Here is a 72089-nt window from a genome sequence, read left to right on the forward strand (position 1 = left end):
ACACTCAGCATGTCTAATGGATAAAAAATAATATTGTTGAAGCAGTAGGTAGATGAATAAATAAGTAAATAGATTTTAAATAATTGAGTATTAGACAGGCTGTGGGAGGCAACTCTGCCACTGTGAAAATAGCAATTGGTGTGGTCAGAATACTTAGAAACGAATTCTGAGTCTGCTACTTATAGCTTTAACTTACTAAGCCAGAAATTTTACAAATGGACACCCATATTTCCCAATCTATTTGTATAATGGGACTTTTGTGAACATCTAATGACATATTGCTTGTAAAAGCAACTTAAAATTGTACAGTGCTCATCTAGTATATGGATTCATTAACATGAATACTACCATCATATTCAGAAACTGGTAACAATCACTTGCATTCTTTTTTGACTGCTTTTTGACTAAAGCTTGCAAATATGGTCAATAACTTTCTTGTTTTTATATTCGTCAGTTGGGGCCCTCTCAATAGAGACATTCTTTAGTATGAATCTTGTTTCCATGGGTATCACTGTGAAAAAACAAGATGGTGGTGCATGTTTCTACTCTATATACTTGAAATTACACTTTTGGTGAGAGTTGGGGATGGATACAAAAAATTTCCAAGGCCATGGGAAGAAATTTACTTGAGGGCTTCCAATTGCAGAATATAAAATAAATCTAAGCAAATTTTCACCATTTATATTGGGAAAGGTAGAGGATAGATGTTGGGGCAAGAATGATTTGCTAAAATAACCCCTGTCTACCCACATAAAGCAAGTGACTTTGGAGCCTCAATATTCTCATGTGTAAATTGGGAATGATGATAAATAGGTTTCAGGTATTGGGGATTAAATGAAACAACCTATCAAGAGCATCTGTTACGGCATCTGGCGCATTCCTTTTGGAGGGAAATGTTCAGTCTTCCTGTGTATGCTGAAAACAGAGTGCTAGTTTGGGAGTCCCTGTTTAGCCTAAGGGAGGATTTAATGTTGCTTTTCACATGGAACCCAGTCCCAGCAGTCTTCAAGGGAAGTTATTGCATCTGGCCCCAGAAGCAGAGCTGACATTTTCGACATGGCCTTAAGTTCAGCTTTCCCTGGGGTGTTGTAACTGAGACAAGATGGAGCAGGTGGCAGTAATTGGCATCTCCTCCACTCAGGGATTGGATATAACACGGATTACCATGGAATTCCTGTTTTTTTTAAGACAGACTTTTATGAATCTTAGCCAGTGCAAAACCCTTTGATAATCATTTCTATCATCAATTACACAGCTGAAGGTTGAAAGGAAAGGCTGTGTTTTCTTAGGAATGAGCAGATTTTGCCCCATTGTTCCCAAAGACAGTAGGGTTGTATTTGTGGCCACTGGTTAGCCATCATTATTTTACTGGTCAGACTTACAAATTAGGGCTTGGATTCCCATTCTACCACTCTACTGCATTTCCTGACACACTTCTCAGAGTAACCTCTGTAACTTCGGGTTCCCTAAACACACCATGCCCTTTCACATTTCACGTCTTGTGTCTTGCAGTTACTTTAGGAAAAAGAAAAGTAAATAAATAAGAACTCTATTCCCTTTTCTGCTTCTATAACATCACAAATCTTTAGGAGACAACCAAGCTTGAAGGGATGACTGTGCCGTTTAATACAGGATGTGGCTAGAATTCCAGGACCATTTACTAAGCATTGAACCTAGGACACATTATTTGTCCTTTTGATTCTCAGTTTGGTTATGCACAACATGGAAGTGATGTCTATCATGTAGCATTAAAATGAGTAAAATGAGGGCTTAAGATGTTACATGTAAATGGCATTTCATTTGCCTTGCCTTGCCTTGCCTTCCCTTCCCCTTCCTTCCTTCCTTCCTTCCTTCCTTCCATCTCTTTTCTTTTTAGTTAAAAGGGAAAACTCCTCCTTTGAAAGGAATCCTAGACAACAAACTTTCACATACTACTGTCCATCAGAAGAGTCCAGAAATGATAAAATAATAGCTCTAGCAAAATTGGGTTTGTCTCAGTCATCCTCACAGAGTAGAGAATAAATATTCAGATCTGGAGGTTACAGTCGATTTGGTTATTGCCAAGAAGATAGAAAATACATATTTAATATCAGTTCCTCAAAGATCAGTAAAAGTCCTTTTTCTAAATTATTAATTGTAATAATCATATTAACAATGATAATGACAGGCTAGTAACCATATGCCAGGTCCTGCTTGAGGCATATCCTATGCATACCGTCATTTAATGCTGATAACAGTCTGCTTTATTCATCTCAGTACCCAAAGCGCTTTGTCTAAAGAGGCATAAAAAACCGAATCGCTTCTGGTAGGTCCAACGCTGGGAGAAGCTACATGAGAAGCAGACATGGAGGACAGCACTGTGATGTCAGCTGAGGGTAGGAAGGAGGGTTTAAGCTGCTCCCAGTGCAGTCAGGCAAGATGTCAAAAAGTGATTTTAGTTTCAGAACAAATATCAATTTATTTGTTTTATCTTTCCTTCAACAAAACATGTTTCAACATCAAACATATGTTAGCGATGATATATCAGTAAGAATAATTACAATTCTCGCCGGGCGCGGTGGCTCACACCTGTAATCCCAGCACTTTGGGAGGCTGAGGTGGGTGGATCACGAGGTCAAGAGATCGAGACCATCCTGGTCAACATGGTGAAACCCTGTCAATACAAAAAATTAGCTGGGCATGGTGGCACGTGCCTGTAATCCCAGCTACTCAGGAGGCTGAGGCAGAATTGCCTGAACCCAGGAGGCGGAGGTTGCGGTGAGCCGAGATCGCGCCATTGCACTCCAGCCTGGGTAACAAGAGCGAAACTCCGTCTCAAAAAAAAAAAAAAAGAATAATTACAATTCTCATTTATAGCACTGTGTTATGGCTATGGACGTGGGCTCTGGAACTCAGAGAGAAAGATCTGGTCTATGGTCATCTAGTGATGCGCTCATGGACCTGAGATTGGGAAAGAGTAGCCCGTAGACCAGGTACTCAGCAATCTTTTGCTTTCTATATCAGAAATGTAAGGCTTCTTTACAAGGGAGAATAATTTGCTCGGGGTCCCGTGATAAGTTATTGACAAAGTCACAATCCACGTCAAGTTGCTGAACACCTGGGCTATTGCATTTTCAGTGTGCTAAACGACCCTACGTCAGAGATCAGATTGACATTTTGGCCAGTTGCTCCTTCAAAGGTTGAAACTGTGTTCAGTCTCACTGATAATAACTCGAGAAAGACACCTGGAAAACTCACTCACAATGTGACAAATACAACCAGGCGAGAAAGTGTGGATGACTCAATGTCCACTGGTTAAGGACTCTCTTTTTTGTACTCGGCTGGCTGACACTTCAACTATTTGCTTGTATTTTTTGAGAAACTATCCCAGAGTTTTCTATCCTTTTGCCTTCATAAAATAATCTTAAACATGATAGGAAGTACACAATTCATTAACCCTGTGCTTCCTATGAATAAATCAAAATAGCAGTCCTTTTTTTTTTGTGGGCATTTGTAGGCAAAAGTTTCCACTCTGAAACCGCATCAGGGCCTAGGCTCACCCCATGAAAAAGACAACAGTATTTTTGCTGTGTGCAAGAAACTGAGGTCGGGCTACTTTTCAAGGATCCTTTTCTCCCTCACCTATGAACTTTCATATTAAGCCACTTTTGCCTGCAAATGCCCGCAAAGAAAAAGGACAGCTTTTTTGATTTATTTCTACAAAGCACAGGGTTAATGAATTGTGTACTTCCTATCATTTTTAAGGCTATTTTATGAAGGCAAAAGGATAGAAGACTCTGGGATAGTTTCTCAAAAAATACAAGCAAATAGTTGAAGTGTCAGCTAGCAGAGTACAAAACAGAGAGCACTTAACCAGGCATCTACATAGTGGGGATTTATTCCTGGTCTGAGTGTGACCTTGGGCAAGAAACTTGGACCCTAGAGGCTTCGGTTTCCCCATCCTTAAAAAGATAAGCTCTAATGCCTCTTGCTCTTCTGCCCTTCCACAACTTTAAAATTAAGAATACATACAAAATAAAGTTATGATAAAACCCAGCAGCAAGTATCATCTCTGGACCGGAGATTCAGGGCTCATAACATGAGACTATAGAGTCGATGAATCCACAAGGGTCTTTATATTCCAGGCCACTGCCAAAGGAACATTGAGGGGAAATTCCAGTCTCATTCCCAGGCTTTTTTTCTATGAATCCTCATCCAATTTAAGCACATAATATTGCATATTCCATATCTAACTTTTCCCACCAAAATAAAACACACTTGTACTTCCATAAACTTTTCAGAAGAAACTGTTTAAAACCCATAAATTTATAAATTAAAAGTACAAAATGTGATTTGTATCATTTTTACAGAGAAAAAAACATGTGAGTAGTCTAAATAAAACATCATGTCAGAAGCAGAATATATAATTTGGCAACACAAATGTTCCTAGTACTTGGTGAAGCTAATGTTGAAGATGCAATGAGCTCAAGGAATGAAAATGACTGTATCTATGGAATATAGAATTTTAAAAAGAGCCCTTTTACAGGCTTCATCTCATTCTCCAGCATCTTTATTTTAGTTTTTAAATTATCATAAAGTAAAATTAACTTTTATGCAAATATAGTTTTATGCAGTTTAAAACATTGTATAGATTCTTCTAATCACCACTGCAATTTACACACGGAACCATGTAATCCACCTCAAAAACTCATTCAAGCTATCTCTTTTAACTGCTCCCTTGCCCCACACCCCAACCTTTAGCAACCAACAGATGCGTACCCTGTGAATATTTGTTTTTTCTTTTTGAGATATGGTCTCTAATATATACATCATCTCATACATTGTGAAACTAAAAATGGCCTCTTTTACTCATTTGTGGGATTCATTCGGGATATTCATCTACTGATGTTGCAGTTTTTATTATTGGTGAGTAGTATTCCAATATGCCACAGTTTGTTTATCTAATCATCTATTGAAGAGCATTTGGGTTGTTTACAGTTTTGTCTGATCATGAATACAGATGTAATAAGCATTCATGAATAGAGTTTCGTGTGAACATAGGTTTCATGGTTCTAAGGTAAATTATTAGGAGTGGGTCAGACTGTAAGTGTATATTTAACTTTATAATAAACTGTCAAACGGTTTTCCTGAGTCACTGTACTATTCACAGACATCTTTGCATAAATGCATACATGAAGTTGGTACACAATTTTCTAAACTAGCTTCACTCTCTTCCACACCTAGTGTACCCTATTATCCAGCCACACCAAGGGCATTTCATACCCCAGAGTCCACCAAGGTTTCTCTCACTTTTAGTCTAATTTTTCTTCCTGAACTGTTCAATCTTTCTGGAAAACTTAGTATTTTTAAAACACAGTTTAAAGAAAAAATCGTTAGCTCTTCCTTGACCTTCCATTCAAGCAGAACAGTTCTTGCATTGTTTCCTAATCATGCTTCTTCCACCAAATCCTGACTATTGACAAGGCAGGAACAAAGAACTTCTTGATATTCTGCCTTCATCCATTTATTTATTTATTCATTTATTCACACATTTAACAAATATTTATTGAGTATCTATTATGTTCCAGGAATTGCATCAGTTCCCAGGTTAAAGCCTAGCCTACTATGTGGCACAAGAGAAGCAGTCAGGTCATATAGAGCATAACTGACATGGCCAAGGTTAAACACACTTGGAAAAAAAAAAAATAGATCTATCAATTTCTCCTTCAGCTGTCTCTTAATTAAACTGTACCTCACCTCAGTGGCAATTACATTATTCTAAAACTGTCTTTGGAGGGAAAGGGCTTTTTCATTAATTTTTGTATCACATGAGCTGACACGTGGGTGCCCAGTAAATATTTGTTGAAATGTGTGGACTTGGTTAGTGGAGACTGTATTTTACAGTGGTAGATTTTCCATCTGATACAAAACTAAGCTGTTTTCAAAAATATGTCACTGGGCAATAAACTTTTTGTGTTTATATTGAAAGATCTAGTCCAACAAAAATTATGCCTTCTCATTGTTGTCAAGATTTTCTTTTTTACTGTAAAATAAATCCTCTCATTTTATATTTTGTGTAGTAAGCAATATTTTCTCTAAGGCTGCTCATTTTCATCGGCATCTGAGATTTGCTTAAACAATTATCCTGCAACAGCAGTTTGTAATGCCTTTGGTAGTGCCTAGATAATAAGGCATTGTGGTAATTCAGTCGCTTTGTTGAAATAGCTGGTCAGTTTAATAAATACCTATTAAACCTGTTGTTTAGCTAATGCACCATTTATTCACCAAACACTTGTTGACAGCCAGTATCACACTAGGTGCTGGGACTGCACAGATGAATAACACATTGTCCTGAACATTCCAAATAAGAAAAGGACACTGTGCAATGTAGTCCAGGAAGGATGGGGACAAATGGTTACTAAAGAATGCATTCCGTGGAGATTTGAAGATTACCACCTACTTCTATATCCTTGGCTGCTTATTCTTTTGTTTCAAGTTCAACAATGCAAATCCCTCAGGGTTTCTTATAGACTTATAATGAAGGATGTTGGATTTAGCCAACATTCCCACATTTCTCAGATACTCTCTGCATCCAAGTGTGATTAATATTCTTCTGAAGCTCTCCTAAAATGAAGTTAACATAAGCAAGAATGTATTAAAGCAGTATATTTTTTAAATCCTTTATATTATAAATTGGCATTATCAGAAACATGGAATATTAGACATTCCTTTTGTTCCTTATGTTAGTTAAACCTAAGCATATATGGTAGGCCGGTATGCATAACAACAACACAGTTACTATCTCTTTCCACATGAAGCTCATGGCCTAAAGTGGAAGACAGGAAAACACGTGGTTATATTATAAGAATATGAAAAAAGGAGGCGTTAGCTTTGGTTAGACAAAGGGAGTCAGGTAACTTCTTAGAGAAAAAGATGCTTAAATGAATCTTGAAGGATTAAGTGCTCATCAGATAGACAAGAGACCAAAGGTATTTTAGAGGAGAGTCAAGGAGTTAAAAAGAGCATGACACTTTGAGGAAGCTAAGTATTTAATAATGCTTTGATGAGCTGGTAGAATCTGTTACTAGTAGAATATATAGAATCTTTATTTTTTACATTGGTGCATTCAAGCACCTTCATGAGTTCCTGACCCATAGTAGGTGCTCAATAAATATTTGGTAAATGAGAAGCAAGAAATGTTGTTGGCAAGGAGGCAAATAAGGAAGCAGCAAGGCTGGAACCAGAGACCTGCAAGCGAAAGGAGTTCAGGATAGGGTCTGCTGGTCATCGCTGTGGGGCTCATCAGATCTACGAAACTAGGATTCAGGAAGACACTGAGTGCATTCATTTCCCCATCTCCTCGCACACACACTTCATATCTAGCCTCACATCTGACACCTAGTAAGAACTCAATCATTGTTTGCTGAACACAAACATAAAGCTTCTCCTCCCGAAATGTTATGGGTACTTCCGGTTCACTTAACCTGAGGATAGGGACAAAGGTGAGGGAAGGAAGCTCCAAACTGGCTACTTTGTTTATTCCATAGTTTTAATTTTTCTTTCCCCGTCTGGAGAAAGTTCGAGAAGAAGTAGAAGCAAATCTTGGTGGCCTAGGGTAAGCTAATTCTGGGGCCGCATCCCTTGATGGTTTCAATATCTTAGAGGATATTGACATCCTTAGAATATTGTGCATTAAACTTTGGAAATATTAGCTCCAGAATTTCTACATAGGCACTTTTACCATCCTATTTTTATTAGCAAGGTAAGGGATGTGCTTGAGCCAGCATGTACTGAAATTTTTCCAACTACGAATTTTGCTGACCATTTGTTAAATATAGTCATCCTTGAAATCAGCCATAATGCGAATATTTACACAACAAAGATCAACAAATGCAACAAAGCAGGGTTGCTTTTGTTTTTGTTTTCTGAGAGCCAGTTTAAAACATTGAATGCAAAATTGATTGGAGACTGCGTTGTCATAAAACACACACTGTTTTATGTTTGAGTGTATGCTTTCCAGCATAAGACATGAAAAGAAGCATTGACAAACATAAAAATTTCCCAAAATCATTCCTTGGTTTCACTATTTCACTTGGTTGACCAGTGGAATCACTGGAACTCAATTGGCAGTTGAGTACCGTTCTTCCCACAGAAGGAGATGTCAAGGTCCTGTGGTAGGTTCCTCAGATCTTAAGTGTGTATGATTGAGTTGTAACATACAAGGCATGATATTACGGAGAAAAATCTTCCAGGATTATTTGATCCATGCCTATAAACTTATAAAAATATTGCTATATCAACCAAAATTTGTATTGCTTTATGAATGAGTTATGTTTTACATTATGAATTGTGGGCCTGTACAACATTCAGTTCTAGAGAATCTGAAGGATGGTTGTTGCATGTCTTCCCAAATTTCACAACTCCTGTCCTTATCAGATAAGGCTTTCCAGCAATTTTAAAAAGCCGTTCCCTTGTAGCAGGAGTTTCAGAAACTGTTCTATGCTCCCAAGTCTGCCTTATATCTTGAGCAACACACAGCCCTCCTGGATCTTCTCATGTTGCTATAACCCCCTTTCATGTTCAGCCTCACTTCCTCAGAACTTTACAATCATTTCATGCTGCATTTTTTGGTTCGTCCCCAGATAAAGGAGAGAAAAGAGCAGCCAGCTACACAGCATGGCTTACTTGGAGGAATCTTGCAGGGGAATTTGCCTTTGACTCTGAAAAAGCAAAGGACCTATATGAAGGTTTGTTACGTGACCTTATATTTGGCTGTGCATTGAGATTCAAGCCATAGACTTGCCTATATGAAGTCGATTCATCAGGTTTAGACCTGAATGGACTCTGCCATGTCTCACTTCTGTGATCTTAGCCAAGCTATTCAATGTTTCTCACTCTCAGTGCCCTTGTCTGGAAAATGGAGGTAAGAACAAATGCAGCATAGGCTTGCTACTGCTTCCTCAACTAAATGGTATATGTGGCAAAATGGAGGAGCTTCATAAATGTTTTTTGTTTTACTTTATTATTTTTAATACCATAAAACCTTAGCTCAAGGCTACTTTATGCCACATACGGTTTGTTCTCTAGATTATACTGCAGAATATCATAATCATTTATACAGCCATTATTGCAATGTCTGCATGACAGTGAAGGCCAACAACATAGTTACATAAACACTAATAAAAACAAACACTTACAGAAACCCAACAGTACTTGCCAAGCCCCAGGAGATGTTCTCAGTGCTTCACATGTATGAACTCATTTAATGAACAGAGTAACCCTATGAAGTAGGAACTATATCATTTTCATTTTACAGATCAAAGGAACTGAGGCAAAGAGAGTTTAACTCACCCAAGGTCACGCAGCTATGAAGTACAGAGCCAAGATTTAAACCCAGGGAGTTTATTCTTTGAAACACTAAACTACCTCATCCTTTACACTGAAGAAGGCATTTCTCTATGTATTGTCTCAGTGACTTCATGATAACCCAGAGAAATAAGCTGTTCTAGAAATTCTCTGGCATTCTTCCCTTGGGCTCCAGCCTGATTTGCTTTCTCTGAATCTTAGGCTCAGCTACGCCCATGGCCCACAGCATTCGACGTTGCTGCCTTGAAGCTGAAGACTATTTCCTGGCTGATTCACTCTCTAGAACTATGTAACTCACTTCCATTCCAGAGAAAATAGCCTCTGCTGGCCTCCATGTGGCTGATAGCCTGGGATTTTAATCATGGCTCTTTTGGTTGCAAGTAAGAGGAAAAAAAAGAAAAAAACTACACAAATGAGTTTAAGGAGGAAGAGTTGGAAAGGTGGAGTTTATTAAAAGAAGACATGGAAATTCTCTGGAACCCAAAGAAAATACAGTCAGAAAAGGTTAAAACCTGGAAACAGAAACTCATAGAAAAACAGTGAGCCCCAAACTTTCTCAGTCCCTCTCTCTAGCATATCATGCTCCACTCCAAACTTTGTTTAAATGCCTCCTTTATTCTTTTCTTTCTACACATTTGTTTTCTCTCTTTCTCTGGTACAAAAAATGGCCATCATATCCTTTCAAAATTCACATTCCTCTCATTTGTAACCAGCAGAATCTAACATCTTTGGATTCCAATTCAAATCCTGAATTGGGAGAATATGGGTGACCCTTTTAGGGGGTCATGTGTTCATTCTTGTTTCTATAAGCCATATGGAAGGGCATTCTCAAGGGAACAGGGTCACATAGTGAAATTATAGTGGTCAAGGACCACATCATAGGAAGATAGCAGCTATCTAACAAGAGGGCATGGCTTATTGGATGGGCAGAAACCCCAAGAAAAATCTATTCTATGTAAGGTATCCTCTTGCAGTAAGAACTTTGCCATTCCTCAGCACCATCCTTCTCCTTGCCATTAAATTTCCAATTACTGTGTTATTTATCAGATTCCTGCAAATAGCTTTTTATTGTAGTAATGAAATATCTTCAGTTTAAAATTCTGTCAGAACATAGCTTCAAGTGATTACAGCTCAATGTGGGTGCTATAACCTAATGTACACTGTAATAGATGGAGAATATTCTCAAAACTGTGAAATCTGTTTTTCAAGATGTCAAAATGAAGGAGTTTAAAATGCTCTCCTGTTTTAAAATTTAGGTTTTTTTTTTCAAGTGTACATTTACTTATCACATGGAATCTTTGTCACTCCGAAAAAAAACCTCTGAAAATTATACCTTTAAATCAGAACACTTATTGTTCAGCAAACATTCTCTGGCTATGGAAATACTGCTGAGAACAAGAGATGATTGTTTTTCCTGCTCAAAACTGAAGACTCTTTGCCAGGTATTTTTTTTTAATATTAGCTATACTCAAAAACTGCATATTTAAACACAGTATTTTTTTCTTAAAACAACATCAAGATTATTTCATGAACCTTGAAGAAGAGTCTAAGGCCAAATAAATGTAAAACTTGAGCTTCTATTCTGCTCATCTCTGATGGCTTAACAAATCCAGGTATCAATAAGTCCAGCTCTTCTCTTCCTTACTTACACCAAAAGCAAGTGATTTAATCTCTCTGAGCCTCACTTTCTCACTATCTTATTTAAAATAAGGATAACTCTCCCTACCTTTTAGGATTATTGTGTAAGTCTCTTAACAGAGTCCCTGTAGTAAAGCAGATGCTCAATAAATGTTTATCTGTTTCTCTATTTATCCAACCATTTCTCTTTCTGGCATAGAGCCCATTCTATTTTACACTGGTCCATCTCATGAGAGGAGTCAGTAACACCTCACTAACCTGGTATTTACATGACAATTTTACAAATTGGCTTTGTATCCAGGTATCTGCCATGTGCCACGTAACCTTGTAGAAAAGAAGGCACAATTAAATTCTTCATGTCTTTTCTGGCCTAGGAGTATTTCCAGTAGGAAACTGCTCCTATATATGTATATGACCAAACACAAGATAGCACATTACAGCAACAAAATGATTTTAGGTTACATGAGAAATCATGTGGTCAAATTCTCCATACTTCCCCGCTCAGCTTCTACCCATCCAGAGGCCACTGAGTCACCATCTCATAAGCTATGTCTATGTGGAACCCAGAATAAAAATAATTGATGTTTTATGTTACTTTAAATTTCCTTGACTATTATTAAGCATTCTCAATTTTTATAGACTTATTTGCTCATTCTATTTTATTTTTCTAACTACTATGTCATGTCTTTTATAATATGTTTATTATACTATTGGCTGATTATTTCCCTTAGTTAATTAGTAAGAGATCATTATATATTTATAATGTTAGTTATTGGTCTGCCAAATATGTTGCAAATAGCTTTCCCAGTTTATTGTTTTATTCCTTTATTTTTCCATTTTTAACCAAATAATAATAACATTTTAGACATTTAAAGCTATCCATAGTTAACTTTTTTAAATTACATATATATATTTTTAGAAAATTGTGATACCTAACAACTATCCCAGATTTCTGTAGAGTAACTTAAGACAGAAGAATTTATTGAATGAAATAGAAGTAAACAAATTTGGGTCAATAAGCAAGATTCAACCCAAATGAGGTCCAGAAGCAGAGAATCCATCCCAAACTGTAAGTTTGGATTTAATAAGGAACAGGACTCTGAGGTTATTTAACACTCAGGTCTTTCCAATATGCTATCCGTGGCCTTTCAAATGAACAGGACTCAGATGTGGAAAGGCAGGAACCCTTTACAAGGACTGGAACAAATTGTGAAGGCTTAATTGGAGCAGGACTATATGCCAGAAGAAATAGATTCATAGCCCTGAGCTGCCAACCAAGGACACTTTTAATATCCCTTGTCCAGATAATGGACAAGCTTTGATTTCCTAATCCTTCTTGTGCCCATAGTAATATTGCAGTAATGCAGCCAGTGAAAATCCATGTAGCCATTCCAGAATGCACCAACCATACGGAAGAAAGTACCTCACGTGTTTTGAAGACCTGTTACATGACAGGTATCATACATGTCTTATTTTCAATGTTCACAGTAACACTTTGTGATAGGAATTATTATTCTTATTTCACAGATGAAGAAACTGAGGCTAAGAGAGATTAACTGTTTTACTCACTGTTAAGCAGCTAACAACTTATAGGGAGAGAATTGGAACCCAGGTCTCTACTGAATATAAGCTTTTATTTATGGTAACATAGAACTTCTTGTGGCCAAGCTTCCATAAAATGTTGAATCTTTTTTAGTTAAAACATACCTCCCTCTGTCTGGTGATGGGTTTTATCTCTTTACTGTAAAATTCATGGCTTTCTTTCACTTGAAAAATCTGAGCATATTTGCAGCCAAGACATCTATTTGTCAGATTGCTGTGGGAAGTCCCAGGGCTGGCTAAAATGGGCTACAGCCTTTTGAGCTGAGCTAAAAATAAGAGTCAAGCTCCTTGAGGGACTTGATCTCTCACTGTTATTTCATTAATGGAAAACACTGTATTGCCCTTTCCCTGACCTCTTTTGCAAAAGAAGAAAATACTTCTCTATACCAAGACTCCCAAGTGTAAAAGAGAACTAATGAAATCATATGGTCCAAACTCCTGCATCAAGGCAATATGGTGAGTCCTTTTCAGGAAAGGTGATTCCATCATTTGCTATGGAATTCAATTCATTTTCAGACACTTAGACATAATCTAAGAGACAAGAAGGAAACAGCAAGAGGTCTTAAGCAGTAGATGGCATGATTTTGTTTTAGATAAACTAATGTGAGATAATATAGATGATGAAATTGAGCGTCCAAGTTTGCAAAAGTAAGAAGACATTTGTAGAAGCTCAAAAATTATAAGAATCTAAACTGGAGCCTCCCGGTGGTAGTAGAAATAAAGAACAAGGACAGACTCAGAGGATCACAAGTGATTGAATTTATAGGAATAAAGGTAAACAAACCAATAGCATCATAACAAAATAACAAAAGCCAACATTCACGTATGCCTACCATGTTCCAGATCATAACTCACTACTTTGTTAGCATGGTAATATTTTATGCTCTCAACCAAACCCAGGTAGGTTATATTATCTTGTTTATATTACATAATAAAAAAACAAAGTGTATAGGAGTTAATTTCATTTCCCAAGACAGCTAAGAAAACCCTAAGAAAAACTAGGATTTGACCCCAGATCTATTTGGTTGGAGTGTAGGAAACTGGCCATGGATGAGGAGCGTAACTGAGAACAGAAGAGGAAAAACTGCTTTTCAGGGAAAGTACTGAGTTCAGCTGACTAATTATGGGATTGTCGGAGGAGGTGTCATTAGGTATTCAGGGATGTCTGAGAAGAATTGAGAAGCCAATAGTAAATGGTGATGGGGAAGCCTGAGAGAGGATGATATGAATACATGAGAGATGCAGAGTGAGATGAGTAGAGGGTTGAAATGGAATCCTGGAGAAAAACTGGGTTCAAAGGGTGGAACACGGATACAATATTTAAAAAAAAAAAAAAAGAGTGAAGAAACATCTAGAGCATAATAACAATAGCCAATATTTATTGAGCATACACTAAGTATAAGCACTATTCTAAATATATTACTTGAGTAATATAATTTTCACAATTCAAGTGATAGGTGGTATCATCATCAACCTTTTCCAAAGGAGGGAATTAGAATATATAGTTGTTACATAACTTAGCCAAGGTCCTACAGTTAGGGAGTAAGAAGCCAGATTTGTACACAGAAAGTTTAGCACCAGAGCACATGTTTTGTTTTGTTTTTTTCTAAAAACTCAATAATTGAAGTATAACCTGTATAGAAAAAGCTCACAAAGTGTAAATACACAGCACAAGAATTTTTCATAGAATGACGCATTTATGTAACCATCACCAATTGGGTCAAGAAACAGAATGCTGGCAGCAGTCCTGAAGCTTCTTCCTCACCCACTCTGAATTGCTATTCCTTTCTCCTCTTCAAGTAGAACAATGCTGTGACATCTAACTCCATAGATTAGTTTTGACTGTCTTTGAACTTTATATAAATTGAATTTTACAGTCTATATCTTCCTCATCTAGCTTTATATCCCATGTTCTCTTCTATGTTGTTGTTTCAGCTGTAATGCATACATTCCATTACTGTGCAGCTCAATTTTGTGAACATACCAAAATGTATTCATCTATCCTACTAATGACAGACATTTGCATTTTTCCCATTTTTGATCTAACGCAAATAGTTCAGCTATAAACATACTTGTATCTTTTGTTTCATTGGTGCACACATTTCTGTTGGGTGTATAAATGGGGTAAAATGGTGAAATCATATGATAGGTTGGACTTTATCAGATAATGTTAAACAGGTTGTTTTTAATCTCACAAAGTTACACATGTATACTTATAAATAATAAATCTGATAAAGTATTTATACCTATAATCTATAGAAACTCTCACAACTCAAAAATAAACATTGCAATTTTAAAACAGTAAAATATGCAAATAGACATTTCACCAAAGATTATATACAAATGGACAATAAGCACATGAAAAGATGTTAAAGATCATTAGTCAATAGAAAATGAAAATCAAAACTACAATAAAATAAACCTACAAATCCACTAGAATGGCTATAATCAAAAGGCTGACAATATAAAGTGTTGGCAAGAAAGTGGGGAAATTGAAGCCCTCACACATTATTGATGGAAATGCAAAATGGTACAGTCTCTTTATAAGACAATTCACAGCTTCTTAAAAAGCTAAATTTAAAATGCATTAATTGTATACTTTAAAAGGGTGACATTATATTATAAGAATCATAGCTCAATAATCTTATTCAAAAATTACCAGGTAACCCAGAAATTCCATTCATAGATATCCACCCAATGGAAGTAAAAGCCTATATCCTCTCAAAGACTTGTACACAAATGTTTATGGCAGCATTATCCATAATAGGCCCAAACTAAAAACAATCCAAATGTCCATCAACTGGTGACCAAATAAACACAATGTGGCATAACATACAATGAAAACTTACTCAACAATAAAAAGGAACCACTGATGTAACATGGATGCACCTCAAAAAACACCATGCTAAGTAAAAGAAACCAGATATACAAAACTATATATGTATGATTCCATTTAAATGAAATGCCCATGAAAGACAAATCCATAAAGATGGAAAGTGGACAAGTACGTGGTTTAGGGTCTTACAGGGATTACCTCTAAGGTTCCAGGGAACTTTTTGGGTAATGGAATTACTCTAAAACCTGATGTGGTCATGGTTGTATTATTCTATAGTTTTACAAAATATAATTGAATTAGACACTCACAATGGGTAAATTTTATTAGTTATAAGTTATGCCTCAATAAAACAAAATAAAATAAAAAGTTATCTTTTTTCACAAAGACATCTAGATCCTCAGATTATTGCTCCCCACAAACATGTCAAAAGCAGTAGTTATCCATCAGCATTTCTATGGTTTGTTAGCCCATTCTCTCAATTAGGATGTGAGTATAGTAAAGTCATGAATTTTTCTTAACTATGTGTTTCATTTTAATGTCTTTTTATGCATGTGCATCCTCCTATAGTCTGTAAGTGCTTTGACGATAGTACAGGCATCCCAAGCAGCTAGCACAATGCCTGAAAGCATATACCTGCTGACTGAATGTTTATTGAAGAATGAGTGAACTTAATTAATAAATATATTAGTATATAAGAAAAGCAGAAATTTGGTATTAAATATTCGTATGATCTGTCATAAATTAATAACATGTTTTCATTAACTTTTATGATTTGATTTTAGAGCAGTTCCCTGAAGTATGAGACAAGATAGATAGATAGATAGATAGATAGATAGATAGATAGATACATACATACATACATACATACATACATACATACATACATACATAGATAGATGATAGATAGATATGCTTTTTACAGGTCTGACTAAGAAAAAAATTCACAAAGCTAGGCATAAAGCTCAGAACTGCAGCTCCCACTAAATGTTCTGCCATACTGGAGAAAATTAAATCATATCATTCAGATGGAAAAGAAGTGCATTGCTTGAAAATGAATATATTTGGAGGAGCTTTGGACAGCCATTAAGTACACTTGTTGGACATTTTGTCAATGCAGTGTACCAAATATCAGGCCTAATGTTCCTTCTTCAATTTGGCGAGAGAAATATGCAATTCCTCTTGCTGGTCTCTCATGTGCCTTATAAAAATTAAGATATTTAGTCTTTCCTGCCCCATATCTCCTACTGCGCCATCAAAACCTGTACTCAGACACAACCACATTAACCCACAAATTCACACGTGCACAATCATGAATTCACATTTTTCACATATTTATACACACTCTTATGCTACCCACAATAACACACTCATCAACATTCATATAAGTACAAGAACACTCATTGCACAACCCCAGGGCATGTCATTCACATCACATGAAATGCAAAGGGTGTCTTCTATGTCACTGCAGTATACAACGTGTACCATCTAACTTGGCAAGCTTGCTTACTCACCCACTCAGAAATTCACAAACCTAGGAGTCTTCTTTCTCTCTAAAGCTGCTTTTCCTCAAGTATAACAAAACAAATTTTTTTTTTCAAAAAGAGTAAAGCAAGAGGAATTTTTAAGAAGTGTGATAGTGACCTGAACATGTGAAATTAGAAAGAGATATCAACAAGATAAATTGCTCTCAATATGGTCTTGCTGACTAAGACCATATTCAGATGGAGATAAATAGATATTGTCGGTCTTTCCAGGCAAGCAGCAACTATGACTATTTTTTCCTCAGAAAATATAAAAATTAGATGAAGACAAAGCTAAGAACATGGGTATGCAAATCAAAGCCAAAATTTCAGTTTTCTAGTTGTCCCTATAGTCCTGACAATGCAGATATTTTTATTTTCATTTATGATTAAATATGAAAAGCTATAGCAAACATTTCAAGTTATAGACTCTTCATGTTAAAATTCATTGATAGGTCATAAAGGTCATTAATCTTAACCTTGATCTGTAGTTTGACTTCTAAAAATAGTTCCTTTAGGGTAAAGTTAAGGATCCCAGAATCAGAATGTGGATTTAGTAGCCATGTGATGTTAGACAAGTTCCTTAGTATCTTTCACCTTAGTTTTTAAAATCTATACCTGAGAATATGCTATTATCTATTTATTATCTACAACTCAAGAAAATATATTACATATTACTTACAAATGTATCTATTGGTTGAGGATTATAGTAGTAATAATGAAGGTTATAACACAAAGTAAATGTTTAAATGTTAGCTCCAGCCTGGGCAACACAGACAGCTCCTGTCTCTCTATATAAAAAAAGTTAAAAATAAAAATTACCCGGTGGTACATCCCTGTAGTCCCAGTTAACTTGTGGGGCTGAGGTGGGAGGATTGCTTGAACATAGGTGTTGAGGCTACAGTGAGCTGTGATTGCTCCACTGCAGTCCAGCCTGGGTGGCAGAGAGACATCTTGTCTCCAAAAAATAAATAAATAAAGGTTAGTTCTCTCCCTAGCCAGGCCATATTTAAAGCATTACCAAATCTCATTTCACAAAGGCCCTCTGTACCTGTTACCCCATGCACACCTCACTGCTAGCCATAAACCTCATCATTGCATCAGGACTGTATCCCATGACACCAATGTTCTGTTGGCCACCTTGCCCCAAAATTTCTACCCTCTGAATCATTCATGCAATTCCCATTCATGCAAAACCTAAACCTGAACATAATCCAACCTCTCACACGGAGATACAAACATTACAAGAGGGAACATTTGTGAAATTTGTTTTACACTCCCTACCTACTTTAAACATAGTTACTTTAAAAAATAATTTCAAGTTGATCTCAGTAACTCTGTTAGTGATTTACACAAGTGATTTCATGGCATACCCATTACAGCCCTGTGACCCAGGTAGTGATATCCCCATTTTACAGAACATGGAATTGAGCCTTCAAGAGATTAACCTGCCCAAGTTTAAGCACCTGGTAAGGGCTAGCACTTGACTTTGAGTCATAAATGTTTTAAATCTCAAGCTTATACTCTTCTATGCAGTCAGTTGCTGGCTGACAGGTGTCGAAAGGCAACAACTGGCACAATACCTCCAAAATAGTTCATGAATTGATGAATATGAACAAATGACTAAGTGAAAGTGCACTGAACATCATCTCAGGAAGCAGATAATATTGTGGTGCTGTAAAGGTTTGCCAACCATACAACATACAATATTTAGGGGAGGTCAGAAGTTAAATAATTTGTTGAGATTTATTAATCTAAGAATGGTTCTGTTCAAGAAGCATATATGAAGGACTTAGCATGTACCAGATACCACATAGGTAACAGGGCTATAATAAGGCCCTTGAAGAGCTCAATGTCTAGTTTTTCAAAGCATTTGTTTTAATTTTCATAGAGAAAAGTTTGAATAAGACCTATAAAGTAAAGGCAAAACCTGTTTCCCAAAAGAGGTATTACAGAATGATGCATAATGCAGAATTAGACAAAGTTCCATTCTGGAGCTATTTTTGCATATATTCCTTTTGTATAATCTTTTGGAGAGGGAAGGGGGCCGTGTTTTGAAGCTCATAAGGGCATCTGCAGGCCATGTTCATCAACATCCTTAGCTTCCACATGACTACCAAAAGGTAACTGATCGAAAGGAGATACCATGAAAGGTTTTCTAGTTCCTAACATCACAACTCCAAAACGAGACTGTTCATTTTCTGCAATGATATCATTATTTAACACTGTTTCTAAAATGGACCTAAGATTCTCTTTCCTGCTACTAAACAAGGAGAGGAATAGTGTTCCAAAAATATGTCAACCAAGAACATCTTTCTGAGCTAAAGGTTTGAATTTGGAGGCACTATGAGGATTTGGGAGTAGGGAGGCTTTAGACATTTTGGGGTCAATTATATATCTGGATGCCATTTGTAAAATGAACACACAGAATCAGAAAACCCAGAAGTGAAAGGATATGTTGTGAGGATGTGTTTGTTTTGTTTTTTCTTGTCAGAGGGCTTATGATAGAGAGTTAGAAGAGGTGAAGAGGAACCCTTTCCAATGATCTTCATTGCCATTTGCAATGAGAAACTGAGACCCAGGGGGTGATGAGATTTTCTCAGCCAGCATTAGAAATCCAAGACAAGAAGCCTGGTCTCCCATCTTCTGCTCCAGCAAGCTGTGTCCTCAACTCAGTGCTTTGGGAACTTGCTCCTCTCTCACACCATTCCTCAGACCATTCTTTCTCAAAGCTTCGGTGGCTTTGGGATGTGTGTGGTGGGAAGAGGGGGTGAGGGGAAGGGCTCCTTGCTAAAGCTATGATGGTCATGGGAAAGTAAACAAAGTATAGTATTTTTCTTGATTCTGTTTGCTTGCATGTAGATCTGGAATGCACTTCTTGTGAAAAAAAAAACTATAAAATTCATGAAAATATAAAGAAAAATGAGTCACTCGCATTTCCACTATTCTGAAATACTGTTGCCACTTTAATATATTTCATTCCAGCCTTTCTGTGCACTTTTTATATGGTTTATTCCATATTGAATACACAATTGTTTCTTGTGCCTCTTACTTAACATTATGTCATAGACAATTCCCCTTACCACCAAAAATCTTTCTATGCATAAATTTAAGTGGTAACACAATATTTAATCATAAATACATATTGTAATGTATTTTAAAACTCCAATAATGTTTGACTTTGAGTGTTTTCTAATGACGAATTTGTGTTATAAAATGGCAATGAAAATCTTGATGCCTGTGTTTCAGTCTGCATTCCTAAATGCCTCCTTAGATTGATTACTGAAAGTGAGATTCTCGAGTCAAATAGTAGGTATGAACAGTCTTAAGGATTCTGGTAACTTTTTAGGAAAAGCTTGCAAATTTATACTCCTTTTTAAATTCTCTGGGAATAGGAATTCTAATCATGTTTCTCCATTCTCTTCCATCTTTTCCTAACCCCAACTTCTGCTATCCAAAGGAATTGGATAGCCTATGTAAACCAGTGCTGCAATTGTGTAAAACAATAATTAAACACTTCACTTAAGTAAACATTCTCTTTTTTCCTGACTAAGCAATGGGAAAGAATAGTCACGTGCTCTAATTCTGAGCTGTACAGTGTAATAGCCACTAGCCGTTCCAAACTGAGATATGCTATAGGTATAAAATACACACACCAATTGCATGTTCTCAGTTATTTATGAGATCTTAAACTCAAAACAATTGAACTCATGGACATAGAGAGTAGAAGGTTGATTTCCAGAGGCTAATAAGTGTTATGGGGGACTGGAAGTGAGATAAGGATGGTTAATGGGTTTTAAAAATTGAATTAATAAGACCTACTATTTGATAGCACAGCAGGGTGGTATAGTCAATAATAGCTTAATTGTATATTTTATAAAGTAACTTAAAGAGTCTAATTGGATTGTTTGTAACTGAAAGGATAAATGCTGGAGGGGATGGATACCCCATTCTTCATTATGTAATTAGGTCCAATTGCATGCCTGTAACAAGACATCTCATGCACCCCGTAAATATATACATCCACTGTGTACCCAAAAAACTCAAAAATAAATTTTAAAAAATTAAGTAAAATACATACTAAAGTTTGAAGACTCATTACCAAAAATGAGAATTGAAATATTTCACTAACATTCGTATATTGATTACATATTGAAATATTTTGAATATATTGAATTCAGTAAACTATATTAATTTTATCTGTTTTTTACTTTTTAAATGTGGTTTCTAGAAAATTCATATACATACATACATATATATATATATGGCTCTCATATAACTATTCGATAGGGCTGTTCTAGGTAATCCTCATATTTTATCCACGGATGTATGTAGCTAATAACCTAATTCTGTTTTCCCTTAATGGTTTGTATGAATTCAGGAAACTGGCAATATGGAGCTAGTGTTTCCTACTTTTTTTTATTGTCCTTGTAGAGTTAAATTTTGTCTCTGTGGTCTTTCTTAGTTCCCTTCTGTCCCTCATACCAGCCTACATCCTTTAAGCTAAACTGTTACCATGAAAATTCACCCAGTAAGTCATTTTCCTTCCCTCCATTCTTTCAATCAATTAAAAAACATTGATTGTTCACTTATAATATAATCACAGTGCTTCCTCAGCCTGGGAATACAAAGGTTACTAACACATAGTCCTTACCACTGTGAAGCAAATAATCTCACAAGGGAGATCCACCTCAGAATAATTAGGGAGTAGTGAAATCATTTCCCAAGTAGACGTAGATTCAAATGCTGTGGAAGGACAAGAGAAAGGAGAGGCCAACTCTCCCCAGGTGTTGGAGAGGGGTGAGGGGAGGAATGAGAAGAGGTGTCACCTGGGTGACCTGGACCTTGAGTAGAATCTTAGAAGTTGGAGCTTGCCCAAGAAGAAGGCATGCCTTGAGATAACCAGCAATGTGTGAAGGAGACCAGTTGAGAATCCACTGCTAAAGAATAATGAGGTTGAGGGCAAGGAGAGAACTGTTGTTAACATTGAGATCATGTTCCGAAATATGCCATGCTCTATTATTTTGTCTGTGTTACTTGTAGAGTATATGAGAAACTGTTTATTAAAGGATTCTCATATTCAGATATGAGGTTTAGAAAGATTCCTCTTGCAGCATGAACTAGAGGGTAGAAATGCAGGTCATGCGGAGAGAAGTTTAAGCAGGATATTAAGCTTTTTGCCTGGAAGGTTTCAAAAATACCTTATCAGCCGGGTGCAGTGGCTCATGCCTGTAATCCCAGCACTTTGGGAGGGCGAGGAGGGCGAATGACAAGGTCAAGAGATCGAGAGCATCCTGACCAACATGGTGAAACCCTGTCTCTGCTAAAAAAAAAAAAAAAACAAAAATTAGCTGAGTGTAGTTGCGCAAGCCTGTAGTCCCAGCTGCTTGGGAGGCTGAGGCAGGAGAATTGCTTGAACCCAGCAGGCAGAGGTTGCAGTGAGCTGAGATCACACCACTGTACTCCAGCCTGGCACCTGGTGACAGAGCAAGACTATCTCAAAAAAAAAAAAAAAGGCCTTCTCATTCTTCATGACTCAGTTCAAATATCACTTCCAGGAAACCTTTCCTGGTGGGTCTTATTAGCGTTGGTAATTTCTTCTTTGTTCTTAACCCATTTCTGTTCTCTGTAACTGTTTTTAACAGGAAGCATCACACTGTACACCTCTACGCATATTACCCATCAGCCTCGCGGTTCTTCAGGAAATTACCATCTGGAAGAATGCTTGTTTAATTGTCTTTTCTGAGAGGCCTTCTCTAACCACCCTTTCATTTTTTTAAGACTGTTTTTTTTTTTTTTGAGCAGTTTTAGATTCACAGCAACATTGAGAGGAAGGTCCTCAGATACCCCATCTGCCCTCTATCTTTTCATTTTTATTCTTTACTATTATGCATTTTTTGGTTTCCTCCAAAATACTTATCACAATTCATAATTTTACATTTTACATAATTTACATTCGTATGTTTACATTTGTATTGTCTGTTATCTCTACTATCCTGTAAGATTCCCATAGGAGAAATATGCCTGTTACATTCATCAATAAACACACAATGTTAACACTTTGTAGCTCTTCAATAAATAATGTGTCAAAGGAACAAATGAATGAGTACATGAGTGCTTAATAAATGTTTATTTAATGAATAAATTGGCTAATGAACAAATGAATGAATGATCTATTCCAACAAATATATGCTGCTAGACTGCTACTGATATTTTATTCCACTTAGGGTCTGCCACATTGGTGCTCCAACAGCCAATACTATAATCCATGCTAAGTAATAATTACAAGGGAGAGGTAATATAGTGGTAGTGTTGGCAGAAATCCCTAAGTGATTTATTCTTCCAGATATGTTAGAGAGTTTAGTCATTGAACACTGAAGGTGATAAGTAAAGTCATTTCTCCAGGTTGTTCAGGATCCATGGGAGAAGATAGGCATGTACACAAATGGCACTAAACGAGACAGTGAGGTAGCAAAGGGTCATGGGGACACTGTGGACGGATTCCTAAGCTCAGTGTCTGTGATTAGGGAAGACTGATTCCTGAGCAGAGCCTTAAGGGGTGAGTTATTCTGTGAGGTGACTGGTGGTGATTGTATCAGGCAAGCAGAGGTAAAAGTATAGACATTTGGAGGAACGGAAAACCAGAATCAACAGCTTCGTGGATGAATATCCATTCAAAAGGAAACTCCAGCCTCTTGGCTTCTTCACCTTTTCTGTTTCTCCCTTCTTTAGTTTAAGAATACTTTCAAGCAAAACGGTGAAAAACATAAGAAATACTACTTTCAAATGAAAGGGCTCCTTAGTTTCATGTTAGGTGAGTTTTAGACAATTCAATAAAAGATTAGGCAAATGGCATGCTGGCCTCTTTCCCATGGCTGTATTCCACAGAATGAAAGCAAGCCCAGTATTTCTGAGTAATTAGGTCAGCCTCACTCCCAGAGGATTAATTCAACTCCCAACAGATTATGGCAGCCACCTTTCATTTCCACAGACAAACTCCATCAGCACAGTGATTTCAATTAGAAAATTGAAGCTCGATTGCCTTATCCTAGACACAAGGAGACACAGCAGACAGATAACAAGCTGGATTACATAAGCATTAATCTTATGGTCATGGCGTCAGAAAGATTTTTAAACGCATTACCTCTCTCCCATAGGAATAACAGAGAAGATTTTTTTTTCTCTCCTATTACAATAAGTCTAATCTTCTCACAAGGGGATGGGTTGATACATAAATCGAGAGTGAAGTCAAGATCTACTCACTTTCTGAGAGATCTTAAGTTCCTGGCTGGACTTTGGAGCTGTACCTGCTAAAGACCTGTTGGTCCTCACCAAATTGCTAGATAAAAAGAAAACCTCAGAAAAATTGTCTGGATGTCCATCTAGAAACCACCAATAAGACAGATAGGTTGACAACTTGGTTATATAAACAAGGTGGAGACAGCCTCATACTAATGCGTTAATAGCCCATGACCTTAATGAATGTAGTGAAAACAGGAATATTCAGAAAAGACTGTCTGCTTTCAGCCTAGGTGCTTCTGTGTCTCACCTTCTCATGCCCCTTTTCCTTCCTTGTCTCTGTTTAGTGGTGTGATTTACCTTTCCTATCATGTTGTGCTTGGGTTGAATGACCTGCATTATCTACCTTTCCATGAATGATGCAGAAAACCATAGGATCCTTCATCAAGCACATTCTTAAGACACCACAGCCCAAATCCCAGGTACATGTTAGATCTCAATGTCTGTTCAGGCCTACAATACCACCATTCAAGTTTCAACCTCCTAGTTCCCAGGGAAGAAGAAATAGGGAAAGATTGTCAAAGACCATGGAAAAATTGAACATCCAGTGAATTTTTAAAAGCTGTAATTCCATCAAAGTGATATGGGAGTAGGGGCAGGGAAGTGCTGAGTAGAGAAAGGTGGTGTCCCTAGCAAGGGTTTCACCCTTAGGCCTGTGCCAAAGAAACTAGCTGAGGACAGGCACTTCTGTTTTTATAACCAAATGTTGCACGTTCCAAGAACACCCTGGCCTGCCACACCCCCCATTCTATGCCTATGAAAACCTCAAGACCCTCGAGGGCACAGACACACAAATAGCTGGATGTTGAGAGGAACACACCAGCAGGCAGGCTATTGACAGTGAAACGATGCAGAAGCCAAGGGAAATTTGGCCTAGCGTGGTCAGAGGAGAGCCCAGCCACTGAGTGGCCCGACTCGAGAAGACCATCTTCCCACTGCATTCCCCTTTTGGCTCCCCATCCATCTGCTGAGAGTTACTTCCACCACTCAATAAAACCTTGCACTCATTCTCCAAGCCCACATGTGATCTGATTTTTCTGGTACACTAAGGCAAGAACCCCTGGATACAGAAACCCCTCTGTTTTTGCAATAAGGCAGAGGGTCTAATTGAGCTGATTAACACAAGCAGCCTATGGAAGGCTAAACTGAAAGAGCACACTGTAACACATGCCCACTGGGGCTTTGGGAGTTGTAAACACTCAACCCTAAATGGAGCAACGACCTGCCTGTCTGCATGCTCCCCTATGATTAGGAGCAGTGAGGCACTGAAGAAGCTAGCCACACCCTCCTCACTCCCCTGCGAGGGGGATAAGGAAACTTTTCCCATTTCAAGAGGAATTAGACAACAGAATGAAAAGGTAATCTACAGAATAAGAAAAAACATTTGCATATCCTGTATCTGATAAGAAGTTATTATCTAGAATATATAAAGAACTTCTAAAACTCAACAACAAAAACAAATTCTTCAATTAAAAAATGAGCAAAGGATTTAAATAAATCTTTCTCCAAAGAAAATATATTAATAGTCAACAAGCACATGAAAAGATGTTCAACATCACTAATTACTGGGGAAATGCAAATCCAAACAACAATTAGATACAATTTTACATGCATTAGAATAATACTATTGAAAGAGAAAGAAAGAAAGGAAAGGAAGAAAGAAGGAAAGAGAATGAAGGAGAAGAAGGAGGAGGAGGAGGAAGAGGGGGAAGGGAAGGAAGAAGGGGAGAAGAAGAAGGAGGAGAAGGAGGGGGAGGAGACAAATGTCAGCAGGGATGGAGAGAAATTGCAACCCTTGCACACTATTTGTGGAAATGTAAAATAGTGCAATCACTTTACTATGGAGAACAGTATGGAAGTTCCTCTAGATGTTGAAAAAAGAATTACTATATAGTCCAGCAATTCCACTTCTGTGTATAACTCTAAATAATTGAAAGCAGGGTCTTAAAGAGATATTTATATACTTATGTTCACAGCAGCATTATTTAGAATATCCAAAAGGTGGAAGTGAATCAAGTGTTCATTAACCTATGAATGAATAAACAAATGTGGTTTTATACATACAATGGAATATTATTTAACCTTAAAAAAGGGGCCGGGTGCGGTGGCTCACGCCTGTAATCCCAGCACTTTGGGGGGCCGAGGCGGGTGTATCACGAGGTCAAGAGATCGAGACCATCCTGGTCAACATGGTGAAACCCCGTCTCTACTGAAAATACAAAAACTTAGCTGGGCATGGTGGCGTGTGCCTGTAATCCCAGCTACTCAGGAGGCTGAGGCAGGAGAATTGCCTGAACCCTGGAGGCGGAGGTTGCAGTGAGCCGAGATCGTGCCATTGCACTTCAGCCTGGGTAATAAGAGAGAAACTCCGTCTCAAAAAAAAAAAAAAAAAAAAGAAGGAAATTCTGACATATGTTACAATATTATACTAAGTAAAACAAACTAGACTAGCCACGAAACATATATATATATAATATGATTTCACTTATTTGAGGTATAAAGAATAGTTAAATTCACAGAGGTAGAAAGTAGAAAGGTGGTTGCCAGGGACTGGGGCAGGAGGGAAGTTGTTGTATAATGCGTATAGAGTTTCAGTTTGCAAGAAGAAAAGACTTCTGGAGATTGGCTGTACAATAATGTGAATATGCTTATCACTACTGAGATGTACCCTTAAAATGTGTTAACATGGAAAATTTTACATTATATATATTTTATCATAAGTACTTTTTTAAAAGGTTTCAACCTATGTACTTTCAGTGGGGATCCTATCACCACTAAGTGGACAAAAATTTATCTTGAGGGAAAGAGGTAAAAAATAAAATGATATCTTCTTTCATATGAAGCACAGATAAACATAAAGTTAGATGAATAACAAGTATATCTCCAGTGTTCAAATTCTGCAGGGGTACAGGGATTATGAGGTAAAAAGTGTCTAAAAAGGCTCTTTATGAGATCAATCATGAAAAGTTGCTGAGAACCCTTTCTCTAAATTATATCTGGGTTTTAGTTTTCAATTTCCAAACACCCACAAGAGATCTTTTCTGCCCATCTAGACACAACTTGCCTTTGACCAAAGTCAGAATTCTCTTCTACCACCACTATTTATTGAACGCCAAGCCTGTTTAAAATTGCATGACAGGGCCAGGCGCCATGACTCACGCCTGTAATCCCAGCACTTTGGGAGGCTGAGGTGGGTGGATCATTTGAAGTCAGGAATTCAAGACCAGTCTGGCCAACGTGGTGAAACCAAGTCTCTACTAAAAATACAAAAATTAGCCAGGTATGGTGGCACGTGTCTATTGTCCCAGCTACTTGGAAGGCTGAGGCAGGAGAATTGCTTGAATCTGGGAGGCAGAGGCTGCACTGAGCTGAGACCATCCCATTGCACTCCAGCCTGAGTGACGGAGCGAGACTTCGTCTCAAAAATATACATATTACATGCCAAACACTGGATTGTGCTGTGGGAAAACAGACTTTAAATAACAAGAAAGTGGATGTATCAATTCCCTACTAAACCAAACCTTCAATGGTTCCCTAACACAATGTAAAATTATAAAACCCAACCCAAATTATGACATGGCAGGCAAGTCCATAAATCATTTCCCCTTGTCTAATTAAACTAACTTCACCTCAGTTAATCTTCCATCCACCCAGAAGCTTACTGGGAACTTTGCACCCCCTACTACCTGTGATTACAAATCCCTATCTTCCCATGTCTGATTCTTTAACAGGTGACTTCCATTGAAAGCTCTTAAAAGCCAACTCAATAATTCTACCTCTTCAGGAAAGCAAAGTTGTCATTCCTTCCTCTGTTATCCCAAGTCACTGTGTAAATACATTCATTAGATGTGGTGCATATTTTTAAAATCACTCTGTTAATTATGTACTTTCCTTTGAAGAATTATTTCATTATCCTGTAACTTCCATTGTTCAGTATAATGTTTTTGAGATTCACCCGTGTTTTATGTATATTAATTGTTCATTATTTTTTATTTTTGAGTAATATCTCATTGTATGAGATATTACTTTGTTATACATTTATCCACTTAAAAACACTGGGGTTGTTGAAAGCTGTGCAAATCTTGTAACGAAAAAAAAAATTATGTGCTTTCCTGTCCTATAAATCCAGGATTCCTGTAGGGCATAGAATATGGGCCTATCACAACCGTAGCATATGACATACAGATTGCTAAATGGACAAATTAATATGAGTAAAATTAATCAAGTAGGGAGTTATTTTTTAATTAAGGGGACTTTGGAAGATTTTATGGAGGTGGTAGTATTTGGATTTGGGTGTAAAAATGCCTCTACTTCCAAAATACCCTATTAAAATGATTTTAAAATCCCTCTTGGGTTATCGAATACTTTAATACTTAGAGTGAGAATCAGAAATTACAGACATCTTTAGCAAAGCAGGGAAGAAAATCACCTCTTTTTTATACTCAGAAGCAACTGTCATTAATATTTTAGACATGTTTTCTTTCAGCCTTGTGCTACGCATTTTTCTCTACATAATTGAGATAATATAATTTTATAATCTACCTTCCTCACTTAATGTTACAAGTATTTTTATGATCATTAATAAACATTACAAATGTAATTGTTAATAATTACATTCCATTTCTTCACATGAGCATATGTAATAATTTACATATTCATTTTCATAGTACTGGATTTTTAGGTGGTTTCCAGTTTCTGCTCTCATAAATAATGCACATATTTGTTCATAAATATTTATTCCCATTTGTAATTGTTTCCTTTGGATGCATTCCTAGAAATAGAAATAGTGGGTCAAATGGTATTAGAATGTGAAATCTTTTGAGAAATAATATGCAAGTACTTTATAGAAAGCTTGTAGCAGTTTATACTGTCACAAGCAATGTGAAAGTCTAGCTTTACCATATGATACAGCAATCACATTCCTAGGTATTTACCCAACTGGTTTGAAAACGTATGTCCACAGAAAAACATACATGTAAATGATATGCCAGTCTTATTTATGATATCCAAAAACTAAAAGCAGCAAAGAGGTCTTTCAGTAGATGCATCGTTCAACAAACTGCATGAAGTACATTTATATAATGGAACATTATTCAAGAGTAAAAATAAATAAGCTATTTAACCACAAAAAATATGTGGACAATCGTAAATACAAATTGCTAAGTTAAAAACAAAAGGCAGTCTAAAACAGCCACATTCTACCTGATTCAATTATGTGGATTTCTGGAAAAGGTAAAACTATAGCAACAATAAAAAGGTCAGTTTTTGCCAGAAGAGTCCTAATAGGTAAAACATGGAGGATTTTGTAGGGTAGTAAAACTATTCTTTATGATACAGTAATGGTGGATATATGACATTTTGTATTTGGCAAAATCCATAGAACCTTACAGCACAGAGTAAACCTTTATGTATGCGAATTTTAAAAATTATTTACAGGTGCAAGACACTGCAATGGAAGGCAGCTGTGAAAAAGGATTCTGCTTCATACATTACAAATGTAAGCATTTATCATTAAATTGGACAGGTATCATAGCTGCCCAATCAACAGTACTTACCTTAACACAGTAGGTAAGAAAACGGGAGCAGGCCAGGGTGGGTCCTGGATTTCTGGCTCTTTGTACATTTCAAATGTATGAAACAAATCTGTTTTAAGTGGTGAGTGGAGGAAAACGCTGACCCAAATAACTTTGAAAATAAGTAGATGCCGCAGAAAGGCAAAATAAATTGTACCTAAGTGCTGTGCTCTAGCTGATAAAGTTGTTTCCTACAGGGATGCAGGTTAACAGTTCTGTTATTATGAACCATGTGCAGATGCTCCTAGATTTACAATGGGGTTACTTTTGGATAAACCCAGTGTAAGTTGAAAATACCATAAGTTGAAGATGCATTTAATATGCCTACTGCTAGCCCAGGAGAAGATCAAAATTCAAAATTTGAAATATGGTTTCTACTGAATTCATATTGCTTTTTCACCGTCATAAAGTTGAAAAATCATCAGTTGAACCATTCTAAGTCAGGGACTGTCTGTACACTGAAACTGAACAAGTAAATAGATCTCAAAGGTAAGAGTCAAGTTTCTTGCTGTTGGACCAGGAGTTTATGTATGAGCAAGGGGAGGAGGCTAAAATGAGCCACAATGATGACAAATAAAGAATTTCTTAAAGATTGAAACATAAAAGAAAAAGAAGTTGTAATGTTAAGATGATGTATACAGTTTAATATCATATTGATATATTTTAATACACAGAATATCAAATGCTATTTATAAATACATGCATGTATAATAAATATTTTTAAAAACATAAAATAGAAGAATGTACAACTGCATGGCTTCTTGTCTCTGATGAAGGAAGGAAGAGGGTAAAGAAAACAGATAAATACTAAATGGAATTTTAACTGTTTCTGTTTTATTTTTAACAAAGTCTGAAGCATGTATAAAAATGTCAAGTTTTGTTAATAATTGGGCAGGGAGTATAGAGATGTGTTTATGTTACACTATAATTTTATGAATGTTTGAAATCTTTATAATTAAAAAGGTAATTTTAGTAATCCAAGTGATTGATTAATGTATCTACATGAGAGTAATTCAGCGTTTATCAGTAAAGGACAGGTGTCATAGCTGGCCGATCAACAGTACTTACTTTACCTAACACAGTAGGTAAGAAAGAGGGAGCAGTGCAGAGTGGGTCCTGAATTTCCGACTTAGGCAGCTGTGTAGAAACAGGTACCATTCATGGATCTAGGAATGGACGAGGTAGAATGAGTTTGGGGTGAGAGAGGATCTCCTATAATGTTGGGCATAATTCAGGGCTCACTACAAACACTCAGTAAATATTCTCTTTACTAACTTAAAAAGAAATCCTTGGGAAGCAAGCACAAAGACATTCTCAAGACCTCGTTCTCATTCTTTTAGGTATTTGGATTATAATGGGTCCTATGTACTCGTCTCAAGCCAAATGAACTAGGTAAGTGAAAATAGGGGAAGCATTCCCACATCATCTAATTACAGACATTATTAGACAAAAGATTGCAAGTGAATCCTATTCTGAACTTTAACAACACTCTGGAGGAAAGAGCTCTTACATCTCAAATGGCAGAATATGGCTTCCCTTTTTTAAAAAAATCAATAGATTCTCTGGAGAAAACAGTAAATGACTTCCTTTTTAGAAGTTCATCACTAGTTTTCCCTCTATACAGTCTATAAAATCATAGCCAAAATGATCTTGTTGAAAAGAAAGCAACAATCACATAAACCAACAGCCTGTCTTGAACATGAAATGTCTGAGATATTTGCTGTTTATTGTTAGAAGTCTTTTCTAACCTAGCTCAGCCCCCATGGAGTCCTGGTGACCACTTGACCACTCTGTGGCCTCACCTTGTTTCTCCCTGACTAATGCCAGACAGAAATAATCACCACAACATTTATCACATTATCCTGTGGTTATTTGTTTTCACACCTGATTTTATAATCATTAGACTACTTGGGAACAAGAAATATTAAAGGGTTAGTCAGGCAGCCTCTTGGGATATGTAATCTCTGAGGTATAGTAAAACAAACCTGGAGCAAACTGGAAATATGGCCCTCATTGGTTTATATTTGTTCACACTAATCTTACACGGCTACAAAATGGAAACTGGTCTTACTGCTTTGGAAGGAGATGGCATACCTGAGTGAAAGGTTAAAATGTTCTTCAGCAGACTTACTCTCTGTCTGTTAGACGTTTTTGCTGCAGGCATGTATAAATTATAGCATCCAGCCTGGGCCTCACCATCAATATGGGATGACCAGCCAACTGAGCACTATTTGGCATCAGCAAAATCAGCTACATCCTCAGACCAAACAGTGCGTGACTTAGTTCTATTGACTATAATTTGTGTCTTTATTAGCGTGTATAACATTAAAACTCTTCAATATGATCACAATAAGGTAGGCTAATTCAAAAATTATAATTGTAATACAATTTCAAATAAGCAAAATATTTTGTAGAACATGTAATAAGTCCTTTATATTACATATAAAAGTTTTATCTATTGAATGTTTCTACCCACCCTGCTAAATAAATATTTTTTTTAAGTAAAGAATATTTTTAAAGGAGATTCAGGTTCTCAATCTGGCCATATCAGCCATCATGTATGTAATCCCAACCCTTTCCCTAATGCTGAGCACAGTGTCTGACACTTAGAAGGCATCCAATATGTTTTTGATGCATGAAATAGGTAATTAAACAATCAATATTCAATATCTGGTTACCCTTCAGTGTTAGAAAACCCACTAGCTCCTGTGATAGCCCATTTTATTGTAGCATAGCTGTGATTGTTAGGGAAATTTTTAATTAAATATCTATTGATGTTGAATCTCCCAATTATTGGACATATTCTTAAGTCATATTGATCTAACTTTATGAACAGATATCTCTATAGATAAAGGGCAGAACTCAATCATGAGTCCTAACTCACAGAAAACACAGACTCTACATGACAACATTTGAATTGTAAGCAAGACTTAGGTGAACTTTTTCATTGCCTTAATTTTCACACACACGTTTTTCAAGAGAAAGGAAAAGCAGCAGATGTTTTCTAGGCCTTCTATTTGATAGAGACAAGGACTTTCTTGAAAAATAGTGGAAGGAGAACACTAAATCCAAACTTCTCTTACTCCAAATAGAGTGAGGAAGAGAAAGGACACTAACATTGAGGAAAAACTTACTAGCTGCCAACTGTTTTACCCACATCATTTCACCGGATCCTAATGCCTACTCCCTGAGCCATATGCTATTGACCTATTTTTAATATGAGCCATTAGGACTCAAAGAAATTAACTGTTTTATTTAAAGCCACACAAAGGAGAGCTGAGCACCCAGACCTTGTCTACAGGTATACACAGTATATTGTTCACTCTATAATTGTCTGGGTTCAATGTCATTCATATTACTGTGTATTCTTCAACATGACAGTCAACTTGCTTACCCATCCCTATATCCCAAGAAGAACGAAAAGAGGGACTTTTAACATTATTTCCATAATGATATTTTAGAGTGAGAAGAAATAAAGAAAAAAAAAAAACTATCAACAGATTTCATGGAGATTATCAAACTCTAAATCTGTGTGAGGTTTTAAATGGTACTAGTGGTTTTCAATCTCAACATGTCTTTAGGATACACAGTTTCAACAATCTCTTATTTAAAGGGGCTCACTGTAGTAGTGATTATCAGGAAAAGGGAGCACCAAGGGCTTGGAGTGGGCTTAGTTCTTAAACAAAATTCTTTGATAGTTTAGATATGCCTCCCTAGAGAGCATACCTCTTTAGAGCTTTTGAGAATCATTGGAAGGAAAGTAAATGGTTTGGTCTTTAATTCTGTTGTTTGTTTTCTCCAGAAAGAAAGATCAATCAGGCAAAATCATGTCACAGATGTCAAATGAATGATTTACTTTAGAAGTTATTGTGTTTCCTACATCCATAAGTCTCATTGCAAGTTACTGGTCAGAAGCATCAACACCACCTGGAAGCTTGTTAGAAATACAGAGTCCTAGGCTCCATCCTAGTCCTATTGGTTCAGAATTTGCATTTTAGCAAGATCCGCAGGTGAATCTTATGCGCAGTGTTCAGCTTTGAGGAACACTGATTTACACCACTTAACACTCTCCTCTTCTCTCCCTGTTGGTCTAAGTACCCCCAAAATGGGTTCCCTTAACAGCCTACAAGTCCTTTATCATAGCAGTTATGGCATTGTATTGAAATTGATTTTTTGAAGGTCTATGTTTTATGCCCACATGTAAGCTCTTCAAGACAATGTCAGTGCCTTCCATATTCCCTGCTATATTGTTGGAACCTAATAGCTGCCTGAAACAAAGAGAGTTTTCAGCAAATATGTAGGAATCCCACAAGATTGTGATCTTTATAAGATCAAGAACCATAATAATAACTTAATATTACATTTCAAAAAAAACATAAAGAGTGTAATTAGATAAATGCTTGAGGGGATGGACACCCCATTCTCCATGATATGCTAATTTCCTATTGCATACCTGTATCTAAACATCTCATGTACCCCATAAATATATACACCTACCATGGACCCATAAAAATTAAAAATGAAAATATTTTTTAAAATAATCACAATATGGATTTTTTTGCATCTTTAAAATGTAGCAAGGGTCTAGCACAAAATAAATGGTCAATTTGTGTTGAATTCCTTAATTTATGCCTGATTCATACCAGAAAATGGAAAGGACTGAAAACATAGTGATTTTGCCAAATGCCATTTTTGTGAAGCCTCCTTGTTATCTGCTGGTCCTAATTCTTGCATTAATTCCCTTCTGTTTTCAAATCATGTTGTTTATAATAATACAAATGAAGTAAAACTTGAATAGTTATTTTCAGTTTGTAAAATAACCTTATCTTCACAATAGCATCAATTCTTGGATCACTAAGAAATTATGTCCTTGATAGTTAAACTATCAAGTTCAACTAAGTTTTTGATAACTAACGAATCAGATTCAAAGAGATGATGTGATTTTCCTGGTGTCACAATGCTGATAGGTGGTAGGTTCAAGAAGTGATATCAGATCTTCTGACACCACGTTCTTTCCCTCTATACCACACTAAGCATTGTAATCAGAGGGCATCCGAGATTTAAGGAAAGTTACTCAGACATCTACTGGCACTCAGGTTTAGTATTTCATTCAACGAAGTATAGTAATTATATTTCAGACAAACGTCATTCTGGTTGTGTAGTGCTTTCTTTGTTGATGCATGTATTTATTTATTCATCAATTTATTACACAACTTTTTCTTGATTTTTTTAAACAGTGTCAGCCCAATAGTGGTCACACTCTATTTGTCTAGTTAAACTGATTAGCTTCCTTTGATAAATATTGACACTTCAGGTCTCTGAGATCTACTGGTAAAATAACTCCATTTCCAGATGAATATTATAAAGTCATCAAGCATTAGAGCTGGCAGACGCCTTTAGAGATTATCTCCTCAAACCTCTATTTCTGCCAGATAAAAAGGCTGAGAGCCAAAGAGGGAGAGTGACATGCCTGAGTTCACATTACAAAATGTTTATGTAGCTTTTCCTGTGAGAACCTGAATTATGTGTTGTATATGTTTGCACTGATCACAAGGCAGGTAGTTGCCACATCCCCATTTAGCTTAGGCATAGAACCAAATAATCATAAAATACCCCCAAAGCCCTATATAATAGTTAGATGCCTTCTAAAGCCTACAGCTGACAATGTACTTGTATTGCTGATCCTAAGAGAAATTTGTAATGACTGGGAGGGATGGATTGCCACCTGTAAATATCCAGGACACATACTTATCAAGGTCTCGACAAGAACATACATGAATAATTAACAAGATAGTGATTTGCAGTATCATGGTAATAGATAATCTGGTTCCTAAAGAGAGGTTAACTGAAGTTGTTTTTCCTTTTACAAGGCAACCATAAAGTGGATTCCAGTGTTTTTTATCTCTTTGGTGGTATAGTTTTGGAAGTTGAATCCTCAAGAAACAATTTTTCTTCCAAAGTAAACATTGATTTTTACCAGACACTGTATTTAACATGGTATTTAAAGCTTTTAAAGAAAGAGACACAGGTATAATTATGTAGTTTCTTCATTAATCTCTCTTACTAATCTTGTCCTTTTCCTTCTTTTTCCACAGTATATCTAAGAAAAGGTAGCCCTAGATCTTTCTATAGTTTGATTTAGTATTAAAATATCAGGGTTATTTACAGTTTAGCTCTGAGATTTCACTTGACATCTCTGTTTTATTCTTCTATCTGTAGGTTGCGATCTATGTCTTTACTAAAAGGCAGCAAATGAGGAGAAGAATCAAAAGGAAGGAACGACTCGGTATCCTCCCTTGGGTTCTTTTCCCTAAGAACAAAAATTCTTTCCACCTTTTCTATCTAAAACAGAGAACATCTGAGATACATAATGTTATTGTTTCATGTGAAACTTTTAAAGATATGGTCCAATTGCATCTCTCACTCTCTTTTCCTCCCTCCCCCAAGGAGAAAAAGATCGCTTTTTCCCCTTAAATGAAAGCTGTCACTTTGAAAAACCTTTTGAAACTTGTCTATTTCTAAAACTAAACACATGCCTATGCTATGACCCTGTAATTCCATTCCTCATAGGTAAATGAGTATATTTGCCTACCAAAATTTGTATTGTTCTAAATTCTTTAGAGAAACAAATAATAGAATACTTTATCTGCATGTGTATAAATATATGTATATATGTATGTGGTATATGTATGTATGCACATGATTTACTGTAAGGCATTGGCTCACACAGTATGGAGGCTGAGAAGTCACAAAGTCTGCAGTTGGCAAGCTGGAGACCCAGGAGAGTAGATGGTATAGCTTCAGTCCAAGTCCAAAGCTCTGAACCAGGAAAGCCAGTGGTGTAAATTCCAGTCTGAGTCAGAGACTTGGAAGTAAGGTGGTGACAAGGAGGTTAGGGGAAGAGGTATGCAGATAGACCTCTCTGAATTGCAAAAAAATGAAGATGTTTATGTCCCATATGAATGCTCACCAAACGGTGACCTAGGCAGAGAAATATGTTAATAATCAAATGGACAGGATGACTTGTTCTGTGGATACTAGTGAGCTTCTCTCCCCAGCCATCCTTGTCATTGCCTAATGGACTAATGACAAAGTGGCCATGGTGGCAGAAATGGAGGTTAAGCATGGGCTCAGCAACATGAACTTCTACTCAATAAAGTGAGTCTGGCTCTGGCCACTGCTGAGTGCCCAATCTTCCAGCAACAGAAACTAACACAGCATCCCTAATATGGCACATTTCCTTGGGGTAGGTTAATTTTATTGGAGTGCTTCCATCATAACATGGGCAATATTTTGTTCTTACTGGAATAGGCATGAATAGAGATTCACTTTCCTTATACATAATGCTTCTACCAAAACTACCATCCATGGAATACCTTACCCACCTTCATTATTACACACAGAATTACTTCTGATCAAGGAACTCACTTCACGGGCAAAGACGTTTGGCAATAGGCCCATGTTAATAGAATTCACTAGTCTTATCTTGTTCCCCACCATCTTAAAGTAGACAGTTTGATAGAAATTAAAATGTCTTCTAAAGACTCAGTGACAATATGAACAGCAGGCCAAAAAACCTGTTTCTCAAAAGGAGAGTAATCATCTGTGAAGGAAAGCAGGAATCTGTTCTGTAATCCCAAGGACTTGTGCTGCAATGCAACTATAGAGGTATGCCAAGGATGCAAACAGCATCCCTATGTAGCACTGACATTTTAAGAATTATAATATCTTCTTGCTCATATGGTCCAGGTGGCAGAGCAGTTTGTACGGCAGCCTGGACCTGTTGCAGAGACTTCTTTTGTTTCAAACCCCACTCAAAGTATATGAATTTCAAAACATTTTATTTATAGTAGCTAAAAACTAGAATAATCCAAATATCTATCTATAGTAGAAAGGATAAATGAATTGCAGCAAATTCATAAAATGGAATACTATGCAACAATACATACAGAATATCTACTGCAAGCAATATTACCATCAGATTTCACAGACAAAGCAATGAATGAGTGAAAGAAGACACCCAAAGATAGGACACACTATTTTTTGTATAATTAAATTACATGAAAGTCAAGAACTAAATTGTGGTGATAATAGTCAGAAAATTGCTTACCCTGATTTTAGGAAGGTTGGAGCAGGTATGGACTTCTGAAGTGAAAGAAAGAATCCCTCTTGGGTATTGAAAATATTCCAAAATCCCTTCATGATAAAAACCCTCAATGAACTAGGCATTGAGGGAACATACCTCAAAATAATAAGAGCTATGTATGACAAACCCACAGCTAACATCATACTGAATGGGGAAAAGTTATTATTCCTCTTAATAACTGTAATAAGGCAAGGAAGCCCACTCTCACCACTCCCCTTCAACATAGTACTGGAAGTTCTAGCCAGAGCAATCAGGCAAGAGAAAGAAATAGAAGGCATCCAGACTGGAAAAGAAGTAAAATTGTCTTACTCATTAGTGACATGATTATATACTTAGAAAACTCTAGAGATTCCTCCAAGGGATTCCTAGACCTGATAAATGACTTCAGAGTTTCAGGAAACAAAATTAATGCACAATAATCAGCAATACTTCTATACACCAACAACGCTCAAGCTGAGAACCAAATCAGGAACTCAATCTCATTTACAATAGCCACACAAAAAAAATAAAATACATAGAAATATATTTAATCAAGGTTAAAGACCTCTACAAGGAGAATTACAAAACACTGATGAAAGAAATCATAGACAGGTGGGTGTTGAACAATGAGAACACATGGACACAGGGAGGGGAGCATCACACACTGGAGTCTCTCAGGGGGAAATAGGGGAAGGACAGTGGGGAGTGGGGTGGGGAGATGGGGAGAGATAGCATGGGGAGAAATGCCAGATAAAGGTGATGGGGAGGAAGGCAGCAAATCACACTGCCATGTGTGTACCTATGCAACGATCTTGCATGTTCTTCATATGTACCCCAAACCTAAAATACAATTAAAAAAAGAAAGAAAAAAAAGAAATCATAGATGAACCCAATGAATAAAACATCCCATACTCATGGATAAAAGAATAAATGTCATTAAAATAACTCTACTTCCCAAAGTAGTCAACAGATTCACTGCAATTCCTATCAAATTACCAATGTCATTTTTCCCAGAATTAGGAAAAAAAGAAATCTAAAATTTATATGGGACCCAACCAAAAAAAGCCTAAATAGCCAAAGCAATCCTAAAACTAAAGAACAAAGTCAGAGAAATCACATTACCTGACTTCAAACTATGCTACGAGGTTATAGTACCAAAACAGCATGGTACTAGTATAAAAACAGACAGAAAGACATCAAGGTACAGAAAAGAAAACCCAGAAATAAAGCCACAAACCTGCAACTGTTTGATCTTCAATGAAGTCAACAAAAATAAACAACAGGGAAAAGAGAATTTAATCAATAAATGGTGCGGCACATCTACAACCATCTGATCTTTGACAAACCAGACAAAAACAAGCAATGGGGAAAGGATTCCCTGTTTAATAAATGGTGTTGGGAAAACTGGTTAGCCATATGCAGGAAGCTGAAACTAGACCCCTTCCTTACACTTTATACAAAAATTAACTCCAGATGGATGAAAGATTTAAACATAAGAACTAATACCAATAAAACCCCAGAAGAAAACCTAGGCAAAACCATCCAGGACATAGGCACAGGCAAGGACTTCATGACTAAAACACCAAAAGCAATGGCAACAGAAGCCAAAATAGACAAATGGGATCTAATTAAACTCCAGAGCTTCTGCACAGCAAAAGAAACAATCATTAGAGTAAACTGGCAACCAACAGAATGGGAAAAAATTTTCACAATCTATGCATCAGACAAAGGACTAATATCCAGAATCTACAAAGAACTAAAACAGATTTACAGGAACGTAAAACAAACAAACCCATTCAAAAGTGGGTGAAGGATATAAACAGACAGTTTTCAAAAGAAGACAAATATGCAGCCAACAAACATATGAAAAAAATGCTCATCATCATTGGTCATTAGAGAAATGCAAATCAAAACCACATTAACATACCATCTCATACCAGTTAGAACGGCGATCATTAAAAAATCTGGAAAAAACAGATGCTGGAGAGGATGCGGAGAAAAAGGAACACTTTTACACCGTTGATGGGAGTGTAAATTAGTTCAACCATTGTGGAAGACAGTGTGGCGATTCCTCAAGGACCTAGAAATAGAAATTCCATTTGACCCAGCAATCTCATTACTGGGTATATACCCACAGGATTATAAATCATTCTATCATAAAGACACATGCACACATATATTCATTGCAGTGCTGTTTACAATAGCAAAGACCTGGAACCAACCCAAATGCCCATCAATGATAGACTGGACAAAAAAAAAAATATCGTACATATACACCATGGAATACTATGCAGCCATAAAAAGCAATGTGTTCGTGTCCTTTGTAGAGACATGGATGAACCTAGAAACCATCATTCTCAGCAAACTGACACAAGAACAGAAGACCAAACACCGCATGTTTTCACTCATAGGCGGGTGATGAACAATCAGAATATCTGGGCACAGGGAAGGGAACAACACTCACAGGGCTAGGTAGGGGGGTAGAGGGGAGGGGAGGAGGGGACATCTGTGGTGGGCGGAGAGGAGGGAAAGAGGTAACACCTGGAGAAATGCCTGACGTAGGCAACCGGGGGGATGGGCATGGAGACACCAAACCACCATGGCATGTATGCACCTATGAAACAATCCTGCAGGATGCCAGATGTGCAAATGTACTCCAGAGCCCAAATACAATTAAAAATAATAATAAAATAAATGGTGCTGGAAAAACTGGCAAACCATATGTAGAAGAATGAAAAGGGACCCTTATCTCTCACAAAAAAATAAAAGTTAAAAAAACCCTGAAGATTGATTAATGACATAATCATAAGATATAAATTTATAAAATTCCAGGATGACCTAGGAAAAACATTTCTGGACATTGGCCTAGGCAAAGAATTTATGACCACATCCTCAAAAGCCATTGCAACAAAAACAAAAATAGATAAATAGGACTTAATTGAACTAAAAACCTTCTGCACAGCAAAAGGAATAATCAACAGACTAAACAGACAACCTACAGAATGGGAGAAATATTTGCAAAATGTGCATCTGACAAAGGACGACTATCCAGAATCTATTATAAATAAATAATTCAACAAGCAAACAACCAAATAACCCCATTAAAAAGTGAGCAAAGGACATGAACAAACACTTCTCAAAAGAAAACAGTCAAGTGTCCAACAAACAAATGAAAAAATGTGCAACATTACTAATCATCAGAGAAATCAAATTTAAAACCACAACGTGAGAGCATCTCACACAAGTCAGAATGGCTATTACTAAAAAGTCAAAGGACTGTTAGAAAGTATGTGGAGAAAAGGGAATTCTTATGGACTGTTAGTCAGAATGTAAATTAGTTCAGTCACTGTAGAAAACAGTATGGGAATTTCTCAAAGAACTAAAATTGCAACTACAGTTTGACCCAGCAACCCCAATACTGGGCATATACTCCAAGGAAAATAAATTATTTTATCAGAAGGATACCTGCACTGTGAGTTTATTGCAGCACTATTCACAATAGCAAAATCATGGAATCAACCTAAGTGTCCATCAATGTTTGATTAGATTTTTTAAATGTGGTATATATACACCATGGGATGCTATGCAGCCATAAAATGAATGAAATCATGTCCTTCACAGCAATGCAAATAGAGGTAGAAACCATTAATCTAAGTGAAACAACTCAAAAATGGAAAATCAAATACCTCATGTTCTCACTAAGTAGAAGCTAAACAATGGGTACGCATAGACATAATAATGGAAATAAGAGACCCTGAGGACTCCAAAAGGGGAGCGTGTGGGAAGGAGAAGAGGGTTGCAAAACTACATATTGAGTATATGTCTAGTATTTGGGTTACAGGTTAACTAGAAACCCAATCCTCAACATGAAGGAATAGACCCATGTAACAACATACACATATACCCCCGAATCTATAATTTAAAAAGAAAGAGAATATTCCATATATGAAAACTACTAATTTGTACGTTAAAGACTTGTGTATGGGGCCAGACATGTTGGCTCATGCCTGTAATCCCAGCACTTTGGGAGGCTGAGGCCAATGGATCACCAGGTCAAGAGATCAAGACCATCCTGGCTAACATGGTGAAACCCCATGTCTGCTGAAAATGCAAAAAAATTAGCCAGGTGTCGTGGCATGCACCTGTAGTCCCAGCTACTCAGGAGGCTGAGGCAGGAGAATCGCTTGAACCCCAGAGGCAAAGGTTGCAGTGAGCTGAGATCACACCACTGCACTCCAGTCTGGGCAAAGAGAGACTCTGTTTAAAAAAAAAAAAAAAAAAAAAAAAAAGACTTGTGTATGTTTCTATACCGCAGTAAACATTTTGTTTAAATGATAATTGACTCCTTCCTCCCCACAGCTGGGAATTGCTGGAATTATGAATATACTAGTGTGTCTAGTCTTTTGCTGTTTCTCTAAGCCACCATACCCTATGGATTGTCCACATTTTTTAAATAAGGGAATTCCTCTTAGGAAAGCATGCATCTCAGCCACAACAAAATATTTCAAAATTTAAACACACACAAAAAAACATTTTAACAAAGAATTATTTTCATTATATATGCAAATTCAGGGCAGATGTGTTCAGAGAAATAGCCCAAATCCAGCCACCACTTGACAAAAAGTAAAACTGAGTAAGCATTTCCGAAATACTGTAATGATTTCCCCCAGGCTCCTAGTCAAGACTGGCAACAGAATTGCAGAAACACTATAAGAAAGATCTCTCTGAATACATATGTAGAATTCTAAGATAATGCTAGGTGTTGAGAAATTTGACTCAACTGAGAATACTCAGCTTTGAAATCAAGGAGCAACCTTTAAGGGAAAAAGTTAAGTCCACTTTGGAATGACCCATTATATCCTTACTTATTTACATGCATTATCTCATTGAACACCTTTATGATCAATAGCATTATAAAATTTGACTTAGAGACATTAAGCAACTTCTCCCCCAACATTATAGACTGATTGGTTGGGAACCCTGATTGGAGCCGTCATTGTCTAACCTTCAGATTCTGTGACACTGTACTTCCAATCTGACTGTTGGCTTTCTTAGTGTCGCTTCTAGACTGAAATATTTGGGAAGGGGCTTATAGATTGCTCAGATTAGTCATGGTAGATTTTCTTCCATAAAGGACATGTCATCTTCTTGTTTTATTCTCTCGATGAAAAATTTATTATCTACTCTGTAAAAAATCAAATAGAACTAAAACTAATGCTTTATATAATTCACATAACTGTTGTATTATTTATCATGCAGTTGCAATGTGTTCCCCTTTTTGAGAACTTTTGTGATGAAAGAATGGGCATGATGCCCCACTTCAATGCCATGTACTGCTCTTAGGTACCTATTCAAGGTTAATCGTGGTAACCATTATGGTAGTTCACCTCTAATTTCAACCTACAGCTTGTTCCTATTTCTTAATTGGCTTTACTCCTGACCTTGAAACTTAGTAGAACTAGGTTCTGGAAATCAGTTTGCAGCTACCAATGCCCCACTCATCAGCCATCACGGGCATGTTTTTTTATGCAGAGCTTCCCAAGGTGATCTACAGGTATTAGAATTTGGGGAAAATATGCTGTATTGAAAGCCTATGAGAGCAATGTCTGAATAAATTTTAAAATTGCTAACCTTACCAGGTTTTTCTTGGCTCTCCATCAGCCTTTCTCAAGTAAATTGTGGATCACAAGTTACCTGAACAGACCTGAAGTGGTCTAAACAGTTTCATAAGCTGTTTGCAACTGGGGATGCTTCTTCAGGGAACCAGTCAGAGCAGGGCATCACAGTTCCAAAGTTGCAAAAGGCTAGACATGATGGGCCCTCAAGAGGTGTTTGTTTCCTTTATCTTTCCAAATAATCATGAAACTCTTTAGAAATCTAATTACATTAACTAAAGCCCTAGTCTATGTAGTAGAATAGCTATAGATAACTTGGACACATTTTATATCAATAAAACTTATTTTCTAATAAATCACATAAGTACCAATTGAGGGCTCAGGTTATTAAAGAGGAGAGGGAAGGAATGGGCCTTATAATAGAAACTTCTGCTTTCTCAGAAATAATGAGGACAATCTTTGACTTTTCCTCCACCTCAGATATGGTTTGGCTGTGTCCCCACCCAAATTCCATCTGGTAGTTCCTGTAATCTCCATGTGTCATGAGAGGGACCTGGTGGGAGGTAATTGAATCGTGGGGGTGGTTTCCTCCATGCTGTTATCATAATAGTGAGTGGGTTCTCATGAGCTCTGATGGTTTTATAAGGGGCTTTTCCCCCTTTGCTCAGCACTTCTCTCTCCTGCTGCCATGTGAGGAAAGGCATGCTTGTTTCCCCTTCTGCAAGGATTGTAAGTTTCCTGAGGCCTCCTTAGTCCTGCAGACCTGCAAGTCAATTAATTTCCTCTATAAGTTACCCCAGCCTTGGATATTTCTTCATAGCAGCATGGGAACAGACTAATACAACCTCTCACTCATGCCTCTGCTGAGGAAAGATTTGTCTAATTAATGGATCAGGAGAACAAGTTGGTCAGCCTCTGTGACTCAATACCTACAACACGGATCATGCTTTTTTCTCTGTTCCTGCTGTGTTGTGACAAGGTCTGTAGTGTAGAGATTTCCTGCCCTGTGATGGAGGGCAAAGTTCACTTAGGAGGAAGCACTGAGAGCCCATTTTGCTCTCTAGCCTAAGTCACATGTCCCAATGTACATTTGCCAGCAATAAGCCTTATATTTTAAAAAGATTTTTTTCTGTACATGTATATGGCACACATATTTCAGGCATCCAATATGTTCAGATAATTCTAAAGAATACCAGAAAGAAAAATGCCCCTACCACTAGGCTTAAGAGCTAACACTAGCAATACGATTGATTTTCTTTGTATATACTTTTTTGTTCCCATTCTTCTCTCACACATTTCCTATCCCAAAGATAACCACCACTAAACTTTGTGTGTATCATTTTACTGAATGTTGTCATACTAATACCAAAGAATTCCTTAACAATATAAGGGTTTTTTTTCATATTATAGACTTTATATGTGAAGAGTACCATATTAAGATTCTTATAAAATGTTTCTTTATTGTACTCAATATTATGTTGTCAGGATTTACTCATATTGATGGATGTATCGCTAGTTCATTCACCTTATTATAGTACTCCCACAGATTAATACGCTGCATATATATGATGATAAATATTTAAATGGTTTCCCATTTCTCACTATCATAGATAATACAGCTATGAATATTTTGTGACATATTTCCATTTCCACATATGACAGCTTCTCTAGGGTGTGTGTCTCAGAAGAGGATTACTGTATCATAGGTAAGTGCATTTTTATTGTTAGTATATGTTGCTAAAGCTTATTTGGATCCCCAGTTCTTCATAGTTTTCTCAGTTATTGCCAATCCCATTGAAAGGAAGAGAAAAATCAATACTTCCATTTTCCTCTACCTAAGGTCAGCTTTCTTTCTTCTTTTTCTATCTCATAAATGCTTAATCATTCTCTAAGACTCATCCACTTCCTCTCTTCAGTGAAAACTCCCCTGAACCCCACAGAGGTAAAGCGATCACTCCTTCCTTTGAGCTTTCACAGATGGCTCTTCTGCATAGGACTTGTAGATTACTGAATCCTATAGCAATTGCTTTGCCTGTATATCTATGTGCAAATTTCACAAAGCCATAATGTGCACAAGAGAAACCAAAGAGAAGACTCCAAAAGAGCACACTATAGTGACATTCTATCCCTTAATCAGTTCTTAATCACCCACCAATTAGAAAGGTTACCCAACAGTATCATGCTTGGCATTGCTTTTGATCCATATTAACCTGTTTCTTCTAGGACACTTAGGCTCTTTATAGAGGATGAGGTAAAAAATTTTATCAACTACATCTACTCCTACAAACACACAGGTGATCCATAGTCCTACCCACAATCCCTTTGCTGTCTACTTGACCATATAAGGCACACATGTGAAACCATTATAATGAGAAAAATCCATGTGTAGAATTATAAAATTCTGGAGCTTTTACAGCTATTAATAAAAGGGGCTCATGGGCGATAGCAACAAAATTTCAATTTGATAAATAAGAACCTATCTTTTGAAGTGATGCTTCACCTCATGTTACAAAGCCTAATAGCAAAGTCAGAGTTCATGAGAACTCATTTTCTTTATTTCAGCATATATTTATAGATCACTCAAACATACCACATTTCTACACATGTGTTAATTAAGACAAACCCGAGGCATTCAATTTAATTAAAACTAATTTCTTATAGATCTCTGTGAGCATTGCCATATTATGTATATGATAGACTGTGCCAAAGACATTATAATTGCTAGAGTTTTCAAAAAACTTATGTTTCATTTGGTGATGGTAAAATAGAAAAATTGTGACATTGGGATGTATAACAGGATGTAAACTTGGAAGTTTTTATTAAAGCAGCAAGATGAAATAGATAAAAACTTCCAAGGTGGGTGCTGTGCCACCTGCAGAAGTTTCAGAGTAAGTCTGAGAGTCGTATGGACCTAAAACCCACAAAGATGTTAAAAGGGTGATGAAAGAATAGAGATTAGAAAGAATGTTTTTCTGGAAAATACTTATTTTTAAAAAGCTGTGCTCTGATGCCATCCCTTCCTCCCCTACTCCCACCTCATTTTACCTTAAGCTTAAAGAGAGTTTCTCTGGCTGAAGAGAATGTTCTATACATTCTGGAGAGAATTTGGGGAAATGCTGTGGCCTGATGAGTAGCATATGCCTGGAAAATATTCAGCATATTCAGGTATAGCGCAAGGTGAAATGGCCTGCCATCACAGAGTGGGAGTAGGGGTCTGGAAAATCACTGCACCTCCCTCAGTATGAATTGCAGTCTTCGGATACAGAATCTCATTGGAAAGGTCAGTCATTTAAATATAGATCCTGCCAAAAGGGGCTTTTGCCAGAGGGCAAAGACATCCACTGAGCATATATTGAGTAGACTGCTGGAAATATGAGTTTAATGTGGATCAGGATTACACTGACCAAGAGTTATGACCCTTCCTATGTCCATGACATCCTGCTAAAAGAAATTCTGTGGGGAGGCTCCAAAGATCCCACAGAAATATTCATCAGATAAAATGTTAACTGAACTCATTGGACAGGCTCAGATAAGAAGCATTTTCATAACTGGCCAAATCAGAATTCTCACCTCTATCCAAATTCTCTTCCTGCATTCAACGCAGGGCAGGCTGTCAATTCAAGCTTGAGAAAACAGGTGAACATGCAGTAAAGGAGGGAAGGAAGGCGAGTGAAAAGAGGGGGCTAATCATACCCCATCCTCCCAAACATAGACTGGCCTACTTGGTTGCCCAACTTAATGAATGGGTTAGGGGAAGATGTCTTATCTTTTAATGAAGACTATAATATTAATTTCTAGATTATCACGTGGAATTCAACATTTACTAGACATTTCTGGCTCATCTGATTTTTATATACAGCGTGATTGGATAATTTTCTATCATCTATTATCTATTATCTAAAAATGTTCAAAAATTGGTGCAATCTGCCAACATTTTCAACTAGTGGCCTGGATAACTGAGTAACTAAATAACAAAGTTAAAGTTGAAGATCAAAACGAAACTGTGCTTTGATGCCACTTTATGATTTATGATTGTTCAACACACCAGTTACAAATTTTACCAGTGACAGGTACTTTAAATGATCTCATTTAATTTTTAAGATGATCCTGCAAGTTGGATATTAATATAATCACCTTTAAGAAATGATTCAGAGAAGCTGAGTAATTAACCTAATTAAATGCATTATTCCACGAGTAACTAGAACTCTTCTCACAAAAAAACTAGAGCTCTGTATAGCTCTAAAAGCCATTTGTCTTCTGCTGGGTTCTAGTGTCAGATAATAATACAGCAGAATGAAATTAATTAAGTATCACAACATTTTATAGGTGCAACCTGAACAGTATGTCTCATCTGAATATCAAATCTGAAAGACAAAACATATCCTCTCCAAAAGAAAAGTCTTGGAAAGACATGTAATCTTAACTAAAATTACTTGAAAAGGCATCAGAAAGAAATTGCATTTGTAATGGCAAAATGTCTTAAAATTTTCTTCTCCATTTTTTTAACTTATTATACAGTCAGCTGCCTTCAATCTCTCATCTCTGTTCTCAATATCGCCAAAACTCTCTTCCCAAACTCTCGGAATCTACTGACTTTTCTCTCTAAAATCTTTGACTAGCCTATCGGGTCTGTGATCTCCACCAAGGACAAGTTCTTCACTCTTCATAATGACAATAAAGCAAACATTTTGCCCTTACCCTCATCATCACAATCAAAATGCCAAGAAGGGTAAAAGGCGACTGTAAAGAGAGAAAGGCCATTAATATTATATGTTAGTACATTTTATCACTGCCACATATGGGTTCAGAGAATGGGAACTTCTATTTGCACTTCAGTAATTGAACGACTTCAAGCAAGAATAGCAATTACACATCAAGCCTTAAAGTAGAGGATGAGCTTGGACGTGCATAATATTAGCATATCAACATTTTGCCTGCTCTCCTATTCCAAATGCTAAAAAGTTGAAAGGAGGGTGAAGCAAAGCCAAATCTAAGTATTCTCAATTGCAAGACATTTTCTCCTACCTTTCAAAGGTAGTTCCTGAGGAGAGCAGCCATCCCCAAGTGTAAGCTCTATGAGACCTATAATCAGTTTCCCTCTAATTGAGCATTTTCTTTCCTTAGATTTTGGAAGAAGCATGAAAATGATTTACTGATTTAGGAACTGGGTGGAGTAGACCACTAAAAGACAAATCAAAAACATGTGGAATGAACTAGTTGCGAGAGAAAAAGAGAGAGAAAGAAAAAAGTAAGGCTTTCAAATGAAACAAAGTACAGATGATTCGGCCAAATTTAAGCCAAGCCAAACACTCACATTGAACATTGCACTTGGGTCTGTTTCAAGAGCGGGAGCCGGCAAGAGGGAGCCTTAGCCAACACTACATCAGAGGCACATTGTGGATGGAGGAAATGAGTTTAGTCAAGCCAGCTGTGACTTCAAAGGGGCTGCTCTCCCAGGGAACAGTGAGAAAGGGTTCCCCCTTCAGTGAAGACTGCAAAGTTCAGCCAACACCAACCCAAAGGGAATGGACTCCAGGAAGGGGCAAATTACATTCAATGTACAAGAAAGAATATTTTCCTTCATGAAGTGGCTGTGACAGTCTGAAGACGAAGGAAAATGACAAAAAACAAAGATGAGAATATTCTGATGCTCCTTTGAGGACTGTAGTCCTGTGCGCATAATTATAAAACGGGGTATCTGTATACACATTTGTACTTGCATAAGGTTGCTTTTAATCTTAACACCTCCTTGCAAGAATCATGTTTCCAAACATGTGGGAGGAGAGAACACAGGATTCTTCCCTGCTGATTGCCATGGTTTCTTCCCCGCTTTGTGCTTCTAGAAAACTACACATTTCTTTCAAATTACTTACTTCACACAAATTTACTGAGGAACAAAGGGGTAGACCCTGCAAATATAAAGACAAACAAGATAGTCTCTGTTCCAGTTCAAAAGAAGCTAGACAATATAGCAAACATTTTGCCCTTACCCTCATCATAAACAGAAGATTATGATATTGAATGATAAGTCTTGGAGCAGTAATCCCAAAGTGTGATCACATCACCAGCAGCAGCAACATCACCGGGAACTTGTTAGAAATGCAAATTTGCAGGCCCCAACCTAAATCTACTGAATAAGAAAGTTGAGGTTGCTTTAACAAGCCCTCCAGGTGATTCAATGCTTGCTAAAACTGGAGAACAACCTTGATAGTGGAGAGCAAAAGGACTTTGGAGCAGAGAGCTAACACATCTGAGCTAACCTTGAGATCCTCTGCCATCTATAAATCACTTCTCAATCTCTTCCAGATTAGATTCTAAACAGGTGGCTCTGGCAATTCAAGGGATAATAAACACCTGTATGTCTTTGCTCTTTAAGTAAGTTATAAGATCTTTAATGACAGAGGCACATTCTTCTTTTATGTTTCCTTTTTTTTTCTCCTCCTAGTTTTAGGGCAAATACATGGAAAATACAGAAATTAGAACTTATTTTAAGTAACGATTCAGAAATCAGACTGGCAGAAGTGTTATACATTCACTGGAAGAAATTGGTGAATATATAGAGAACATAAATGTTATGTATTCCGGAACTTAAAATAAAGATAGAAATTAATAATAAAAAATGTTATCTCTCCCAAACACTTATTTGATGGTTGAATCCTCTCTATGATATCTTTACCAAGGATTTGTTCTTCTTATGCTTGGGTACTTCCAAAGACGAGAATCTTGCTATCTCAGGATGCAGTTTGCTTTCTTTTAGATAGCTCTGTTAGAGCTGCCTTCTTCCAGGGCTGAACGCTACCATAATTTAAATTCCATTTATTAGTTTTAGTCCTGCCCCTTGGGAACTCATAGCAAAGATACTTACATATTAATGTGACATTTTTCAGGTACTTGAGGTTAGTAATTATGTAGCATATGACATAGATTAAACTCACAGACTCTGGAAACAAACTACTTGCCTTCAAATTCTTATTCTGCCACTTACTTACTATGTGACCTCCAGAGAGTTATTTACTATCTCTGTAACTTTATTTCTTTATCTGTATAATAAAAGATATAATAATAGCAGTACATCAAAGGGCTTTTATAAGGAGTCCATGAATTAATATATGTAAATGTGCCTGGAACATGGTAAGTGCTCTAAAAGTTTTAGCTATTCTTAATCATCATCATTATTATACAGATCTTGTCAGATATCGGACCTAGGCCATCTTTCTAACTCTTTACGCATTCACTAGGTGAGCTCATTCACTCTCATGGCTTCAATCACCATCTATAAGATTGTGAAAAATCTATTTTCCTCCTGAGCCAAGAGCTAAGTGTAAGTGACCAATTAGGGCTACGTGAATTGTTCTGGCCACTATAATTTGGGTGGAAATGGTGCATACCACTTCTAAATCTGGCTTCCTAAAATACCGTGAGATGTCTTGCACTCCTTCTCGTAGTTCATCAGGTAACTGAACGCTGAGAAACCAGTGGAGGACTCCAAGGAAATCCCAAAGAGTGGTTGAGCCACGAGTTGGAAGAAGTCTAGATCCCTGAGTCAACATTTAGAGAGCAGCTGCCAAGGAGAGCCACCAGAGAGGGACATGTGAGCAAGAAATGAACATTTATTCTGTTAAATAAACCATTGAGATTTTATAGCCCGTCATGACTAATCCAATGAGACCCTAATGTATATCATTTGCTTAGTCTTCGCTTCTGAAATCTAGAACTATATATTTCATTTTCTAATCAGCATTTCTACATGAATCCTCAAATAGGGTAATAAGTAAACTCAGGGCTTCTGAGATTAGACTGTGCTGAAATCCTAGTCCTTCCAGGTACAGCTATGTGACTGTAGGGAGGGTTACATAAACTATCCATAACTGTGTCTACTTCAAAGTCATAACAAAATTAAATAACATATATATATATAACACTTAGTCACTGGCACATAGTGAATGCTCAATAAACATCAGATAATATAGTTATCATGACCATCCCACTCCAGGTTTGCTCTTTCCCCAGGCTTTTCATGTTAATAAATGGTATCACCATCCAATTGTTGTTAAAATTAGAAATTTACAACTTTATCTTGGATTCTTTTTTGTCCTCCCACAAGGATAAATTCAATCAATAACTGATTGATTACTCTCCCTAAGTATTTTCAGATCCATTTGCTTAACTCTCTCCTCTTCTGCCCTATACTTTTCATCCTAGTTAAAGCCACCAGCATATATAGCTTTATTATATTTGCATCCTTACTAGTCTTTTCAAATCCATCCTTGTACCCTTCAAATCGATGCTCCTTTCAAATGTAAGCATTCTTTTTAGAATTCAAATCAGCTCTTGCTGCTCAAAATTTTAAATGCACCAACACCTTCTACTGCTTTTTGATACCAGCACATTCCTGATCCATTACTTCAGCATCTCCTCAAACCCACCACAGGGCTTTATTGCTACAGTTCAGCCACATTGGACTTCTGTTGGTGTCATAAAAGTGCCATAGATTGTCCCATCTTTGAGGTTTTCATGTGTTGGTTACTTTTGCTTAGAATGAACTTTCTCCCCACCCCAGTTTACCTAATTAATTCCTGACCATCCTTTACATTTCTGCTTAAATGCTATAATCTCCACAAAGCCCTCTTAGCAATCTCTGCCCACACTTACTAAAGATATGCCTACATAGCTCCCCCACCTTATTTCTTCATTGAACTCTTTGCACTTGCCATTATTTGTATAATTATGTCTTCTTAGATAACCAGAAGGCTTTATGAAGGCAAAGATCTCATACGTATGGTTCCCTGCCTAGTATATTGACAGTATATTGACTTATATTAAGAGGGAGTTTATTAAATGTAGTAAATGTTTTAAGTGTGAATATGAGTCTGTTAAATAACTGTGTGTGTATGTATCCAATATAAATTTTTATTTGGTTGTGTCTAGAAAAATTTCCTATAACTAATTCATGTACCTAATTAAATTACTTACAAATTTAGAAAACTCAGCACTTGCCCTCTTTGAGTTTAAAACTTGTTGATTTGACAGACATATAAAATAAAAACTATATTACAGCATCATCCATGCTGTCATAATAGAATTATCTCAAAAACTCCATTGATGTACTATTTGGGGTGGTCCAGAAAGTAGTAGGTTTCTGGAAACAGAATTATGGATGCTCTGATATTCTAAACAACAAAAATCCCTCCTTTCCATAATTTATAGCATATTGTGATGCCAGTTAGGATCAAGAAATGCAAGACAGGTGATTACAAGCAAACTGGAGTTCAGAATTAAACTAAAGTTTGTGTTTATATGTTGGTCCAAAATTTGGCAAAGTGCATGATTGGGGAAGGAAGAGTAGGTGAATGTCCAATGGAAAGTGTCCTAGAGAAAGTATTTTCTACAGAAGAAAACACTATAGAGCAGACTGAGTGCATGGAAAACGAGCCTCGGTGAGATTTCAGTGTCTAGCTCCACACCTGCTCACTCTGCTCTTTGTGCAAAGTATAGAATTTCTCTCAGCAACATTTATTTTCTCATCTGTGAAATTAAAATGATGAGCCCTAAGTAATTAGATTGTCCTTGATAATAATTGCTGTCCCAAAACCCACTGGGAAGTTGAGAACTTTTCCTAGGGTAACATTTCAATAATTGATAAAAGCTAGGTTTCTTACTCAGTCTGAATCGTATTTCATTAATTCTCAAGGGTTTGTCTTCTTCCCTAAAAAAGACAATAAAAACAAGTGAACATTGCCAAGCAAACAAGTTAAGCTAAGGCTAAGTTCTACTTAGTTCCTATAATCATCTTGAGTTATAGATGATGTGTGTCAAATTTAAACTAACAGAAGATGTTCTCTGTCTTAGAGTGGTTTGTGATCACATTTTCCAGAAAAGTTGAAAAAAAGCCAAAATAGTGGCCCAAATTTGACAACACTGGCACTTTCTTCTGCCTTCAGTCAAAGAGAAATAAATTAAAAAAAAAAAAAAAATACCGTGATGTGAGCCTCTGGTTAAAGCAATAGCTTTGCATCAGTCCCTGAAGTGTGTGGGTTTTCTCTAACTTCTTTGGAGTTATGACCAATAGTTCTGTCGCCTTTGCTGGTTCTAATAAAACTCTGTGATGGGTTTTGGATTACGCTCCTTCCAGAAGAACTCCTCGTCAGTCGTCGAGGGGCCTTTGTTGTCCACAGCCGCTTGCAATGAATTTGGGGGCAAAGGTCTCTGGTTACACCCACCAGTGAAATCAGACTCGCCTACACGAGGAACACATTATAGGGTGGAATCCAGCATTTGTCCCCATAGGAGGAAGGCAATCGCCTCGCAGTTATTCCCTGTGTCTCCTTTTGATGATTCTATAACCCACTGCCTCTTACATTGAAGAGAGCAAGGATTTCTTAGCAACTCTGACCTGAATAGAAAATAAAATAGCTTGCAGCAAAGGAGTCTTGGGAATGTTTTCTCCAAGAGATGAGGTCAAACAAGTTTAAATGTAAAGGTTTATAAAACCCTCCAAGTATTTTTTTCTTCAATAGTCCCAGCCAGCGCCTTATTATTATTCACCTTATGTTTGAATAATGGAAAGCTTAGATCACTGTATTCATCAAGGGAAAGAAATGCTGTATATTCTAAAAAGCACTTTGAATAGAGCTCTCTCCCTCTTCCAGACCATACTTCGCTGAGTTTTCTTAATTGCTAAAAGCTCACCTCTGGCTTGAAATTCAAGAATTTGAAGAATTGAACACACACTGCGCCAGTGAAATCAGACCATATCACATTCCAGGGTCTTCAGTATCCAAGCAAACCATTCCAGTCCTAGATTATTGCCAATAGTGTCAAAATTTTGTATCTATATACATGCATTCCAGATTATTACAAATCGTGTCAATTACATACTTACATACATATATACATACATGGATGAATGCATACATACATATGAACTCGCAGAGAGAAGGTTCTGTTCCTCAGGCACTGCTACCCCCCAGTAGAGTGAATTTGGAAAAGCTCTGAGCCTCAGTTTTCTCATCTGCTAAATAGGGAGAATGAATTTCTCCTACTCACTTGTCAGGATAATTTTAAAGCCCTGATGAAATACTGTGGGACCTGGGGACTAATAATACTAGATAGGATAGGTCCAATAAATTTTGGAAAAGGGAATTTCCTAGGTTGTGTGTACTATCTTGAAATCAAAATCATTCAGGGTATTGGTTCACCGTTAAATCTGTGGCATCTCTGATATCCTCTGTGGAAGCTTGTAGGATTCTTCAATGGAGGTCTGAGAGCCCACTCCTCCCACTTTCTGTCTAGAATCATTCTGAAGTTTAGTCAAGTGGAACAATCAGCCTATGGTTTCAAAGAAGCCCACATTTCTTGAAAATCTAATTTTTCAGGTTGATTCCCTGAATATTCACTCATTTTAATGCTTTGGTAAAACAAATCAGACCTTAACTTCACTTGTTCTACTTGGCTTATATGGTTGTATATGCAATAATCCTAAATATACAATGTAAATTATTTGAAACAGTCCAAATATCTAATCACTGGAGAAGCACAGTCATTGAATGAACCATCAAGCAGCCATGAAATGGTTATGAAACTTCTTTTTGAGTATGAGGAAGTACTCATGTTACAATCTTAAATAATAACTGGAAAACATCATTCTCAGCAAACTGACACAAGAACAGAAAACCAAGCACTGCAGGTTCTCACTCATAAGTTGGTGTTGAACAATGAGAACACATGGACACAGGGAGTGGAACATCACATACCGGGGCCTGGGGGGTGGGGGGCTAGGGGAGGAATAGCAGGGGGTGGCAGGATTGGGGAGGGATAGCATTAGGAGAAACTAATGTAGATGATGGGGCGATGGATGCAGTAAACCACCACCATGGCACATTTATACCTACCTAACAAACCTGCATGATCTGCACATGTACCACAGAACTTAAAACATAATAAAAAAATAAAAAATAAACAAAAAAGAACACACACAAAAATAAATAAATAAAACATAAGAAAGCAAAATTCAAAATCATATAACCTCTATTATATCGACTCTATGTGAGCATGTTTTGTTGATCATAATGAACTCCAGAGTATATAAGCAGAAAGCAACTTTCCGTTTTCAGCTGTTCCTTTAACCCTGTGCAATGGAACTCTTGAGGCAAGCCTTTAGCTTTTCCAGGTCGTCTCAGATTTTATATATGTATATGTATTTTATATACATATACACACATATATATGTATTTTACATACATATATATATCGTCTCTAGTCACCTTCAGGCATAAAATAATAATTAAATCTTAATGTTAAATAATTAAATATTAATATACATATGTGTATGTATGTGTGTGTGTGTGTGTATATATATATATATATATATATATATATGTCTTTTCCAGTCACCTTCAGGCATGAAAAGCCTCATTTTAATAATTAAAATATCCCATTCAATAATTTAATAATGATTTAATAGAATAATTAAAGTAGTATATATACCATCCACTAATGCAATTTAAAATTTTCTTTCTGTGCCAACTCAGGGCCCTGCTTCATGCTTAGGGTATTAGTGTTCTCTAGAGGGACAGAACTAATAGGATAGATGGATATATAAACGGGAGTTTATTAAGTAGATTGACTCACAGGATCACAATTTGAGGACCCACAATAGGCCATCTGCCTATTGTGCAGGAGCAAGGAGGCCAGTCTAAGTCCCAAAGCTGAAGAACTTGGAGTTCAGTGTTTGAGGGCAGGAAGCACCCAGCACAGGAGATAGATGTGGGCTGGGAGTCTAGAGTTTTCATGTTCTTCTGCCTGCTTTTATTTGGCCGAGCCAGCAGCTGATTAGATTGTGCCCACCCAGATTGAGGGTGGACACAATCTAATCCTTCCCAGTCCACTAATCAAATGTTAATCTCCGTTGCCAACACCCTCACAGACACACCCAGAAACAATACTTTGCATCCTTCAATCCAATCAATTGACACTGAGTATCAGCCATCACACTTAGGAAGCTGCAGTGAGGGAGAGATACGTAGTCAGCTGCTTCTCTCTCCCCTGACCCTTCTCTCCTACTCTCTCTTTCATGAATCTGCCCTTGGGCTCCCCCAGAGTTGAGATGAGTGAAGGGAGAGAGGTAAGAGGGACACTGGCAGACTCAGACATAATCTGGTCTTCATGGTCTCTGGGAAGGCAGATTCCCAATAAGGATGACCTCTCCTTGAAGAGCTTCCTATGAGTCAACAAGAAGTTTCCCAGGGGGTCCTCCATCCACAGTTCTAATTATGCAGCCCTGTCTCTCACCCCACCTTTCCCCTTCAAGCCTCAGCCCCTGAGCTTCCAGTGGCCACCTCTCAATGGAGTCAGTTAGCTCCTCCAAGCAGTCCTCGTGGGTGCTGATATAATTTGGATGAGTGTCCCCTCCAGAACTCATGTTTAACGTAATGTTAAAAATAATCTATGAGGTTAGGGTTGTGAGTCATTATTATTTAATTTTCTATAGCTTTTTATTTCTTTCCCAGATATCATACAATGAGCACTTGTTACTTTCATAAAAGAATTTTTTACTTTTTTAAAAAGTAGAGTTTAAATTATTACTTTCGAATATGTCCTAAAATTCTGCTTCATGATTCAACTAAATGCCTGAATTACAATTAAACTTAACATTGTTGTTGTTCAGAATAATAAGTGATCAGTCTTCTTCTCCATCATTTCTTAGTTTTCTTGACAGTGTCTCGGGAGTAAAATGCTATGGTTTCTATATAACATTGCATTCAAATCAGATCTGAAATTTTTTAAGAGCTACTAAATGAATCACCAAATGTATCACATTGAGCATCCTTAGGAAAAACAGAGCTTACCTATCTCAAGTCCTGTTACCAAACAATGCCCACTTGTGTCTGCCTCTCTTCTTATCCCCCAGGTGAGACAGTGCTTCATGGGAAGGTCACCAAAGACTGCTAGCCAGGTGAATCAAGAGGGAATTGTTTAAAGGGAGAACTGCCCAAACACCTTCCCTTTGCAGCCTAAGCAGGAAAGAAAACACATTGCAAAGTAACAATAGGCACTTGAGTGGTCACACACTCTGTGAAACAGTTGTCCAAACTGAGGAGAGCAGCCTTGGCTCCCACATCCAGTGAGCCCAAGGCCCATGAAGTCCAAGTCCAAAAAAATAGGTTTCTTCCCATGCAAACTCATCAAGGCTGATGCCATCACTGTTGCAGTAGAAGGGAAACCTTATGTTCACCTCAGGGCTGCCAACTTTCCGTCGGCCATCCAGTAAGCAATGGCCACAGGTGCTCTGAATTTGCACTGGAGAAAACACAGTGAGAGCCAGGCTAGTCAATGAGCCTAATCATGATAAGGCTAATAATAGCAAACCTTCACTGAGCACTTACCATGAGCCAGCACTGCTGAGAGCAATCTGTGTGTGTTATCCCATTTAATCCTCACTACTATAATGAAGCTGCACTCATGTTTTAGTGATTTTTACATCTCCTGTGCCCATCAAAGGGCCTTATCCTTCATAAATAATTTAATGAGCATATGAATGAAATAAAGTGATATGAGGGAAAGATGGTGTACCAAGAACAGAGAGTCTTGGACTCCAGTGCCATCTCTATTAATTATTGCATCTGTCAGAAATATTCAAAGTAGGATAATTTGATACACACTTTTCAAGAAAGAATGGTTCAGTAGCTCAGAGCTGTTAACAGCAAACTTGCTATTATCTCTAGACTGAAAGGAATCAGGGGTGGGAGCAATTTCAGGATTCCTAAAGGAGAAAATCATGTGTTGTCATCTGCTTTGAGGATACCTGTGGGCTTCTGCAGGGATACACAGTCAACTGAAAGGAGCCCTTAGGGAAGGAGCCAAGAAAATAAATACCCCAACCTCATCTTCTTCCCTTTTTCTCTCTTCTGCTGAGTCACCCTATTGGTGAAACCTGATTAGCACTAGAGCCCTGTCAACGTCATGCATAGAGGTTGGCTCCTGGAAAAAAGGGCCAATGGAGCAAATAGGCAACTGGATGGAGAAGGGGAAGATAGCCCACACACAAACTTAGGGACAAGTCTCATGTATTCTTCAGCCTTCAATTCCTTCCCTGTAAAGCAGGCAAGTGGAGTTAGAAGATCTTTGTAATGACAATAATAACAATAATGGAAGTTATTTGTTGAGACCTTGTTATGTCCCATCCACTCATTTTGTCAAATAGCCTTCAGAATAAATATTATCCCCATTATACACATGAGGAAAACTGAGGCCCAGAGAGATTGGGCAGGATACAAATTAACATAGCCAATAAATTGTCCTGTTTGAAACCATATTTTCCTCCTACATTTTTACTTACCATTCCTCAAATCTGGTTGCAGTGGCTGGGATAATACCTGCTTGATGTTGCTGCTGTCTTGCAAACTAAACTCAGTCCCAACTACCCATGTTTAGGTTAACTGGTCAGCTGTCTTAGATTTACTAAATGTGCACAGCTCTCCCTAATCTCATACCTAGCTTCCTATGGTCATCAATTTCAGTCAGGATCTACCCAGTAGATGAATTGAGACATCCTGGAAGATCAGAATGCCAAGGAAATATGGTCCCTCACACTAAATCTCTTTCTTGTTACTATCATGATATAAGACCTGGGCAGGAGTCCTTGTGACAGAGATCTCTGATGGCAGATGTACCTGTGTTTTCCAGGAAAAATGTTGAAGATTGGGCCTTGAAACAGGTTATAGGTCTAAACCCTGACATGTTTATTTATTTATTCTGAGCAATTTGCCCAACCCTAGAAGTCTTGTACATCATAACATGGATGAGATTTCTTAATTATTCATGCCATTAATAATTGACACCATTAATAACACTGTAATACCATTAATAATTGAGTGCATAAAATGGAATTCTCTGGAACTAATTTATTATCATTAATTTTCTCTGCCAGCTTGCTCATTAGAATTGTAGTCAGGGTCTGTGCATCAAATCATTTAACTTCTTCAGGTTTAAAAGGCCAAGGAATCATGGAATTCACTTCAACCACTTCCTTTTCTTGCTATTAAGAGACTCCCCTTTCACCTTTTCACTCTCTAGGAAAGTGGGGAAAGCTTTTTGTGAACAACTCCACAGCATTCAGCACATGTTCACTGCTGGCTTATAAAATACGGGCTCAAGAATATAAGTAAGGAGGAAAGCTGCCTATCAAGTCACACAACAAATGTGCTTGCAAGGCGAGCAGTGCTCCCAAGCCAGGTCCAGAATTCAGCTCCTTTCCTGCTATAGACGCAATGAGTTGTGATGCTCACCATCCCTAGTTAAAGCTTTGCCACCTAATTGCCCCTCCAGGATCCCACTTCCTTAAACTGGACAAGGCAAAATATTCTTTCCTCCCCCAGTCTTTCCTTGATGCTATCTCTGAAGACAGGCCCATTGACCCTTTTAAGAATTTCAGAGCCAATTACAACAGAGAAACTGAAAGGAGTGAACAAGAATTCCCTATGTGGATAATATACACAGGCTCAATATCTTGATGTTAGAGATCCCGAATCCTCATGCAAGGCACTGAAATTAATTGAAACTAATTTATTTTTCTAGAAATGGGTATAATAACTACAGCAAAGGTAAAAGTGGTAGTCCTGGAGATGCACTGCCCCAGAACCCCATTCTAGGAGGAACCCAACTCCCAAGTAAAGGAAAGTGTTAGCAGACAGCTTCCAGCTGTCAGCTTCTAGCTGTCAGCTTCTTCAGGATCTGAGCAGGTACACAGAATAACTTGCGTTAGGTCACACACTTTCCAGGTAGGATGGCCAACTCATTTGGTTTGCCTGGGACTTCCCTGGCACCAAGTCCTGCATCCCAGGTTGGGTCTCTGTGCTGAAGCCTGACCCTATGGGTACATCTGAAAAAGCAGAGACATTTGCCCTCAACATCTGACAAGGACAATCTTTGTGAAGTTCTTGGTTTATTGTCTGGAAAGATAGACAGCAGTGAGTCTGTTCTTCTCCCCACACCCACTCCCTGCCCACACCAGCTGAGCTGAGTACAGCTGCCCACAAAACCCACTGGGATACTCTGACAAGAAAATTAATGTGTTATAGTCCTCCTGTGAACTCCCAAAACACACCATAACTTCCTAATGGTGCTCTCTACATTTTGTCTTTTATTATAGCTATCGCTGCACTTGTCTTCCTCTCTCTCGGGGACTGTGAGCCTCAGACCTCATGCCAGTTACTGACACATTTGTGTGTGAAGAAATGAGCAAATGATTGGCACATTGCAACCTACGCTTCGCTCTCACATGCCCATTAAAGTTTAAAAGAATTCCCAACATCGAGGCATTAAACATATGTGAAAACCTGTGACATTCAAACCTAGGTTCTCTGACCTCCACCTGAAATCCTAAAACTTGCTTTGCTTAACTCTTAGGTTTGTTTGTGAATAAATGAATCTGTTAAATAATAGATGCAAAATCACTTTAGAAATTATTTATATAAGAGGTTAAACCTAGAAATAATTCTGTATCTTTGTTTAAACATAGTCACTCCAGTCTTTAAAATAAGCCAACCTGTGTCAATTTGGAATTGCTATTCCAAATTGTAATGAGGATTTCTGATAGAAAATAAAGAAATTAATATTATCTAGTACCAGATACTTATTGCTAATCTTCTCTTAATGAATTGCATGGTTCAGTTTGCATTTTAGGAGCTTTGAAAATCTTCATCTGTGCATACTGTATTTTCCCTATGGTTCTGCAGGTATCTATAAATAGATATGATCATGTGCTCTAGAATGCAAATTGTGGCTATTTTTCTCTCTCTCTCTCAGACCTCATTTAACCTTCCTCCTGGATTTAGTCCTCCTGACTAACCAAAGGGGAAAAATTCACAGTATCACCTGGATTGCTTCGATGAAGGATACTGATCCCCAGTGATAGAAATCATCTTATCCCCGTTGAAACTTATCAACTATTAATTAGTTACTCACTGACCAGGGCTCCATCTGTATCAGATGATATTAAATGCTATAAGAAAAGTAAACCTCTGGGATACAGAGGCCCTAGAACTTGAAACTGCTTACTTTCCTGCCATTAGGGTTTGAAATTGTTTACTATTCCAAATTAAGTTTAAAACACAGCTTCAACAAAAAAGTTTTCATCTGACATACTAAATATTAATTCACGTGCTTATTGTATATATACCTCCAATATAAATAATTTCTGTGAGGTTAAGGATTTATGTAAAGAGTACCTTTCACAGTAATTTTTTTTACTTGCTAAATGAGTAAATGATGAATGTTGAATTTTCAAACTCAGAACATCTCAAATGGAAAAAACCTCCAAAGCTATCTAGTTCAACTTGCACTCTGCATCTCTGTGAGCAGTCATCATTCTGAATGTGAAACCTTCCAGGAAAATGGGCTCATTATCTCTCAGAAAAGCAGCTCAGTCATTTTGCTTTAATTGGGCCATCAAATAAGTTTACTCACAGGGCACCGTTTTCCTAACACCACACTTATGCATTCACAATGCTATGAGCCTTAGAGCTACGTCTGAGGTATAAGTCAAATAAAGTTTTTCACAGACAACATTTATTGAATTTCTATTGTGTTCTAGCTGCTTTGCTCACAATAAGGAGGTAATGTTTTGTGTACCCATTTTCTAGATAAACCAAATGAGCTTCAGAGAAGCTCTTACTAAGGCATTCAGCTAAAAAGTAGCAGAGAATTTAGTTCTGAGTTCAGGACTTCCTAACGTTATTATATTCATTGTTCAAAAAAATAATAATTGCAGAACATGTAGATAGCTTATAAAAGACTCACAGATCTCTCTCCCTTAAAATTTATAGGCACTTAATGAGTAAGGAAGGCATAATTCATCCTGAAGCTAGAGCTTGAGAGACATGTTTAAGACAATAAATAGTGGAGCTGAGTTAAAACAAGTTAACTGGAAATAAATTTCATGTTGTTTACAATAATACCACATCACTACAAAAATGTTTCACATTCTATAAGTCAACTCCTTCCCAAAAAGTTGATATGTATTGCACTCACTGAATTAGTAGCTACATCTTAATTGTATTTCTACCATAAGCCATGATTGGGGCTAAAAGGGTAAGGATGAGGAAGGTATCAACTCTACATGCTATGAGTTCACAATCTCATTGGAGACAAAAAGCATTCACAGAAAGGTTCAGGAACATTACAGAAGATGGTAAGAGTTAGGAGTCATGCTAGCTCTGAGACATCAGCACAGGGAAGATATTTCATCCAGCTAGTCTCTATAGTTACTTGTGCACACATTTTTCTTCTCTATTAGATGGTAAATATCTTAAGAGCAAGAATGATATCTTGGACATTTTGATATCCTCTTAGCATGAGACAGAGAACTTTGCACAAAGTAGGTGACAATGATGGCCATGTTGTATAACAGAAGCTATGATTTTACACAATGGCGTAGACAGTCATCTGTTCAAATAAATCAATAACCCTACATGGATTTATTCTTTTGTTGGGCTAAATGATACTCACCTGGCAATGAGAGTAAGTAGGTTTGTTGAAGGCAAGAGAAGATTTTAACAAGTTAGAAATATCAACACCTCATTTGTATTGAAACAAGAACTGGTAGAACCAGGATTCAGTGTTGGAAAAATTGAATGAAAAGATTTAATGTCCTAAGGATAATTTTTGTTTTTTTTTTTTAAATAAAGCTTTTTAGTGGAGGTGGCTTTTGATATGGGCCTTGCATGATAAATACGTGATCAGCAGCCACAGAGTGGAACACAAGAAGAGTACTTGATATTGTTTTGTATGGTTTTTCTAGCTTCTGACACAAGACATTTGAAGGCAGAATCCACAGGACAATTATGTAAACAGGGAATTAATTCACCCTTGTGCAAGAAAATCTAGTATGATAGCTTAATAATATATATTTACTCTGCATGAGTCTCTGGCCCACATTAAAAGAAAATTGCACTTAAAGCTATGCCTACTACAGCTGTCTCCTTGGTTGTAGAAATGTATTCAGAAAAAAAATGACTGTAACTGTATATATAATGTTAAAAATATCAGAATTTGAAGCAAATAATCTAATGGTACTTACTAAAACTTAGGGTTTTAAATTTAAAGAATAGAATCATATTCTTACCATCTGTGTGTAATTCAGCTGTCTTTGCATTCTTGTTTGTAAAGAGAATATGTCTTACACCGACCAAGACTGAAACGTTCTATATGCTTGCTTTGAGGCAAACTGTACTACTAGAGCTGCACCTGATTAAATCAATTTCAGAACCTGAAATTTTCATTTACTAAGGCCTATGAAACAACAATTCTAAACAGTCTTTCACCTAAAACCAAATCATCAACTTAGGTACAAACACCAGCTGTAATACAATCTGCTATAAAATACCAAGAGAGCTGAACTCTTTGAACTTTGTGGGTATTCAGCACCAATCTTTGTGTATATTCCTTAGGGTTTTCCTGGTTCATGTATCTTGTGTTGGCTGTTTAGGGGTGATAAGTAGTCATAGCTCTTTTTACTCTGAGTTCAGTTCAAATTGAGACAAGAATATTAGATTGAACCCGGGAGACAGAGGTTGAATCTCAACAACTCAACAAACAAAAAACAACTCCATTAAAAAGTAGAGAAAAGACATAAATAGACATTTCTCAAAAGAAGATGTACAAGAAGCCAACAAACATATGAAAAAATGATCAACATCACTAATCATTAGTGAAATGAAATTAAAAACAGAATGAGATATTATCTTGCACCAACCAAAATGACTGTTATTAACAGGTCAAAAAACAACGGATGTTATCATCGATGAAGAGAAAAGGAAATGCTTATATATGGTTGGTGGGAATATAAATTAATACAACCTCTATGTAAAATGGTATAAAATTTTCTCAAAGAACTAAAAATAGAACTACCATCAGACCCAGCAAGTCCACTACTGGGTATACACCCAAAGGAAAAGAAATTATTTTATCAAAAGACACCTATATTTGTGTGTTTATTGTAGTACTAGTCACAGTAGCAAAGTCATGGAATCAACCTAAATGTCCATCAAGAGTCTACTGGTAACAAATTCCTTCAATGTTTTTGTGTGTGTGAGACAGTATTTATATCTTTTTCATTTTTAAAAGAGAATTTCACAGGCTACAAAATACCAGGTTGGTGAGTTTTTTTCTCTTAACACTTTAAATATTTTCTTTCACTCTTTTCTTACACGATTTCTGAGGACAAGTCAAATCTAACACTTACCTTTGTTCCTCTGTAGGTAAAGTATTTTCTCCCCTGGATTCCTTCAGAATTTTTTCTTTAATTTTCTGTAGTTTGAGTGTGATGTGACTAGGTATAGTTTTCTGCATTTATCCTACTTGATATTCCCTGAAATTCACGAATCTGTGGTTTGGTGTCTCTTGTGCCAGGTTCTAATTAGCCTAGTTGTGCTAACTCATGACTCAGTGGCCAATAAAATGCTTATGAATTCACAGTTTATTTGAAGGCTTTCACACATTTTGCAAATTATGCCAATATATTCAACATACACAATGGGAGGAGGGCACTAGGGAAGGAACCACAGAGAGTAGCTCAGCTAGGGAGACCAACATGCTGACTGGGGACAGGACAATACACTGTGGATTGGGAGCAATCCATGAGGTCACAGGGGTGTTGCTGCTCTTTTCTCAAAAGAGAGCTCTGGGAATAGCAGCAGAAGGAAAGGAGGCCTCAGTGTTCTTATGGGCAGAGATTCTGTAAGCATCTTGCCATAGTCAGTCTCTTTGCAGTTTTTATGTCCCTCCACAGGAGTGTCCATAGCCATTATCTTTAGCTATCTTTTGGCTTCACTTTCTTGTCATGTATCAAGGGTTTCTGAATACAGCAGGTGACATCTGATTACTTCAATCCACCATACATACACATTCATCATTCTGAGGGTTCAGCAATGTCACTGTAAGCTGAATCACTTGTCATAAGTGACTCCATTTTGAGATATTTAGTATCACAAAGCATTATAATATATCAGTGTCTGACATTAATTGAGAGAAATTCCCAGTTATTTTTGTTTCAAATATTTATTCTCTTCCTTTCTCTCTTTGTTCTCTTCGGGTATTGCCATTTTATGTATTTACACTTTTTGTAGTTATGCCACAGTTCTTGAATATTCTGCCTCTTGTTTTAGTTTAGTTTAGTTATTTTCTTTGTTTTCCAGTTTGGGAAGTTTCTGTTGATATATCCTCAAGCACAGAGATTATTTCTTCAGCCATGTCTAGTCTACTAGTGAACCCATCAAAGGCATTCTTTACTTCTGTTAAGTTGTTTTTTATCTCTAGCATTTCTTTCTCAGTTCTTACTTAGGATTTTCATCTCTCTGCTTACATTGCCCATCTGTTCTTGCAATGCTGTCCACTTTATTCATTAAAGCCCTTAGCATATTAAGCACAGTTGTTTTAAAGCCCTGGTCTGATAATTACAACATTCCTACCAGGCCTGGTTCTGATGTTTCTTCTATCTTTTCAAATCGTGTTTTTTGCTTTTTAGTGTGTCTTGTAACTTTTTTTTTATTGATAGCCAGACATGAGATACTGGTAAAAGGAACTGATATAGCAAGGGAATTTGAGGAATGTACAGAAAACCTACTTTTATTGCTGTTGATGGTGAATTAGAGGAAGTGCTTTACCCTTTGTCAAGGTAAGCTTTTCAGCTTCTTCTTCCACCACCACCACCTCCATCACATTAAACCTTTCTTCCTGTAGTAAACAGCAGGACAATTGTAGACCTGTCAGGAGGAAGAAGAGAAACAAAACCAAAGCTGTGTGCTTGTAGATCTGATTTTCCAAATTCCACATTCAGATCAGGTGCTTCCTTTGTGAGGAGGGTGGCACAAAAATTCAGAACTGTTTCTGTCCTAATTAATTTCTCTCTTGGTAATGGAAGTTCTCTCCAATTAACATGTGGAAATATGTTAATTAAAAATTAATTTTTTTTTTCAGATTTATCCATGCTATCACAAATGAAAGGATTCCTCTTATTTTAAAGGCCGAAGAGTATTTCATTGTTTTTATCTACTCATCCACTGATGGACACCTAGGTGGTTTTCATAGTTGGCTATTATGCATAATGCTGCAATGAACATAAAGGTACAGACATCCCTTCAACATAGTACATTCAGTTCCTTTGGCTATATCCATAAATGGGATTACTGGTCCTATGGTAGTTCCATTTTCACTTTCTTGAGGAACCTCCGTGTTGTTTTCCATAATGGTTATACTAATTTACATTTCCATCAACAATGTATGAGTTATGAGTTTTGTTTTCTCCACATTTTCTCCAACACTTGCTATTTTTTATCTTTTAGCCATTCTTAAAGGTGAATGTGAGGTGACATCTCACTGTGGTTTTAATTTGCATTTTTCTCATGATTTGTGATGCTAAGCATTTTTTCACTCACCTATTGTCCATTTTTATGTTTTCTGTTGCGAAATCTCATTATGCTAAGTGAGGTAATTCCAGCACAGAAAGTCAAATGCCATATGATCTCACTTACAAGTGAATTCTAGTACAGTTGAACTCATAGAAGTAGAATGATTGTTATCAGAGGGCACGCAGGGGTGGCAGCAATAGGGAGTTGTTGATCAAAGGATACATGTTTCAGATAGACAGAAGTAATAGGTTTTAAGATTTATGGCATGCCAGGGTGATAGTCAATAATAATGTATTATATATCTCAAAATAACTAAAGAGTATATTTCTAATGTTTCATACTAATAAATGATAGGCAAGCAAGGTTAATAAATATGTTAATTAGCTCAATTTAATCATGCCACATTATATAGATATATCAAAACATCAAAACATCACATTGTACCCCGTAAATGTATACAGTGTGGTTAAAAAAGGAAGTTGGGTTTCCCCCTAATGGTATCTGAAGGCAATACTGTGATTCAGAGAATTACACAGAAATGTTACTTATGATACTATTTTAGCACTGACCATATTTTTATTTGTACAAAATGTCTGTATGCCTGACACCTCATCTCCAGAAACCAGATCTTATGAACATGTGTATTCCCAACACTTCACATAGTACTTGGCACATCATAGATGTTCTATAAGAATTTGTTGAATAAATTATGAATCCCTCAAAATTTGGAACAAGGTGAGGAAAGGCACTTGGCAGAGACTAAAATCGATCTATGAATAATAAACAGACCTTTACAAAAGTAGTCCTTCCCAAATCATGACATGTAAATGTTTTCCTGAGGAAACTTGGAAATTATCCAAACTCCATCCGAGTTGCTGTGTACATCCTCACATCTAAAATGCAACACAGAACAGTTGTGGTTTCATCTTTTGAGTTTAAACTGGGCAGTCTGAGGGAAGATATATTAATAGATCCATGTGGTATATATGGAAATAGAGATTCTGTCTGGGTCATTAACATAGCACAGGAAAATACAGCAGCTCTCATTGGCCAATCTGAGGCTTTTGATGAACTAAAGATGGGGACTCAGCATTTAGAGTGCCAGGAAATCCCATTCAATTCCCCATTACAACCCTTAAAGTAGAAATCATTCGCCTTTTGTAACAGAATGAAACACTAAGTTCCAAAGAAAATGAATAATTTAATTATTGCTGTTTGAGAATCAAACTTAATCTTTCTAATCCCCAAACACTGGACTCTCAATCTTTCTAGACAGGTTCCACAAAATTGCCTTTAAAAGATGTTTTGTGTCTACTGTTAAGCAAGGTACCAATACGGATTTTACTGTCTTTGGAAATTTCCCCCAAAGGTGAAAAATGTGACAACACACAGAACAATTTCATTCCTATTATATTTATATCCTCTATTTTTCATTAGTGAAATGGAATCTGGTTTAATAATCAATATCTGATGATATTGCTTAGTCATTGTATTCACCTCTTTTTAAATTCCAATTTTTATTTTAGATTCAGGGGGAACATGCTCAGGTTTGTTACATGGTTATATTGTATGACACTAAGGTTTGGGGTACAAATGATCCCTTTACCCAGGTAGTGAGAATAGTACACAGTAGGTTATTTTTCAGCCCTTCACCCACCTCTCTTCTCTCCACTCTAGCAGTCCCCAGTGTCTCTTGTTCCCATCTTTATGTCAATATATGCAAGTGTTTGGCTTCCACTTGTAAGTGAGAATATGTGGTATTTGGTTTTCTGTTCCTGTTAATCTGCTTAGGATAATGGCTACCAGCTGCATCCATTTTGCTGCAAAGGACATGATTTCATTCCTTTACATAGCAGCATATTATTCCAGGGTGTATATTTACTACATTTTCATCATCCAATCTATCACTGATGGGCACCAAGGTTGAGTCTATGTCTTTGCTATCGTGGATGGTGCTGTGATGAACATGAGCATGAGTCTTTTTTGCAGAATAATTTATTTTCCTTTGGGTATATACCCAGTCAAATAGTAGTTCTATTTTCAGTTCTTTGAGAAATCTCCCAACTGCTTTCCACTGTGGCTGAACTAATTTACCTTCCACCAGCAATGTATAGGTGTTCACTTTTCTCAGCAAACTCACCAGTATCTATTGCTTGGTTCTTCATCTTTTTAATAATAGCTATTCTGACTGGCATGAGATAGCATCTCATTGTGGTTTTGGTTTATGTTTCTCTCACGTGTAATCAATTCTTGATAGACTGGAATGATGACATCTGAAGGCCCAGACCTGGGCTATGGCAACCCATCCATGTGTAGTCCTGCCGTCCTGAACAGAACATTCAGAGTATTCAGAGTTCTTCATCTCTTCTATGTTTTTTATTAAACTGTTAATTTAAAAATGTTACTTACTATTTTCAAAAAAATTAAAAGGGCACACCAACGTCTTTCCCTTATTTATGTGTTAGGACTCTCTATATTATGGATTTTGAAGTTTTTTATATGCTGACAGTATTTTTCCAAATCTTCAATTTTCTCCTTAAAAATACATTTTTTATTATTATACTTTAAGTTCTGGGGTACATGTTCAGAACATACAGGTTTGTTACATAGGTATACACGTGCCATGGTGGTTTGCTGCATCTATCACCCCATCATCGACATGATGTATTTCTCCTAATGCTATCCCTCTTGCTCCTATCCCCCCACCCCTTGCTATCCCTCACCTAGCTCCCTACCCCCTGACAGGCCCCATGTGTGATGTTCCCCTCCTTGTGTCCATGTGTTCTCATTGTTCAACACCCACTTACTAATGAGAACATGCAGTGTTTGGTTTTTTGTTCTTGTGTCAGTTTGCTGAGAATGATGGTTTACAGCTTTATCTATGTCTCTGCAAAGGACATGAACTCATCCCTTTTTTTAAGACTGCATAGTATTCTATGGTGTATATGTGCCACATATTCTTTATCCAGTCTATCATTGATGGGCATTTGGGTTGGTTACAAGTCTTTGCTATTGTGAGCAGTGCCACAATAAACATATGTGTGCATGTGTCTTTATAATAGAATGATTTACAATCCTTTGGGTATATACCCAGTAATGGGATTGCTGGGTCAAATGGCATTTCTATATCTAGATCCTTGAGGAATCACCACACTGTCTTCCACAATGGTTGAGCTAGTTTATACTTCCACCACAGTGTAAAAGCATTCCTATTTCTCCACATCCTCTCTGGTATCTGTTGTCTCCTGACTTTTTAATGATCATCACTCTAACTGTTGTGAGATGGTATCTCAATGTGGTTTCAATTTGCATTTCTCTAATGGCTAGTGATGATGAGCTTTTTTTCATATATTTGTTGGCAGCATAAATGTCTTCTTCTGAGAAGTGTCTGTTTATATCCTTTGCCCACTTTTTGACGGGGTTGTTTGGTTTTTTCTTGTAAATTTGTTTATGTTCTTTGTAGATTCTGGAGATTAACCCTTTGTGAGATGGGTAGATTTCAAAAATGTTTCCCATTCTGTTGGTTGCTGGTTCACTGTAATGATAGTTTCTTTTGTTGTGCAGAAGCTGTTTAGTTTAATTAGATCCCATTTGTCTATTTTGGCTTTTGTCGCCATTGATTTTGGTGTTTTAGTCATGAAGTCCTTGCCCATGCCTATGTCCTGAATGGCATTGCCTAGGTTTTCTTTAGAAGTATTTCTCTCTCTCTCTCTCTCTCCCCCTTTCTCTATCTCTCTCCCGTTTTCTCTCTCTCTTTCTCCTTGTCCCCTATCTATATCTATTTCTCTCTTCCTCTCTTCTGTACCCCCCCAATCATCTTTTCTCTTTTGGTCTTTTAGTTACTCCTTTCTCACACTCATCTATTTGTTGCCCCTCCTTTGTCATTGACCCTTATCTTTTGACCACTGTGGAGCTTTTAATTTTAGTCAACCTTACATATTTAACCTGCATTATTATGGCATCTATTTCTGCTTCTTTCAAAGCTCACAAGTTGTTTGATTCCTACCTTATCTGACATTGTAGTTTAAACTCTGTCCATTCTCAGTTTCTCTGACTGTAATCTCTTCTTATCCTTCTAACTATGCATTCTCAGCCGACTTTATGGCTTCTCTTTCTATTTCCTCTATTTGAACAGGTATTCTCCAGTGATCAGTCCTCTTCATTCTTGGTACTTTTATCTTTGTTCCATTTCTGAGTAGTTTCTAGGAGTCCAAGGATTCACCAGGGGATGTGATGGTGTGAAGGAAAATAATGAGAACAAAGGAGGAATATGGCACATCTTCTTTGAACATTTGTTTTTATTAAGATTTAGAGATAAATTGATTGTTTTATAACAAAACATAAATGGATATATTGTAAAATAAAAGACAAAATTTACATAAAATTTTAAAACTAGACATGAGGCATGAAGAAAAGTCAAAGTCATTGCATATAATTTAAGTCATGTCTCCAAAATCCCTGGGCATAGTTTTTTATTCTTGTCCATTATTACAAGTACATTTATAGGAAAATAAATGTGCATATGTAACTTATGTAACATCTTGTTTTATGACTGATAAACTATGTCAGTCATAAAACAAGATCTTACATAAGTTACATGTGCACACTTGTAAAAAAAAAACCTAATGAATTTTCTGAGCCCTAACTTTAAAACCCCAAATGTTTCCTAAATTTTAGTGATTACTGCTATTATTCTAATCATTCCCAAGCTGTTAATACTAATTTGATAGGCACCATTGCACAGAATAGTGTAGAATTGTTCTCTGGCAGGAGCAGGGCATTAAAACAGGGGTGACTATCTATCTTCTTGTCCAAAATCCTGCTCTAGAGACCAAGGAAGACCAGACACCTGCATCAGGAATGCCTAGTATATATTTATGAATCAACAGTTGTAAACTAGTGCCACAAATTGTGCCATGAGACTGAGAGGTGTCACCTAGGAGAGTTCACTGTTACTCAACACAACAAGCACAACTCTAGCCCTTCTTTATAAAGTGGGTCTGCTGAGTTGATACAATGTTAGGAATCCCACGTTAGTAGATCACGCTAACAGATCTCAAACAGTGGTGATTGCTTAAATTCCAAAGGTAATAAAGGCAAATACTAATCCAAAATACTGTGTCTGTTCCCT

This window comes from Aotus nancymaae, unplaced genomic scaffold, assembly GCF_030222135.1.
Source record: "Aotus nancymaae isolate 86718 unplaced genomic scaffold, 86718_ANA_hifiasm-v0.15.2.pri h1tg000036l, whole genome shotgun sequence".
NCBI classification, from domain to species: Eukaryota; Metazoa; Chordata; class Mammalia; order Primates; family Aotidae; genus Aotus; species Aotus nancymaae.